Genomic DNA, 71,047 nt, shown 5'->3' with positions numbered 1-71,047 from the left:
GCTATTGAAGGTAATAAAGGTAAAGGTCCCCTGTGCAAGCACCAGGTCATTCCTGACCCATGGGGTGATGTCACATCCCGACGTTTCCAAGGCAGACTTTGTTTGCGGGGTGGTTTGCCAGTGCCTTCCCCAGTCATCTTCCCTTTCCCCCAGCAAGCTGGGTCCTCATTTCACCAACCTCGGAAGGATGGAAGGCTCAGTCAACCTTGAGCCGGCTACCTGAAACCAACTTCTGTCGGGATCGAACTCAGGTCGTGAGCAGAGCTTTTGACTGCAGTACTGCAGCTTAACACTCTGTGCCACGGGGCTCCTATTGAAGGTAATAGGGCCCTTTATATGTCCAGCTGTCCTTTGTCAACAACAATTTGTCACTGTTTTTTGTGTTGAATATATGCTATATGGTAATTTATGGACCCCTAAAACATGCAGAATGTAGGCACCCTATATATAAAAATGAGCAAACCAGTGATATTTTAGGGAGCAGGCTAGAAGGCGGGGCCCATTACATCATAGGGGCCTACACAACACAAAACACTGTTGCTGTATGTAGGATTTATTTTATTTGTTTTTTATCTTATATTTTGGAAATGTACATCCAGTTTTTTTTTCCTTTAATTTTTTTGGGGGTGCCCAAGAGAGTGGGGCCCTAAGCTATAGCTTGTTTAGCTTATACGTCAATCCGGCACTGTCTGCCAGCCCAGGACAGGCCTTGCCTTGAAATGGGGCTGACGTATCGGGGAGGAGGGCATCGGCTGGCTTCCTTCTGCAGCACTGGAGTAGCGCTCGCACGCACCCTCCTCGCCTCGCCTGGCACGCAGGGAAGAGCTGCCTCCCCAAGTCCCCAAGTCCCCGACCCTGCAGAACGATGCAAAAATGATTTAATGGAGGAAGCTAATCAAGGGAGCCAAGAGAGACTCGGCACCGCAGTGCTGATACAAGATTCAATTAAAATGCCGCCTTTGTGGGCCTCCCCGTTTTAATTTTCCACAAATTAGCTTAAAAAAGGTATGGAAATGAAGATATTAGATTTTTTTAAGTCAAAAGGAAAAAACCCTTTGAGGGTTGTATTAGCAATTCCCCTCTAAAAACCGCAGCATGGCCCTCCTTGCCGGCTTTAATCCCCTGCCGGGAGGGAGCTTCTCTTGCCAATCTCCTCTTGAAAGGAAGGACGGGTCCGAGGCCACAGCGGTTAACCCTTCCAGAACCAGGACCGCTCGCCCAGTCCTGAGCCCCGAAGCCGCCCTCTGGACTTCACATGTGGCCCAGAAAGGAGGGACAACAGCATGCGATGAGTCCGGAAGGGGCCGCATCCCCTGGCCTGTTGCCAGACTTGCTCCCCCCTCCCCGGGCTCCTTTAGATCCTCATAGGGAGAACACAACCTGTTGGAGGTCTCCTTGAGAGTTTCTGCACTTGTGGCATTGAGTGCTTCCATGAAAAGGCAGCAGACATTCGTTAAGGATGGTAGTTGAATATTTACTTCATGCTTCCAGGACACGGAGTAACGGATTTAAACTAAGAGAACTTCCTGATGGTGAGGGCGGTTTGACGGTGGAAGGGGCTGCGGGGGCGGGGGGCAGGGGGGCATGGAGTCCCCGACTTTGGAGGTCTTTACGCAGAGGTTGTGTCATGGGCAAATGCACAAATGAAGGAAGAATATAGAATCTTCCCATTTGAAGTCCATATAGACTTCATATGTAAGGAGAAAACAGGTTTTTCGGAAGCCTGACTCTCAAAAGAAATGACTCAGCTTAAATGTTTAGTCAAGGAGCAGCAGTTCCGTCCTTGACTGAATGCCCTCTTAGAAAGGCGCTTGTTTCTGAGGATATTTAGAGTGACCTTGAAGCCAGCCAGGAAGCTTCCAGGATGTTCTCCACTGAAACACAGGCAGCGTCAAGGTGTTTGACTTTTGCTCTGTGATAACATTTGCTGACTGTGAGCAATGATGTAATGAAATGTCACAATGTGATTTTATGTGAAGTTTTAAGTCCTTTTAAAGTTAAGAAGGTCTTTCAGAGGTAAGAAGAGTCAAATTAACAGTATTCTTAACAAAAAGAAAATGCTGGGAAAAGTTATATTTAAAGAAATATCATAAAGCCATGAACTGACTGTTTAGTACATGGCCAGGTCAGCAAATGACCTTACAGGTGACTGACCCAAGGTTACCCAGCAAGCTTCCAATGGCAGAGGGGGGACTTGAACATAGGTCTTCCAGATCCTTGACTGACACACTAACCACTACACCACAGCACTTCTCAATATACAAGGGTAAGTTTACTATCATTGTACATGATGAACACCCAGTTTCCTCCATTAGGGGCTTGGACTCCTGTTGGGGGGGACTCCTTGTGAAGGGGGGAGAAGGCAATTTTCACCAATTCCCTCCACACTTCCACCACCCTGATGATTTTGGGGGCCCACTGATCCACAGGAACACAGAAGACTGCTACTGGAGGTGGTAGAAGAAGAAGAAGAGTTGATTTTTATATCTCGACTTTCTCTACCACTTAAGGGAGACTCAAACCGTCTTACGATCACCTTACCTTCCCCTCCCCACAATAGGCCCTCGTGAGGTAGGTGGGGCTGAGAGAGCTCTAAGAGAACTGTGACTAGCCCAAGACTAGCTGGCTTTATGTGTAGGAGTGGGGTAACCAACTCAGTTCATCAGATTAGCCTCCGCCGCTCATGTGAAAGAGTGGGGGAATCAAACCCAGTTCTCCAGATCAGAGTCCACCACTCCAAACCACCACTCTTAACCACTACACCACGCTGGGCACTGTGCCTCCCATGTTTATTATGCAGGACGGCCACCTGGTCAGGCCCACCCTGGCCACCTCTGTTATAGCCGTGAAGGGCATGGATCTAAGGAGAGGGGGGGTGTCTTCTTTTTCAAGTGTCTTGTCCTCAGGCTGCATAACCTGCAACGTGTCCATCCCAACATGACAAATGCATACTTTGGGAATACTTGGTATGCATTTAATGTGGTGTCTAAGCTGGAAAGGATATGAGGGATGTTATCTGCAAAGTGCCTTGCAAATGAATCTCTGCACTCTGGATACCTCTGCTGTTAGCTCCCCGGAGCTGAAGCATGAGAGGCCCTTCGAGCCTCCCCCTGTGCTGCTGGGTGCCGCCATGAGAATGCGACGGAGGGAGGGGGAGAAGGAACTTTCCTTTGCCTCCACCACTGCTGCAAAGCAGGCCTTTCAACTGCTGAGGCTCCCAAGGCCTGCTGCAGCTTCCCTCTTTCCAGAGTGAATCAGGGTCCTGATTTCAAACCTGCGTGAACGGGAGGCCAGCTGCTTAAGAAAGCGCCATATCAATTGTGCAGAAGGTCTCTTGATTCCAGAGGCCGACTATTATAGAATCATAGAATCATAGCATTGGAAGGGACCACCAGGGTGAAAGCATATGGGCAGCCTAAACTCTTGGACTGGACCTGGCAACCCGATATGCAGGCACATGACTACTGTTCCAGCCGCGCGCCCGCTCCAAACACTATGGGACGGCCACTGCGCGCTCCGTTGAAACTGACACGGCTGCTCCTGCGAGCCCCGTGCAGCCAGCAGCTAGGAAATAGAAGCAAGGGCCACCTCCAGGGAACCTGAGAGACTCCATGTTCCTGCTCATCCCTGTTCCAGCCGTAGCCATGTCGTGAAAAGCAGGCAGTCACGTAGTCAGTGCCAACACCCCCCTTTCCCATTGCAACATCAGCAGCTTAATGGGCAATCAGCAGTGATCCTGATATCAACGATGAGTCGTTCCTCCAGTTATGCAGTAGCGATCCCCGGACGTTTGCAGAGAACGCACCATTGTTCCAAAACGTTAATCACTTCAGCAGAGACCTCCTGGTTCTTCCTGGGTTGCAAAAGCCATTGGAATCAGAATAGATTTCCAAATTCTCACTACCCCACCCCGGTAGCCACCGATTAATCCTTTTGTTACCTTTTGTCACCTTGGAACCTAGGAGGGGTAAATCCCCTCTCCCCGCCCCCAGAAAAACAGTATACCTGGGGTGCCTCCATCCCATTATGTTACCTTAGGTCTTTCCTGGCATCTTTGCTGTTACTCTGTTGGTTTGGTTTTACGCAGCCTGACCACGCTCCCTCCCGCCTTGCTGGCCAAGTCTACGGGAACCCCCTGCCCCCCGCCTTTGCTCTTAATTTCTCCTGTCTTAGTCTACGTGAACTTGGACAACACCTCTTCAAGATCGGTAAATATCAACCCATCAACGATCCCTGCCACGTTGGCATCTGTGCTTGTACTCCTCTCTTTGAATTTCTTAGATTTCTCTCTGTGTGTGTATGCAACATTGATTTGATTGAAAACGACATAAACTCTTTTAATCTGGAATCCATTGCTTCTGTCTTTATTTAAAAGTCACAGTTAACGACTCTGGTATACAAAGGTTGCTATACCGCTATAAAAATAAATATTGTAATTTGCCATCTTGCTTGCTAATTCCCCAAGTTAAAGAGCAATTTGGCTAACAAGGGTAATCTAGTCCAACCCCGTGCCCAATGCAGGAAATTAACAACTACCTCCCCCCCACATCCCCAGTGACCCCAACCCTCCCCCCACCATGCAGGATCCCACAGTCAAAGCACTCCTGACAGATGGCCATCCAGCCTCTGCTTAAGCACCTCCAAAGACGGGGACTCCACCACCCTCTGAGGCAGTGCATTCCACCATCGAACAGCCCTCACCGTCAGGAAGTTCTTCCTAATGTTTAGGTGGAATCGCTTTTCTCTTAGTTTAAATCTATTACTCCGTGTCCTAGTCTCTGAAGCAACAGAGAACAAGCTAGTTCCCTCATCAACATGACATCCCTTCAAATATTTAAACATGGCTATCATGTCTCCCCTCAACCATCTCTTCTCCAAACTAAACAAACCCAACTCCCTAAGTCTCTCTTTATAGGACATGGATTCCAGACCTTTGACCATTCTGGTTGCCCTCCTCTGGACACGCTCCAACTTGTCAACATCCTTCTTAAATTGTGGAGCCCAAAACTGGACACAGTATTCCAAGCGAGGTCTGACCAATGCAGAATACAGTGGTAGTATTACTTCCCTTGATCTAGACACAATACTCCTATTGATGCAGCCCAGAATTGCATTGACCTTCTTAGCCGCCTTATCACACTGTTGACTCATGTTCAGTTTGTGGTCCACTAAGACTCCCAGATCTCTTTCACATGTACTGTTGTCAAGCCAACTCTCTCCCATCCTGTACCTGTGCCTGATGTTGTTTCTGCCTAGGTGAAGTACCTTACACTTCTCCCTATTGAAATCCATTTTATTACCATATCCCAGCTCTCCAGTCTATCAAAGTCATTCTGAACTCTGACCCTATCCTCTGGGGTATTAACTACCCCTCCGCCCTCACGCAGGGCATTCCTTCAGGGTTGTCAGGAAGCCATCCAGAGCCCTCTTTCTTGGGCTTATGGACCGTTCTAATAGGGGTTCTGATTCATCTTCCCAAAGGTGTTGAGGGCTGGCAGAGAGGGGGAGAAGCAGGTGAAGGGAGTGGATCACCCTCAGGCAGTACCAGCAGCTGTGGGAACTCATCTTGCTCTGGGCCTGCAGGCCCTCCCCGAGGTTCCTGCCTGAACCACTCCGTACTTCCCCAACCCTTCTGCTGCTAGGAAATGCTCCCCAGCCCAGACCCACCATGACTTCAGGGGCCTCCTGTTTTGTCGTGGTGCAGGCGAGGAGCGAGGGCTGTAAGCGTAGTCTGGGGAACAGTCCAAGGTCATTCACAGTGAAGGCAGAGTCTGAGATATCAATACAGGCAAGGGAAGTCCAAGGTGTTAGTCAGAGCCAGTCCAAGAAGTCAGGATACCAGGAATCCAAAGGATAGCAGGGAAACAAGGCCGGTACACCAGGAGGTTGGTGACCAGTTGCTTGCACAACAGCCAAGCCTAATTGATGGCTTAAATCCCTTCCCCTGCTGCTGTAGCAGAGCCAGCTGATGCTGATGAGGCTGAGTTCACAGGTGGTGCTTCAGCCCTGCTCTTCCTCATCACTGCTACTGGGGAGGTTCCTGTGTAAAGCCTTCAGTCTAGCACTCTGCCGTCTCTGCTGCATTGCCAGACGAACCTGTTTTCTTTTCTGCTCCAGTGGCCTTGGCGAGGCCTCTGGAGACACTGCATGTTGCAAGGTGTCAGGTCCAACTGGAGTCCTTGAGCTGGCAGGCTGCAGGCATGGTGAGTCATCTCCTGAATAGTAGAGGCTATTCTGACCTCTACTTCCTCTTCGTCAGAGGAGGTCTCTGCAGGCTGACTCTCTGCAGGCTGACTCATGACATGTTTCAGGACAGCCCCAAGGCAGATAACTGTGGACTAGGGCTGACAGATCCAGGTTGGGAAACTCCTGAGGATCTAGGGATGGAGCCTGGGGAGGGCAGGGACCTCAGTGGGGTACAATGCCCTAGAGAGAGTCCAACCTCTAAAGCCTCCGTTTTCTCCAGGGGAACTGATCTCTGTAGTCTGGAAATGAACTGTAATTCCAAGGGATCCCCAGGCCCACCTGGAGGCTGCTGGCATCCATACTGTGGACTCCAGAAAAGGGGTGTCTACATCTGCAAATAAATAAAATAAACTCCTGAGTCATCCTCAGCCTTGCTGAGGGAAGTGCTGATCTCAGGTCCCCCTGCATGACATCGAAGGAGGACTGAAGCCAAGGGCTTCTCTAGAGGAAGCTGCTGCGTGTTCCCGGGGGTGGGTGGGTGAGGCACAGTCTCTGGAGAGACCCAACCCACCAAAGTAGTGTTCTGCAGGACGCCTTAAAACACCACAAGGGATTTGAGGCCCTTTCCAGTTGGGCTCTGCTGACAACCCTGGCGTTTTATTTAGTTTTGGATTTATATCCTGCTGTGTCTCGGCCAAAGCATCATATCACAAGGAAGCTTTTGGGGCAGGGGTGCAGGGCAGCCGGCCTGACCTTCCTCTCGGTGTCTGGAGGGGGAGGGCCAGGTGCAGTAAGAAGAACCTGCTGAGGGTGGGGGCAGAGTGGCAGGAGTAGGTTTTTGGCTCTGGGTGGGATTCGCAGGGGACCTTCCCATGCGGCTGGGTTTTCTTTCTTTGTGTTGCCAGGGCTACCTCTTTGTTTGCTGGAAACCTGTTTTGGATGGGGGGGAGCTCACAGGTAGGGCCAGGGTTTCCTTCTTTGCAGGCAGCCCTCAGCAAGCAGGCGGGCAGGGCTCTCAGCTGGTCCGGCTGGCACTTCCTAAACCAGACCCGGAGGGGCTCAGCTGCCCTCTCTGCCCAGACGAAGCCGCTTGGCTGGGGGCATTCTGCCAGCTCCAGCTCTGCCTGCTGTTGCTTTCAGTGGGGGTGGGGGTGGACTTTGCCTTTGCATGGGCTTGCTCAACTCCCCCCTGGCTACATATTCTGTGAGTGGGAAGCATCCCTGCAAGGAGACTCTTTGGGGGCCAAAAGACCCCCCCCCCGTTAGCCAAATTGCTCTTTAACTTGGGGAATTAGCAAGCAAGATGGCAAACTACAATATTTATTTCTATAGCGGTATCGCAACCTTTGTATACCAGAGATGGTATCCGTGACCTTCAAATCAAGACAAAGCAATGAATTCCAGATTAAAAGTATTTATGTAGTCTTCAATCAAATTAATGTTGCATACAAACATACAAAAAGTCCTAGGAAGTTAAAGAGAGGAGTACAAGCACAAATAGGATTTGTTGAGGGGTAATATCTACCTTTCAGATGTGGTGTTGTCCAAATTCACGTAGACTAAGACAGAGTGGGAAAATGAGCAAGATGGGGCAAGGGGTTCCCGTGGACTTGACCAGCAAGGCAGGAGGGAGCGTGGTGGTCAGGCTGCGCAAAACCCAAACCAACAGAATAACGGCGTAGGTGCCAAGGAAAGATCTAAGGCAGGGGTGTCCAAACTTTTTTCAAAGAGAGCCAGATTTGATGAAGTGAACATGCGTGAGGGCCGACCATTTTGCCAGACATTTTTAATTAAATTAATTAAATGCAAATTAACTATTTTATGCAAAGTTTATTGCAAACGGCATACTTATTATGCACATAACCACAGACTGCATCACAAAAACCATGGCTACATTCCTTCCTTTCCCCAAAGCCCCTTTCAGCTCACCAGACGCCCCCCAGCTTCTAAATCTCCAACCTTCCTTCTGTAGGGAGGGAGCAGGAACTCTTCCTCCCCCTCCCCCCCACACTCATGTGCCTCTCTGGGACTGTCGACTCTCTCTCTTCAACCATGCCGGGGGTATTCTGTCCTCCCCTCATCTGAGCCAGGAAATAATCTGGTTTTCATTCTCATGGAGTCCAAGATTCAAACACTCTGACATCTCCCGTGCAGGGAGGAATGTGGAGTTTTTCTCCCCATGAGAGCCAGCGTGGTGTAGTGGTTAAGAGCGGTGGTTTGGAGCGGTGGGGTCTGATCTGGAGAACCGGGTCTGATTCCCCCCCTCCTCCACATGAGCAGTGGAGGCTAATCTGGTGAGTTGGATTTGTTTCTCCCGCTCCTACACACAAAGCCAGCTGGGTGACCTTGGGCTAGTCACAGCTCTCTTAGCCTTACCTACCTCACAGGGTATCTGTTGTGGAGAGGGGAAGGGGAGGGCGATTGTAAGCCATCCTTAAATGGTAGAGAAAGTGGGCATATAAAAACCAACTCTTCTCTTATTCTTTCCTTCTGACCCCTTTGCTCTCTGCTCGGGGCTTTGACCTCCGGAATAAACACGGGTGTCCTCTGCAGACTCGGCCCCATCTGAATGCGCCTCATTTCCAAACACGATACATGCCAGGAGTCATTTATTTTCCCCATCCCTTCTTTCGAAGCAGCCACTTGCCTTGAAGAGAACCTGCTGGAGGGTCGGACTCCAAACACTCCCCACCCCCAAATCCAGCCCCCTCTCCCCCTGCCTTTCCTTGACTCACAATCCCCCCACTCAAGACCCATCCAGTGTCTCCTCTCCTCCCTCCCACCCACCCTGCAAATCTGGATCTCTCGCGAGGCCTCCGCAATGCAGGGAAGGGGCTGCATCTCCCCATACTTCTGCAGAGAGCAAGGAGGAAAGAGGAGAGCCAGACGGAGCAGCCCCCCCACTCCCAGGCTTTTCGGTGTTTGTGTGTGTATGTTGCGGGGGTGTCTTTCCTCTCCCGGATTGGGGCCAGCCTCTGACCTCCCTTGCATTTCCCTTCCCCGCCCTCCGCCACCTTTCCCACCCTCGAGTCCCCCCCAACCCATCCTCAGGATCCCCCTTGACCCACTCGGGAGGAGCTGCTGCTGCTTTTCCATGCCGCGTCCCCACACAAAAGCCGCGTCCCCACATGCGGGCTCTGGGTAAGAAGGAAGTGGCCTCTATAGGGTTTCAGACTCGCTGGCCTTCATTTCGGGGGGTGGGGCTGAGCCAATAGAGTCGACCCTCCGCCCAAGCGTCACCCCCTCGGTCGGGGATGCAAAGCACAGACGCAGCCCCCATGCACCCCCTTTTCTCTCTCTGCAAAACAGGCTGGGGGACCGTATTAAACCGGCCCAGGGGCCACAATTGGCCCCCGGGCCGGACTTTGGACATGACTGATCTAAGGTAAGTACCATAATGGGCTGGGGGCACCCCAGATATACTGTTTTTCTGGGGACGGGGAGAGGGGGTTCCCAGGTGACAAAAGGTGACAAAGGATTAAGCTGTGGCTACCGGGGTGGGGTAGTGAAAATTTGGAAATCTATTCTGATTCCGATGGCTTTTGCAACCCGGGAAGAACTGGAAATTCTCTGCTGAAGTGATTAACGTTCAGGAACAAAAGGTGTGATCTGTGCAAATGTCCAGGAATCGCTGTTGCATAACTGGAAGTCCGACTCATCACTGTTATCAGGATCGCTGTTGACTGCCCATTAGCTTTGGATGTCGCAATGGGAGGGGGGGTTGTTGGCACTGGCTACGTGACTGCATGCTTTTCATGACATGGCTGCAGCTGGAACAGGCTTTGCACAGGAACATGGCTTCCCTCTGGTTCACTGGAGGCTGCCCTTGCTTCTGTTTCCAGGCTGCGGGATTGCACGGGGCTCGCAAGAGCGGTCGTGTCAATTTCAAAAGGACCGCACAGCGACCGCCCAGTAACGTTTGGAGTGGGCGCGTGGCTGGAAAGTAGTCTTGTGCCTGCATAGCGGGTTGCCATGTCCAGTCCGGGAGTTTTAGGCAGGCCCGTATGCTATCACCCCACCGTTTGCTTCTTTCTTGCTGCCCTGGTGCCATTTTGTATTCTGTGATGGAGGAGCTCTTGGTAGCTGCGGGGGCGGGGGGGAGCCTGCTTCCTTCTGCACTTGGAAAAAGGCAGCAAAGCTTCTGGAGCAGCCAAACCCGTGTTCCACCGTGCCGGTCACACCAGTCTGATTTGCTGTTGATGAACAGGGTTGCCAACTCCAGGCTAGGGAAATTCCTGGAGATTTGGGGGTGGAGCCTGGGTTAGGACTTCAGTGGGGCATAATGGCGTAGAGTCCACCCTCCAAAGCAGCCATTTCCTCCAGGGAAACGGATCTCTCTTGCCTGGAGATCAGCTGTAATTCTAGGAGATCTTCAGGCCCCACCTGGAGGTTGGGCCATCCTACTGATGAAGTTGGTAACAGCATTAAAAAGCTGCCCGTGCAAGAAAAGTATTCGCCTTTAAGGTGCCAAAGCGCTTTTCACTGGATTTATTTTAAGACAGGTAAACTTTAATTAAGAGAGATGCTTTTTCTGCTTGGGTTGTTCTAATTACCTGGGCCTAGAAGTCCCTCCCGCCACCAAAGCCCAGCCGCTTAGCTGGAAGCTCTCTGTCTTCAATAAAATAAGGTGGCTGCAGTGGGGGGGGGGGCACGAGGCAGCCCCGTCCCATAATGAGATCAGTGTACGGCCAGCGTAGGGGGGCTGAGAAATGTCGGTCTGCCAGGACATGGGCAGAAATGCCTGCAAGGGAGGAGAAGGGGCCGGCTGCCCTGGGGGGCCAAGCAAAGAGGGCGAAGAGGCCAAGCCTCTCACTCCTGGCACTGCTATTCAGAGGTTTGCTGCCCCTGAATGTGGAGGTTCCCTTTAGTCAGTGAGAGTAAGTGCAGTGCAGCAGTTAGAGTGTCAGACTAGGATCTGGGACACCCAGGTGTGACTCTCCACTCATGCCAATGGAAGCTCATAAGAAAGGCCACGCTGGATCAGACCAAGGCCCATCGGGTCCAGCAGTCTGCTCACACAGTGGCCAACCAGGTGCCTCTAGGAAGCCCATAAGCAAGAGAGACACTGTCCTTCAGTGTTTCTCCTCTGAAGATGCCTGCCACAGCTGCTGGCGAAACGTCAGGAAAGAAAATATCAAGGCCATGGTCACACAGCCCGGATAACCTACAAGAACCCAAAGCAAGACTTTGACTGCAGCAGCATTCTCCTGCCTGTGTTCTGCAGCACCTAATATAACAGGCCTTGCTCCTCTGATCCTGGAGAGAATGGGTATGCATCATGACTCATATCCATTTTGACTAGCAGCCATGGATAGCCCTCTCCTCCATGAACACTCCCCTCTTAAAGCCTTCCAGGCTGGCAGCCACCACCACATCCTGGGGCAGGGAGTTCCACAATTTAACTACGCGTTGTGTGAAGAAATACTTCCTTTTATTTGTTTTGAATCTCTCACCCTCCAGCTTCAGCAGATGACCCCACGTTCTGGTATTTTGAGAGAGGGAGAAAAGTTTCTCCCTGTCCCCTCTCTCCACACCATACATAATTTTATAGCTAGGTGACCTTGGGCCTGTCATACACTCTCAGCCTAACCAACAACCCTGTGAGGTGGGTTCTATCTTCACAAAATGGAGAAGAGAATGATGCCAGGCCATTGTGGTTCACCCCTTGGGGAGAAAGCCGGGGACAAAGGAAGTAAACTTAAAAAATAGTCTTCAAGGCTGGCAGGCTCTGGTGGGGCCTCTCCTCCAAGAATGTGGGCAACCTCCTTTCCAAGCCCTCCGTGCCCACGGCCATTCGGCTCTTTGCTTCCTGCCATTTAGCAGGTTTTTAATCCATCCGAGAGCCCCTGTCCTCTTATGCCGTGACTGCTAAGCTCGCTCAGGAGTCTTTAGCGAGGTACCTCATCAAAAGCCTTTTGAAAGCCGAAGCACATAATCTCGAAGGGGTCAATGTGATCTCCATGTTTGCTTGCTTTCTCAAAGAACTCCGCAGGGCTGGCGGGCGGAGCTGCGTGGAGACTTCCTTGAGAGTTTCCCTCTGATGGGCAAGAGGAAGAGAAGAAATGCCACCGCCTTCAATATCACACGCCCCACCCAGTGGGAAGGTGCCATGCCCTGGGGAGGAGCCTCTCGGGCCCCAAGAGACAGGCGGGGGTGGGGGTGGGCTGCACAGGTGACCCGGGCCTTGGCCTGGCTGAACGCCCCTCATCCCTGCCCATGAGAGGCAGACGGTGAAGCCAGGTAGTGGGGGGGGGGGCAGAGCCCATTCCTGGCTCTTCATTATAAATAGCTGAACATGAATATAAATCACCATTCCGTGTGTCAGCAGCGCCAGGCAGCCTGAGCCAAACAGAAAAATAATCAGTTTATAAGAAATAAATGTAATTTTTCATCGGCTCCCAATTCTCAAATGGCTTTTCTGCCTGGCTCACACCAGCTGGATTCGGATCGGGAACGGAGTGCTGCTGCAGGCCTCAAAACCGCCCTGACCAGCAGCACCCACCCACCCACCCCCGCCTGCCAGGATGAAAAGGAGGGGGCTTCCTGCTCAGCAAGGACTGGCCTGAGAGAGGCTGGAGGCTGTGCAGGGCTAGTTCTGGAAGGTCGGGTGTCACCGTCACCCACCCATCCAGACCGTGCACGTGCCCTCCTCTGGGGCACTCCACGCCTGCCCCCCACCCCCCAGCCACGGTCCAGGCGCCCCCCTCCTGCAGTGGTCCTGGGGTGGGTGGGGGTGTTCCAGCCAGAATCTGCTGCACAGACGCTGCTGTGACACACGCGTTTGTGTGTCTGGTTTTTTTTTAAAGGATGTACTTCATGTGTCCCCTGCCTTTCTCCCCAAGGCAGCGACATCGTTCTCTTGCCCTCCGTGTTATCCTCGCAACAATCCTGTGAAGTAGGTTTGGCTGGGAGCGTGGGACTGGCCCGAGGTCCCCCAGCACGCTCCCTTGGCACCAGTGGGGATTTGAATCTGGGTCTCCAAGGCCGCTCCCCCCCCGCTGACCTTCAGCCCCCCCCCGCCCGCCCGCCCGCCCAGCAGAGCCATGCATCACTGTCTCCTGGGCAGCCCCACAGCGCGGGGGGGGGGGGGGAGGGGAAGGCGGCGGCGGCGGCCCGGCGGGGCCAGCAGGGCGAGCTGGAGGGAGCTCCTGCGCGCCTGGCAGTCCGCGCCGTGGGCCTCGGGTGGCCCCGGCTTGGAGAACTCCTGGAGCTTTTCTCCCCAGAACTGGCCTCTGCAGTTTGGAGATCAGCAGCAGCCCCAGGAGAACTCCAGCCCCTCCCCCCCCCCCCCGCCCTTGGTAACCCTATTTGGGGTCATCACTCTGCACATGCTCTGTGGGCTGGCAATCTCTCATCAGTATCTCTCGTGGATCATTTGGCTCCGATGCTACAGAGCTGGCACTGAAAGCGGGCGCCAGGCCCACCACCACGGGCCTCCTTTGCAGGTTCACCCCCAAAAGACGCGGCCAGCCACATGGGCCAGTTCTGGTACAAGACCCACACAGGCCCACCCCACACCTGAGTCCAGGCTGGAGCTTTGTTGGGGGGGGGGGGTAATGGCAGGGCAGCAGCTGAAATGCTGACTGGACCCTCGGCTCCTCTTCCTCCCCCCTCCCTCCCTCCGCCCGCACTCTAAATGGATCTCAATGCAGGATTAATTTGTCATATTGACACTGATCATTTATTACAGAGCAGAGAGGAGCCCATTCATTTGAATAGAAAATGCTCCATCTTATCTGCCGCCGCTCCCCGGCTCAGCCCTCCCTTTTTAACCTTGGACAACAAGGAGGCGCTCATAATTTCCTCCCTGACACCCGATAAGAAACTTGCTTTTGAATCTCCTTTTCTCCGGAATTTAAAGTGAGCAAAACTGGAGCCCTCCTGAGCAGATTGGTGTCTGGGGGTGGAGGGGCTGGGCAGCTGGGAGGCACGGATGGGCCCCTCTGTGGATGGGCTGCCAGGCAGGGGGAGCCCTGGCGGTCCTCAGCACCCACACCTGGCAAGGGGTGTTCTGATGCCCTCTTGGAAGCCGTCTCTGGTTCAGCCCTCTGCTGAGGGGGACACCAGAAAGAACAAAAGAAAGGCTGGCTAGATCACACCCAGGGCCCTTCACATCCGGAGGGAGGGCAGCAAGCACCCCAGAAGGCCTGCCCTGCCATGGGAGCCCACAGGCCAAAGTAGCCAGGCAGGGAGGGTCCCTTCGGCCATCGTGAAATTCTGGCCACAAGCACATGTGTGTCTTATGTGCCCCTTCCGACTCATGGCGACCCTGCGAATGCATGACCTCCAAAACATCCTCAACTGAACAGCCTCACTCAGGTCTTGTAGACTGAGGGCTGCGGCTTACTTGATGAAGTCAACCCATCTCATTTTGGGTCTTCCGCTTTTCTTTCAACTATTCCTATCATGATTGTCAGTGTGGTGTAGTGGTTAAGAGTGGTGGTTTGGAGCGGTGGAGTCTGATCTGGAGAACCGGGTTGGATTCCCCACTCCTCCACATGAGCGGCGGAGGCTCATCTGGTGAACTGGATTTGTTTCCCCACTCCTACACACAAAGCCAGCTGGGTGACCTTGGGCAAGTTACAGTTCTATTAAAAGCTCTCTCAGCCCCACCTACCTCACAGGGTGTCTGTTGTGGGGAGGGAAAGGGAAGGTGATTGTAAGCCGATTTGAGTCTCCCTTAAGTGGTAGAGAAAATTGGCATATAAAAACCTCCTCCTCCTCCTCCTCTAATGAGTCTTGTCTTCTCATGATGTGACCAAAATATGTTAGTGTTTTTAGCTTCTAGGGAGAGTTCAAGCTCCATTTTATCTTTCTTTTTTCTTTTTTGGCCATCAAGTTACAGCTGACACGACCCTGATATTCCTCAGAGGTCTCCCTTCCAAATACTAGCCAGGGTCAGGGCTGAGAGTGTGTGACAGGCCCAAGGTCACCCAGCAAGCTTCTGTGGCATGAGTGGGGATTCGAACCTGGGTCTCCCAGGTCCTAATCCAACCCCTTAACCACTACATCATGCTAGAACCCACTTATCTGCCTATTTGGTGGTCCACAGTGTCCATAAAACTCTCCTCCAACATCACATTTCAGAGGAGTCCACTTTCTCACATGGACACAGCTTCAAATGGGGTTTAGGCAGATTCGTGGAGAATCCCCCTCAGTGGCTACTAGCCATGGGGTCCTAAGGGAACCTCCACATTCAGTGGCAGTCAGCCTCTGAATCCCAGTGCCGGGAGGACAACTTGGTGATCTGGGAAAGTCAGAGTGGATTTGTCTCCAACAGGTCCTGTCAGACCAACCTCGTTTCCTTCTTTGATCAAGTGATGAGGTTACTGGAAAGAGGAGATGCAGTTGATGTTGTAAGGCTTTTGACAGGGTTCCCCATGACTTTCTGATGAGTAAACTGGAGGACTGTGGACTGGACTTTAGGATAGTTTGGTGGACAGGGAACTGGTTGGAGAACCGCACTCCAAGAGTAGTTGTCAGTGGCATTTCATCTGAATGGAGGGAGGTGTCCACTGGGGTGCCACAGGGCTTGGTTCTGGGCCCAGGACTTTTCAGCATTTTTATAAATGATCTGGTTGAGGGGGTGGAGGGGCTACTCATTAAATTTGCAGAGGACACCAAATTGGGAGGAGCAGTGAAAACCCCAGAAGACAGAGATAGAATTCAATGAGATCTGAACATGCTGGAAAAGTGGGGGGATGAGAACAAGATGCAATTCAACAAGGACAAGTGCAGAGTTCTACATCTGGGTAACAAAAATTAGGAACACGCATACTGGATGGGGGATACACTTCTGGGTAGCAGTGGGTGTGAGCAAGATCTTGCGGTATGGGTGGACTGTAAGTTAAATATGAACAGCCAGTGTGATGCAACATCCAAAAAGGCCAATGTGAACTTGGGGTGCATCAACACAAGCATAACATCCAAATCGCAAGATGTCATCGTCCCGCTGTACACTGCATTGGTCAGGCCGCACCTGGAGTATTGTGTGCAGTTCTGGAGTCCTCACTTCGAAAAGGATGTGGACAGAATGGAGCGGGTGCAGAGGAGAGCGACGAGGATGATCAGGGGCCTGGAGACCCAGCCCTACGAGTAAAGGGAATTGGGAACGTTTCATCTGGAGAAGAGGAGATTGAGGAGGGACAGGATTGCTCTTATTTGAAGGGCTGTCACTTAGAGGAGGGCAGGGAGTTGTTCCTGTTTGCAGCAGAGGAGAGGACTCACAATAATGGGTTTCAATTATGGGTGGAAAGGTACCAGCAGGATATTAGGAAAACATTTTTTCAGTAAGAGTTGTTTGACAGTGGAATCAGCTACTTAGGGAAGTGGGTGAGTTCCCCCTCACTGGCAGTCTTTAAGCAGAGGCTGGACTCAAGCACTTGTCAGGGATGGCCTGATCCTGTGATGGGACCGGTGCTTTTCAACCTGTTCATCAATGACCTGCAGTTGGGGTTAAACAGTGAAGTAGCCAAGTTTGCAGATGACACCCAATTATTTAGGGTGGTTAAAACAAAATCGGACTGTGAAGAGCTCCAGAAGGATCTCTGCATACTGGAAGAATGGGCAAATGAGATTCAATGTGAGTAAGTGTAAAGTGATGCATATTGGGACAAAAAATCCCAACTTCACATATACACTGATGGGATCTGTGCTGGCCGCGACAGACCAAGAAAGGGATCTTGGGGTGGAGGTGGATAGCTCAATGAAGATGTCTACCCAGTGCGCGGCTGCTGTAAAAAAGGCAAATTCCATGCTGGCCATAATTAGACGAGGAATAGAGAATAAAACTGCTGATATCATACTGCCCTTGTACAAATCTATGGTGAGAGCACACTTGGAATACTGTGTACAGTTCTGGTCACCACACCTAAAAAAGGATATTGCAGAGTTTGAGAAGGTGCAGAAAAGAGCAACCAAAATGATTAAGGGACTAGAGCAACTGTCCTATGGGGAGCGGTTAAGACGCTTAGGGCTGTTTAGCTTGGAAAGAAGGCGGCTGAGGGGAGACATGATAGAGGTCTATAAAATTATGCATGGTTTGGAGAGAGGGGACAGGGAGACGTTTTTCTCCCTCTCCCATAATACTAGAACACGGGGTCATCTGCTAAAGCTGGAGGGTGAGAGATTCAAAAGATAAAAGGAAGTATTTTTTCACACAACGCATAGTTAAATTGTGGAACTCCCTGCCCCAGGATGTGGTGATGGCTGCCAGCTTGGAGGGCTGTAAGAGGGGAGTGGACATATTCATGGAGGGGGTATTCATGGCTGTTAGTTAGAATGGATACTAGTCATGCTACATACCTATTCTCTCTAGTATCAGAGGAGCATGCCTATTATTTTGGGTGTGGTGGAACACAGGCAGGATGGTGCTGCTGCACTCGTCTTGTTAGTAGCTTCCTGGAGGCCCTGGTTGGCCACTGTGTGAACAGACTGCTGGACTTGATGGGCCTGGGTCTGATCCAGCAGGGCCTTTCTTAGGTTCTTATGTTCTTATGCATTGAGCAGGGGGTTGGACTAGATGGCTTCTATGGCCCCTCACTGGTCTGCTGCAGCAGGGCTGTTCTGATGTTCTTACCACAGCCAATCCCTCCCCCAAGACCTGTCCTCTGCCTTTCTGCAGTCCGCTTGAAATCCACCTAAGTGAGCGGAGGCCTGTCCAGGGACATTGAATGATGCAGCGGAACTCCCAGGATGGTGCTCAGGGTCCTTCCCCCCCCCATCTCTCCCGATCTCCCATTTTTTGGCTTTGTGGGAGCCAAGGAGGGTGAATATAGTTCTCCCTTCCTCTATTTTAGCATCACCACCATCCTGTGAGGTAGGATAGGCTGAGAGACAGAGAAAATGACTGGAACCCAGCAAGCTGCGTGGCTGAGTGGGGATTCGAACCCGGCCCTCCCCATCTAGTCCAGCCTCTCACCCCTACACTACAGACACACAGATGGAGGTGGTGAGAATTGTTCTCCCTGGTCAACTGGTCCCGTGACTTGGTTTGGGGGGAGGGGTGATTTCTCTTCCTTTGACTCTCACACAACAGCCCCTGGGGGCGGGTCGCTTTCTGCCGGCCATTCAGGCGCAGGAGGCCAAAGTAGGTCTACGCTCACCTGTCCCTGCAGCTCTGCCCTCTCCAGGTCTGCCTGCTGAAGAATGCTGCATCGCCCAAGAGCTTGCACAGACCCCAGCAGCAGAACCTGAGCCCATTCCCAAGAAAGCCTCGGGGGGGGGGTAGAAGCAGGGGCCAGGCAGGCCAGGGCTGCACGAATCGCCTGGCCTGGCTGCAGCCCTCCAGAGGAGCGGGCAGCGGCCGGCAACCCTCCCGACCCGGCCGGCTGCCTGTTTGCCTTTCCAGCCAGGCCCTGCATCTCAAAGCGCCTGACACTAATAGGCCTGTCACCAGCAAAGGGGCTGCGATTGTTTTCCGATCCTGGGGACGCCGTGGAGATAAGACGCTCACCTCCAAGCGCTGACTGGAAATTAGGGGCGCCCGGCAGGAGGGAGCAAATGGAGATAAATGAGGGTGGCAGCAGGCTGCCCGCAGGACACTCGGCAAGTGGAGGAGAGCAGCGCCAACCGAGGGCCCTCCCCACGGGACCGCCACCAGGGCATTGAGGCGGGAAACAGGCCAGGCCTCCCGGGCCACAGCACAGAGGGTGCCAGGGAGGGGTCCCCACCGCCTTCCCCCTCCTGATAAGGAACAGGCCAGGTCCAGAGACGCCCAGGCAGCCAGAAGGGGGGTGCCACCCCCTTCCTTCTAGTAGGACAGTCCTAACTTTATCCCCAGGGAAGAAGGTCAAGTCTCTGCCCACCCAGCCTCTCCCCCATCCCACAACTCCGCCAGATGCCCCGGGGGCCATTCTTTCCTCCAGGGGGCTTTGGGGCTTCACCTGCCATCCTCTGCTGCCTCCCCCCACCCCAAGGAGGGTCCAGACAGAGTGACCGGGGGAGGCCTTCTCTCCCTCTCACCACAGGATGGCTGAAATGGTTGGGTGGGAGATCTGCAAACAGTTGGGCCTCCCTGGCCTGCTGGTGGGTTTTGAGGGTGGTCTGGGGACTCTGTCAGCTGCTGCCTCGTAGCCCCAAGCCCCCAGATGCTGAAAAACATCTGCAGAGGAGACATGGGCACACCTCTTCCTCCAAAGAGGGGGTTCACAGCGTGTCCCCAGATGGCCCTGGGACTCCCAGACCACCCAGAAGGCCAACCCCACGGCCTGCTGAAGAGGAGGAAGGCCTCTCCCTAGCAATGGGGGAAGGAGGCCACCCACAAGGGTCATTGGATATGGGGCCACCCCAACAACCATGGGATGTGGCAGAAGCCCAAGGAAACCTGGACCTTTCCGCAAGTCTGGAAACCAGGCGCGTCAAGGCATGGCGCTCACCTGGCGTTGGGGCCCAGCTTTCCAGCACAGGAGTTGCGAGAGCCGGCGTGGTGTGGTGGCTAAGAATGGCAGACTCTAATCTGGAGAACTGGGTTCGATTCCCCACTCCTACACATGAAACCATCTGATGACCTTGGGCTAGTCACAGCTCTCTCTGAACTCTACTCCTCCCATAATCTCATAGAAGAAAGCTTTAAGACATCCAGCTGGTCACTGGTTGCCTCTTTCCAGGGTGCTGAAGTACCACCACCAACCCCATATTTCCCTGCAAAGCCCGGCACCAGGAGGAGGGAAGTGGAAACGGGCTGGGGGGGGGGGAGAATCTCCTTCAGATGTCCTTCTCCACCTTCACTGGGGGCCGCAGAGGCCTGCTAAGGCTAGACTGTGCCTCTGTTGTTGATCTGAGCTCCCACTGGGAAGAGGGCAGGAACCGTCTCTCCAGCCCCCAACCCCACTCCCTGGTTTGCTACAGTTAATCTGCTCCTGCCCGCCTGCCAGACCTGCAAATCTGAGTCCTGTTTTACCCACAGGGCAAAACTGGGGCCAGGTTGATGATTCCAGGAGGGGAGAAGGCCTAAGAGCTCAGCCACCTGCAGGCCCGGATCCCACCGTACCCCCAGCCCCGGTGCAAAAGCCGTTTCCTTCTGTCGTCCTTCACAGTGAGGAAAAAAAGCAGATCTGATTCTGAATTAGCCTGCAAGAGCCGTGTTCCCTTCTCTCTTATCTAAGTCGCTGTAACAAGTGCTTTGCATTTATTCCACCAAATGTGCTGCAGAATTGCGTTACAGCTCATGGCTGCGAGCCATCTGCGGGGAGAAATCCAGTTATACCTTGTATAATAAGTTCCTGACAATCTTGCAGAGGACTCCGGGTCATAAAAGTCTCCCGGTTTTATCGCCAGTAACAGACACGGAGAGAAATTAAGTTGTCTTATCAAATTTAGATAAAATATATCCCTCTGGAGTGGAGGCTTCCTGATGGATCTTTTACTGCCGGAGGGGGAGGGGGAATAAACCCCCAGCCCAGAGGTGGGGGAGGGGGGCTTGCAGCCCTCCACTAGGACTGCTGGCCAGCCACCTGCGGAGGAAGAAGCAGGAGGCCAAGGCCGTGGCGGGAGAAGGAGCAGCCCTGCAGCAGTGGCCGGACTCCCCCTGATTAGAGCCCCAGCCGCCAGCCTTGGCCTCCGAAGCGGCAGCTCCTTCTCTGCTCTCTCTGCCCACGGGGGCCGGGCAGCCTTGGCTAATCCGCTGGCATTGTGAGGGATATGCGCACGATGGCTTTCATACTGGGTGCCCAGCTCCAAAGCTGTGAGCTGGAAAAGGCCCTTGGGAGCAGCTGGGGTGGGGGTGGCACCCACCCCCTTCACAGGGAGCCCCTCCTCAGCTCCGGCTGGCTCCCCTGGGGGGGCTGGGATTGGCAAGGGATTAATTACAGCCACCGCACAGGGGCGTCTCTGCCTGCAGCCGTCCAATTCAATTGCAGCCCTCCGTCAGTGACCTAGAAACAACTCCCCGGCTTGGAAATTCAGTCCCCAGAGCCTCTGCCATTTGGGGAGGGGGGCAGCTTTGTACTTGCCCCCTCCAAATGCCTCTCATTGCCAAGAAAAGAGGCCCCCTGTGTGAGGGCAACTGAGCTCCAGAAAGCTGGATGGGCCTAAAGCAGTCGCATGAACGGAGGAAGCTGCCTTCGACCGAATCTGACCCTCGGCCCACCAAAGTCTGTCTTGTCTGCTCAGGCTGAGAGCTGCTCTCCAGGTGAGGTCCTTCACATCACCCACAACCTGATCCTTACTAGAGATGCTGGGGACTGAACCCAGGACCTTCCGTGTGGCAGACGCTCTGCCACAGAGGCAGTAGACACACTTGCAGCTGCCTTAAACTGAATCAAACTGTCAGTCCACCAAGGTCAGTATAGCCTACTCAGACTAGCAGTGGCTCTCCATGGACTCAGGTATAGAGATCTTCCACATCACCTACCACCTGGCTACTGTAACTGGGAGATGCCAGGGATTGAACCTGGGACCTTCTGCATGCCAATCAGATGCTCCAGTTCCTCCCAGTCCTGGGCCCACTGCAGAGCATGCCCAGTACCACCTGCTCGCACACCGCTGTGGGAGGTAATATTGTCCCAGAGGTGGTGGCTTCTTATTACAAGAGACCCACTTGTAAGTGACTCTTCTTTGCACAGGGAAGACCCAGCTGGAAAATATAAGGAGGCAAAACAGAAGTGCAGCAGCACACCCACAATTCCATCTGTGCGGCCCTTCCATGTTCCTTCCAGTGAGCCCCTGGGAAGAAGAAGAGTTGGTTTTTATATGCCAACTTTCTCTACCACTTAAGGAAGAATCAAACCAGCTTACAATCACCTTTCCTTCCTTTCCCCACAACAGACACCTAGTGAAATAGGTGCGGCTGAGACAGCTGTGACTAGTCCAAGGTCACCCAGCTGGCTTTATGTGGAGGAGTGGGGAATCAAACCTGGTTCTCTAGATCAAAGTCCACCACTCCAAACCACCACTCTTAACCACTGGAGGTCAGAAAACTCCTGTGGCCACCCCAAGTCTCTGCTTAGCAACACCACCCCTTCCCCTCGCTTCCCAGGGGTGCCAAAAACAAACCTGGTAACTCCAGCTGCCACTAGCAACTCCGAGAGTATCTCTTGCTACATGGAGTCCCATGTCCGGCACAGCCCTGACCTGGATGGCCCAGGCTAGCCTGATCTCATCAGATCCTCGAAGCTAAGCAGGGTCGGCCCTGGTTGTTACTGGGATGGGAGACTACCAAGAATGTCCTGGGTTGCTACGCAGAGGCAAGCAATGGCAAACCATCTCTGACCATGGTGGTCCCTTCCATGATTCTATGTTCGTCTCTTGCCTTGAAAACCCCATGAGTTGCTTGTGACTTGAAGGCCCTTGCCACCACCACGTCTAGCCCTCTGTACTTGTACTGCCATTCAAAGACTGTGCCTGGTTACCTCCCCTCCCAACTCTCTCCTGCAAGCTGGCTCAGGATGATCTACTGCAACTTTGCAATTTTCAGCTATCCTGCTTCAGGGATGGTGAGGCTCACCTACTGCCCCTCCCCAATACTGCATTTCAGATGACAAGACTGAATAGGCACGGTGTGTTTCCAGAGACCAGGCTAAAAGCATTCGAAGCATCTGAAGGTTTAATAACTGAATGAAAAGAGTGCACATGGTCTGCTGAAGCATTCAGGCTGAGCAAGGTTACAAAGAGAAGGTGAAAAAGAGGCCATCCCCTTTCCCTATGCTTAGAACTTTTCCTAAATGACATTTAATTAGGGCAGGCTAGCTTTACTTGAAGTTTCAGTAGTTTAAAGTTCTTCATTACCTTATCATGGCCTGATCTTCTCCACATTGTCCCTTGCCACGTGGACAAGATGGAATCACCTAGCCCATCATGGCTTGTGCCCATCTGTCTAGACATTAGGAAGATTTTTTTAACAATCAGAGTGGTTCCTCAGTGGAACAACAGGCTTTCTCGGGAGGTGATGGGCTCTCCTTCCCTGGCTGTTTTTAAGCAGGGGTTAGATGGCCATCTGTCAGCAATGCTGATTCTATGCCCTTAGGCAGATGATGAGAGGGAGGGCATCTTGGCCATCTTCTGGGCACTGGGTGTGTGTGGGGGGGAGGTAGTTGTGAATTTCCTGCGTTGTGCAGGGGGTTGGACTTGATGACCCTGATGGTCCCTTCCAACTCTATGATTCTAAGAAGCTGGAAATGAAGAGAGCTTCTTCACTGTGTCCTGGGTTTAAATAGCCTCTTTCCCCCTCCCTCCCTTGGAGGGAGTCCCTTCCTTCTCCCAAAAGAAGAGTTTACATTCTAGCAATTTGGCTGTTTCCACTGTCACTTCTGAAAGTGACATACTCTCCAGGTATAGGGTGGTAAACCATGGTCCTGCTTCAACCAAAGCATAACCAAGAGCTGGGTGTCCACTCCGGGTGTTCAGAACGACGTGCATCTAGACCAACAAGACCATCCTGGACGGAGAGGCATGCACATCCCACCGCCCAGCGCCTTCTGCTGGCCCAAGGCGGGTCTCATTGGTGGAGGAGCATCCCTTTTCCTCAAAATATTTAAATACTGCCTCTCTACCAGTGGAGTGTGGGGTGGTGGACAATTTGTTAGAAGATAAAAATATAGCACAACATTAGACTCCAAAAGAAGAATCAAGCAGCACTGGCATAACAAGAGGTCTCTGGAGACCTGACATATAAATTTTCTAAATAAATAAACACAATAAAATCATGAATAGCAACCAGGTTAACCATAAAACCACACTGCCGCAAACTGAAAAAGCCATTCTTGGACTTGCTGTTTTGCACAGATGGAAATTACCACCCTTGGCTGAACAGAGTGTTAGGATACAGTCCAGAGCATGTGACATGGGGGGGTTGTTGAAGAGTTTAAGCGGATTCAATTCAGTAAATTCCGGGACTGGAGGTCAGGGTGGGAAACCTTAAGGGCCGTTCCTTCTCTAATAAAAGGAGAAGAAGCAGCCCAAGGCTAGGCAGCCCTGTGGGAAGGATGGGCACAGTCCCATACCCTCCCAGGCAGAATGCCCAGCAGATTTTCTGACCCGCGTCCAGAGTGGGTGGAGGTGAAGGGGGGCTTCTATTGGGAGCTGCAGCATTGCTGGGCCCACAGATAGGAGGAGGAGAGTTGGATTTTATAAGCCGACTTTCTCTACCACTTAAGGAAGAATCAAACCGGCTTACAATCCCCTTCCCTTCTCCTCCCCACAACAGACGCCCTGTGAGGTAGGTGGGGCTGAGAGAGCTCTAACAGAACTGTGACTAGCCCAAGGTCACCCAGCTGGCTTCGTGTGTAGGAGTGGGGAAACCAACCTGGTTCGCCAGATTAGCGTCCGCCACTCATGTGGAGGAGTGGGGAATCGAACCCGGTTCTCCAGATTAGAGTCCACCGCTCCAAACCACCACTCTTAACCACTAAGCCTCGCCGGCTCCCAAAGGAAGCCATTGCTATGGATCTGTTCACTTCCGGTCCCTGAGGCGGGTCTCTGCACTGCTCACTCCTTGCTGCTAGTGGCAGGTGCGCGCTCGTCCACCAGGCTCCTCTTCTCCGACCACTTCCACACCTGCTGGGAATGAAGGAGACGGGCCTGGAGGTTGAGGGATGCTCCTGGAAGGAGGTGGGTTGGCCTCCGCTGTGCAACTTCCCAGGGCCTTTCGTGTTGCCTGGGAACAGACGCCTTCTACCTGGACCCCACTTATAAGCCCCCACCTCACCACAGCTGGGGACGTACACAGAAAAGTTTATGTGGTCAGCGTTCACAGGCAGGCTTCTCTCACCCAGCTCTTCCCGGCTGGTCTCTGGTGACACCTTCACGGGACAGCTCGGAGGCCACGGGTGAAATTCATGAGGCCAGGGGTCCCCAACATGATGTGGGCATCATGCCACCTGCTGACGCTGCTCCTGGCACCCAGAAAGTGTCTTTAGAAGGCAGGCAGGCAGCAAGGCTGCTGATCGGCCAACTGTCAAGTTGCTTGGCTGTGTCAGAAGTCCAAATGTGCCCACAGGCACAAAACGGTTGGGGGGCCCTTGGCTAGGTTGTCTCTCTTCCAGGCTAGAGAGGGGTGGTGGTGAATGGAGTGGCTCCCCACAACAGGCACCTTGTGAGGCGGGTGGGGCTGAGAGAGTTGGGGGAGAACTGTGACTGGCCCAAGGTCACCCAGCAGGCTTCATGTGGAGGAGGAGTGGGGAATCAAACCCGGTTCTCCAGATTAGAGTCCGCAGCTCTTCACCACCACACCAGGCTGCCTCTCCTGGGGGGGGGGGGCCTCCAGCCAGAATGCACCCCCTTCAGACAACCCTCTGAGAATTATTCCAGGGAAGCCTCCCCGCTTCCTGCCTCCCTCAGTCAGAAGAAAAGGGGGTGCCCGGTGCCAGCCTCCGTCCCTGGGGGTGCGCTGCTTGCTCAGGGGTTTGCATTGCAATGCCCCCCTCCGGTGGAGAGCAAGCCTCGGGGTGCTTCCACCCCCCACCCCCACGCCCAGCACTGACTGTGGGCAGTGAGCGGGGGTGAAGGCTGCACCTGCCCGGGGCCAGGGCTACCCTGTGGCGGGGGGGGGGGTCTCTCGGGGAGGAGGAGGGGCAGCAGAGGAGCCCCCTGCTCGGAGGGGACCATTCAGAGAGGCTGCCTGCGCCAGTGTGCGCGCACGTGTGGGGGTGTGTGTGTGGGGGGTCCAATGTCTGACCTGCTTCCCTGTTTCCAAAGCAGCCCCCCCCCCTCCTTGCAAGGGAGGCGGCGGCGCTGGAGCCCAGGCGGGCCACTCGGGCGACCCCCCCACCCTCGGGCGGTGGCCGGGGGGGGGCTCGGCAGCCCCTGCCCTTTGTTTCCCCCGCGACGGTAAGCGCGGTCGTCATGGCGACCGGGGGCGCGCCGGGGCCCCGGCACCTCTCCAGCGCCGCCTCGCCCGCCACGATCGCGGCGCCCCCCCGCCCGAGCAGCACGTGGTCCCCGTGCCAAGACCCCCCCCCGGCCCCGTTGGAGCGACGGGGCAGCCGACGGCGGCGCCCCCAACCGTTGCCCCCCGAAGGGCCCCGTCCTGCCCCCCTTGCCTTGGGAGGCACGCCCTTGGGCGCAGGACCCCCCCCCCAGCCGCGCCGGCCCCGGCCCTTCCTGCAGCTGCCCGCCCCCCCCCCCCCGGGGCCTGTCCGCACCCCTCCGCGGCTCTGGGAGGAGCGCCTCGCAGGGACCGGCCTCCCTCCTGCGCTGAGGGTTGCCAACCTCCAGGTTCTAGCTGGAGATCTCCTGCTGTTACCACCGATCTCCAGCCGATGGAGATCCGCTGCCCTGGAGAAAAGGGCAATTGGACTCTACCGCACTGAAGTCCCTTTTCTCCCCAAACCCCACCCTCCTCCGGCCCCGCCCCCAAAACCTCCCGCCAGTGGAGAAGAGGGACCTGGCAACCCTACCTGTGCTCAAGAGCTCCCCCGCGGTCCCTCCCCTGGCCCGGGGCCCAGTGCTGCTGGCTGGCTGAGGGCGCCGCCCGGCCCACCAGCCAGGGTCTGCCTCACAGGTAGGGTTGCCAGGTCCCTCTTCGCCACCGGCAGGAGGTTTGGGTGGGGGGAAGCCTGAGGAGGGAGAGCAGGGTTTGGGAAGGGGAGGGACTTCGATGCCATAGAGTCCAATTGCCCAAACAGCCATTTTCTCCAGAGGAACTGATCTTTATCAGCTGGAGATCACTTGTAATAGCAGGAGATCGCCAGCTAGTACCTGGAGGCTGGCAATCCTACTCACAGGCCCTGCCCTCTGTGCCCACTGGCAACCAGAGGCACAGGGCCTTTTCAGAGGTGGCTCCCTGCCTGAGCAATGCCCTGGCCCTTCCTCTAGAGGCTCACCTGGCACCTCCCCACTCTCGTTCAGGCCCCAGCATTTCTCTTCACCAGGGCTGTTCATTAAAGGGTTAGATCATGACGGGTGGCCATGTTAGTCGGTCACTAGCAGGACAAAGAACAAAAGTCCAGCAGCACCTTCAAGACTTAACAGAATTTCTGGCAGGGTTATGAGCTGTGGCTCACGAAAGCCCCCACCCTGCCAGAATGTTTGTTAGTGTTTAAGGTGCTACCGGACTCTTGCTCTAAAGGATCGATCTTAGAAAACTGTTTTACAGTCTGCTTCTAGCCCAAGGACTGTTTTATTGGAGTAATTTTACCTTGCTAAATGTTTTATGCAAGTTTTTGTTGTTTTAGTTGGGTTTTAATACTTAAAAACATAAGAAAAGCCCTGCTGGCTCAGACCCAGACCCATCAAGTCCAGCAGTCTGTTCACACGGTGGCCAACCAGGTGCCTCCAGGAAGCCCACAAACAAGACGACTGCAGCAGCTTTATCCTGCCTGTGTTCCACAGCACCTAATATAATAGGCATGCTCTTCTGACCCTGGAGAGAATAGGGATGCTGTAAGCACTTGTCCCGTGGTAATCCCACAAAGAGTCCAAAATAGAGCTGATTTAATGGAAAACATACAGGTATGCAGAGCTTACAGGTACATTGGCACGAATGGCAATTGGGAGTACAGGGTAGGCATATAAGGGAAAGTATTAGTCACAACAGGTCAAGGCGGGGCCCCCCCCTCTACTGAGGAGCCGTTCCCATGGGAGATAGCACTGGAATAGGAATTCAGCAGTTAGCCAGTTCGGCCTTGAGAGGCACCTGGTGGAATCGAAACTAAAACAGTCAGAGTCTGACAGGCTGCTTAGAGCTGTGGAATGCAGGCCTGACAGATGCATCATGACTAGCATCCATTTTTACTAGTAGCCACGGATTATTTTGGGTGTGGTGGAACACAGGCAGGATGGTGCTGCTGCAGTCAGTCTTGTTTGTGGGCTTCCTAGAGGCACCTGGTTGGCCACTATGTGAGCAGACTGCTGGACTTGATGGGCCTTGGTCTGATCCAGAAGACCTTTCTTATGTTCTTATGTTCTTGTGATACCCCTCTCCTCCATGAACATGTCCACTCCCCTCTTAGCCTTCCAAGTTGGCAGCCATCACCACATCCTGTGGCAGGGAGTTCCACAATTTAACTATGCATTGTGTGAAGAAAGATTTCCTTTATTCTGTTTTGAATCTCTCCCCCTCCAGCTTCAGCAGATGACCCCGTGTTCTGGTATTATGAGGGAGAAAAGCTTCTCCCTGTCCGCTCTCTCCATAGATCTGCCCCTCTGCCCGCGTCCCTGGCCATCCCTTCTTCCAAGCCTGGTTCAGAGGCAGGGAGCCTGTTTTCCCAGGCAGGTGGCCAGAGACCTGCTGCTGCACCTGAACCTTGCCTTGGGCCTAGAACGCCCCTGGACCGGGACCTGTTGGCAGCTGCCCCTGCCGGCCCCTGCATTTCAGTGTCTCAGAACACCAGGAAGGAATCACAGGCAGAAATTTTGCTCCTATTGAAGGAAATGGGAAGGCTCTCCTGGGTTTTGATGGGGTGGGGCTTCTGGCTAGGGCTTGCATAAGAGGGCATCCTCCTGCCCAGGGAATTCTGGGAACTGTAGTTGTCTGACGAGGGGATATTTATTTAATATATTTGTACCCTGCATTTCTCCTAACTGGGGGCTAGAGAGAGAGTTGCTGACGTTCTCCTTTGCTCCATTTTATCCTCACAACAACCCTGTGAGGTAGGTCAGGCTGAGTGTGTGGGTCTGGTCCAAGGTCACCCAGTAGAGTTGCCAGGTCCCTCTTTGCCATCGGCAGGTTTGGGGAGGGGAGGGACTTCAATGACATAGAGTTCAATTGCCAAAGCGTCCATTTTTCTCCAGGTGATCTGATCTCTATCAGCTGGAGATCTCCTGCTACATTTCTTCTCAATTCTTGGTATTTTAAACTTAGAGCCTTCGTGCTGCTGATTATTCTTAGCACTACCTGGCAGTTGGCAACCCTACCACCCAGTGAGCTTGCATGGCATGAGTAGGGATTTGAACCTGGTTCTCCCAGGTCCCAGTCTGATACTCTTACACCACATAGGCTCTCCGGGGTTGGGAGGATTCATGGCACCCTCATGACAGTCCTGGGTCGAGAGCCGGCTTCAGGGGCCACGTGGAACGGGACCGGCCTTCCGAATCAGAAGGAGAAACAGCGACACAGTGTCCTGTGACACCTGGTTAGTCTTTCACCTGGTTATTCTTAAAGGGGCCACGAGACTCTTGACTGTCTTTAGCGAGAGACCAGCGCAGCTCCCCCCCCCCTTGAAGAGTATTATGGCGCCAGGTTCATGTCGCACCCCCACAAGGGACTTTCCAGGGCACTTCCCAGAGCACAAAAAGGGTTTTGCCGGAAGAGAGACAGGGTGGGACGGGAGGAAGGAGCAGAGAACATGAGAACCTGACACAGGCCCCGCTGGATCAGCCCAGTGAGGGTCCCTCTAGTCCAGCCTGCTCATTTGCACAGAGGCCGGCCATTTGCCCTGGAGGGCCAACCGGCAGGGCACAGAGGCCAAGGCCCCTTCCCACAGTGTTGCCTCACGTGAACACATGAAGCTGCCTTCTACTGAATCCGACCCCCTTGGTCCATCAAAGTACTGTCTACTCTCCAGGGTCTCCGGTGGAGGTCTTTCACATCACCTACCTGCCTCTAGTCCCTTTAACTGGAGATGCCGGGGATTGAACCTGGGACCTTCTGCGTGCCCAGCAGGTGCTCTGCCACTGAGCCATGGTGCCGCCTGGCACCGGGATTCACAGGTTTCCACCCCCCGGAATAGGAAGCCTCCCTTTACTCACCACGGCTGGTAGCTGTTGATGAGTCTCTCCTCGATGAATCTGTCCAACCTTCATCTAAAGCCATCTCTGCTTGTGGCCATCACTACATCCTCTGGCGTGAATCCAACAGCTTAATTACTCATTGAATAAAGAAACATTTCCTTTGGTCTGCCCTGAACCTGTTCTCCTTGAACTGAGCTGGGTGTCCTCGAGTTCTAGTATTATGGGAAAGGGAGAAGCGCCCCCCTCTACCCACTTTCTATACCCCCTGCATACTTTTATAAACTTCTATCATGTCCCCCCTTAGCCTTCTTTCTTCTGAACCCAAAAGTCCCAGCTCCTCTCCCTTTGCTCACAGGAAAGGTGCGCCAGTCTTTTGATCATCTTGCCTGCCCTCTTCTGTACTTTTCCCAGCTCTGCAAAATCCTTTGTGAGACGCGCCGATCAGAACTGTTCACAGTATTCCAAATGAGGCTGTGCCATGGATTGAACAAGGACGTGGCCCGTGTTTTCTGCTTTATTCTTAGTCTCTTTCTGAACAATCCCCATCATGGAGTTTGTCTCTTCCACCACCACTGCCGCAGACGGGGTTGACGTTTTCACTGAGCTGTCCGCTATAATAACCCCGCATTTTCTTTCCGTCTTGGTCTCAGCCCGTTCAGACCCATCTGCATGTTTCGAAAGCCAGGATCTTTTGTTCCAACGTGCATCTCCTTATGCTTCTCAACATGGGACTTCGTTTGTCTGCCACACTGATGCCCGCTCACCCTATTTGGAGAGATCCTCCAGGACCTCTCCAAATTGGCGTGTCCATTCCTGTGGCACACTCCCAGGTCTCATGTCAGAAGGTGTCTTGTGATTAGCTCTGGGAAGTATCTTGCGCTCCCTGTGGAATGCCAGGCCTTGGCTCGCTCTGAGCGGTGCCACCCTGGCTGTGCCCGCCGTGCTGCTTGGGCTGCCACGTTGTCCAGGGCACCAGTGCTGCAGCCCACGGCTTAAGCACAGGGCCCCAGCACTGTTGCACGTGCTCCAGCTGTGGGGGCAGTGCAGTCCATCATCCCCTGGCGCTGGGACCAGGACCCAGCCTCTGCCCAATGGCGAGGACGCAGCCTTTCCTTATCTCGGGCCGGACCCACCCCTTGTGACCATGTTTGGTGCCTGCCATTTTCTCCCAGCCCCCATCTGACCCCCTGATATATTTGCCTGCTTCCTCAGAGACCCTGATTGGGGCTGCTGGCGGGGAAGGCTGGGGGGTTGGGATGGGCAGGGGGCATCCCCCGTGCCACTGCTTGGGGGCCCCCTCATTCAGATCTGTGGGGCTCCCGTGACCAACAGCAGAGAGTGGGTTTCAGGTTCCCTGAGCAGCTCTTCTGCCCCTCGTGTGTTCGGCGGGGGTGGGGGGGCTTCATTTGTGTGTAGAAATCTGTGTCTAATGAATTAGCTGCGAATTGACTTCCAGCATATGGCCAATTTAACCTGGACATTCATCCAGAATCGCCCCTCAGTTTCTCAGCACATGACAAGTGACCATCAGCTCCGGGAGGGGGAGAGTGAGCCAGAACACAGTGGGGGGCAAGTGCCAGGCATCCTTCCTGCACTACATACCTGTCCAAATGTCTAGAGGGCTGCCTGAAGTTGGGCATGAGCAGGGGAGGGGGGCCAGCACCTGTAGTTATGCACCAAAGGAAGCTCTCGGGGTGTCTTGGAGGAGGAGGAGGGTGGGCTGCGTCTCAAGGACCCACCCTGGACTTTGGTCTCTGCCCAGCCTGTCCTGCTGCAGCCGCACTGGCCTCCACGGGTTTTCCAAGGAAGCCGAGGGGCAGCAGGGGTGGGGGGCTCTGGCTGTGTGAGTGTGTAACAGGGTCTTGTGGGGAGGCCTTGGGGGAACTCCTGCATCCTGACCCTCAGCCAGCCTCCCTCCCCCACTGCTGCCAGGAGCTGATTTCCGGAGCTGAGGCTGTGAGCCAGTTCTGGCTTGGGGGAGCTGAAGGTCCCAATTCCACTGGGCTAAGGAGCCAGTATTTGAATCTCTGGGTGAACTTATCCACCCCCCCAGCTGGGCCAAGCTTAAATCCAAGCAGAACCCAGGCTCAGATACGGCTAATCTGATCTGTGTGCAAACCCCCCCATTTGAGGCTGGGGGCAGAGAGATTTCCCCACAGGGCTGTCACAGTTTTGCAGTTGGAAGCCCAGCCAAGGAGCAGGCTGGGCCAGGGCCCCAGGTGTGTGATTCCCCTGGTGCCAAGGGCAGGAGCAGGAAATTTGCAAGGCCAGCTGTTGCAAGGGGCAGGGGGCAGTGCGGGGGCCCCTCACAGCCATCCATCACCAGCGCTAATGAGGGCACCACTTTGCTGACTCGGGGAAGTGGCCTGCTTTGCCCCCGGTGTATTTCTCCCGGGGAGCCAGCGCTGACTTGCACGTGAGAGAGAGAGGAGAGCTCTGCCCGGATCGCCACCCTGCCCGCCTCTTCTGCAGCAGCGAAGTCGTGCTCTCCCCCACCCACACCCCTTTCTGAGGGATGCTCACAGGGGAATGATTAGCGGGGGTGGGTGGGGGGCAGGGGGGGGAGAACCATCAGTGCCAACGTAATTGTGGAGTTAACTGCTGATTGTGGAGTTTGCAGGCGCAGAAAGAATGGCTGGGGTCACTCATAATTGGTAAATATTTGTCTATCTAATCAAAAGGCCTTTTAATTAACAATTTTACCCTTGCAACTGGTTTAATTTAAAGAGCGAGATGGAGAGGGAAACTTCTGCAGGAAGTCAATTAAATAAAACAGATGGCGAGGAGCATCCTTGCCTCAGCATGCCCAGCCATCTGCCTTCACCCGCCAGCCAGCCAGAGTGTGCCACCTCAGGCGGGAGGCGGGAGCAGCCCAGAGCCGGGCAGCAGAAACACCTGTTGGGGGGATTCCCCCCCCCCATGGCCAACTCCAGGAGCTTCATCCTGCTGGTTTTGCTCATCTCTCGGCGGCGCTGGACGTGGCCGATCACGGTCTGCTTCGCCAACGCTGGAGTCCGTGGAACAGCCTTGCGATGGCTGATTTCCTGTCTCCAGGGCTGGGAACAGAGGGTGGCATTGGCAAGAGAACTTCCACCCAGCACCCTTTGGTATGTGAGTTCCACAGGGTGTGGTTCTGGAGAGCCGGCGTGGTGTAATGGTTAAGAGCGGTGGTTTGGAGCTGTGGACTCTGATATGGAGAACCGGGTTCGATTCCCCACTCCTCCACATGAGCAGCGGAGGCTGATCCGGTGAAGCGGGTTGGTTTCCCCACTTCTACACACGAAGCCAGCTGGGAGACCTTGGGCTAGTCACACTCTCTCAGCCCCACCTGCCTCACAGGATGTCTGTTGTGGGGAGGGGGAGGGAAGGTGATTGTAAGCCGGTTTGATTCTGCCTTAAGTGGTAGAGAACGCTGGCATATAAAAACCAACTCTTCTTCTCCTCCTCCTCCTCCCTGCTGTGGAGTTTGGGGCTGGGCTGGTATGCAGATGATACCCAGGTCTTTTTGTTGATGGGTGTCCTGAGGCCTTGACCGAGTGCCTTTGGAGCCCTGGTGAAGCGGTGGAAACAGAGCCGCTTAAAGCTAAATCCAAAAAAGATGGAGGTTGTGTGGTTACGGGGGTCCAGATCAGGCAGTCCAGCTCCCAGCCCTTGACAGGGTGCAGTTGCTTCCATCTCCCTTTGTCAAGGGTGTGACCCTGGATGTCTCTCTTTCTTTGGAGACCTAGGTTAACTGGGGGGGTCTTGCAGAGAGCTTCTTGCCCTCCCCCAGCTGGGGGAAGGGTCCTCCCCCTCTCCCACCTGCTCCTCCGTGTGCCCTGCATGAGGCGTGTGCGGAGCGAGCTCTGCCGTACCCACCCATTGCCTCTCCTGCCTCTTCCTCAATCAGGCCCTCTTCAGGCCCAGCTTCGTGCCACTTGCGGCTGATTGCCCTTTTGTTTCCTCTTCAGAGATTGTGCCACTTCGTTCCGCAGCGGGCGGGCGGGCAGGAGACTCCCTCCTTCCAGGGCTCCTGAGAGCCGCTGACTCTCTGGATCTTGCTGAGCAGCAGAGATGTCGAGAACGGGACCACTTCCGCTGGTTTCTGAGCGATCCCTGTGACCCTCCCCAAGCCCCCCACGCTTCACATTCTGCTCTGCAGCTGGCTGCCATGGAAGTAGTGGGCCTCGGAGCACACACGTGTCTCCCTTTGGGATTCCCTGGTTGCAGATTCCAAAAGGGACAGAAGGAGGCGGTCAAGGCAGGTAGCACCATGCCTGGGGTGTGCGTGCGAGTGCACGCTTCTTTTGAAAACCGCACTCGAAGAGTAGTTGTCAATGGGATTTCATCTGAGGTGTGTCCAGTGGGGTGCCACAGGGCTCGGTTCTGGGCCCGGTACTTTTCAACATTTTTATAAATGATCTGGATGAGGGGGTGGAGGGACTACTCATTAAATTTGCAGAGGACACCAAATTGGGAGGAGCAGTGAACACACTGGAAGACAGAGATAGAATTAAACGAGATCAGAGCATACTGGAAAAGAGGGTGGATGTGAACAAGATGCAATTCGACAAGTGCCGAGTTCTACATCTGGGTAACAGAAATGAGGGACACGCATACTGGATGGAGGATGCACTTCTGTGTAGCAGTGGGTGTGAACAAGATCTTGGGGTATGGGTGGTCCGTAAGTTAAATACAAGCAGTCAGTGTGAATCAGTGGCAAAAAAAGGCTAATGCAATCTTGGGCTGCATCAACAGAGGCAATAACATCCAATTCCCAAAATGTCATAGTCCCGCTGTACACCATGTTAGTCAGGCCACACCTGGAGTATTGTGTGCAGCTCTGGAGGCCTCACTTCAAAATGGATGTGGACAGAATGGAGTGGGTGCAGAGGAGAGCCATGAGGATGATCAGGGGCCTGGAGACCCAGCCCCGCGAGGAAAGGCTGAAGGAGCTGGGAATGTTCAGTCTGGAGAAGAGGAGGTTGAGGGGGACAGGATTGCTCTAAGTATTTGAAGGGCTGCCACTTAGGAGGAGGGCAGGGAGCTGTTCCTGTTGGCAGCAGAGGAGACGACTCGCAATAATGGGTTTAAATTGCCGGCAGAAAGGTACTGGCTGGATATTAAGGAATTTTTTTTTTATAGTAAGAGCTGTTGGATAGTGGAATCGGCTGCCTAGGGAGGTGGTGAGCTTCCCCCTCACTGGCAGTCTTTAAGCAGAGGCTGGACAAGCACTTGTCAGGGATGCTGTAAGCTGATGCTGCATTAAGCAGGGGGTTGGACTAGATGGCCTCTGGGGCACCTCCCATCGCTATGATTCTATGATTCAATTTCTCAGATGAGAAACATGAAATTCAAGTCAGGCTTGAGGGGTCTCCAGCTGGCAATGACAGATAAACTCTGCACATGCCCAAGGGCACAGTCCTTTGCTGTTAGTATATGCAAACCCACATGGGAAGCTGCCTTATACTGCATCAGATCATCAGTCTATCCAGGCCAGTATTGTTTAGTCTGACCAGCAGCGGCTCTCCGGGGTCTCGGGCAGAGGAGGGTCTCTCACCTCACCTACTGCCTGGTCTGGTCCTTTCAATTGGACGTGCTGGGGATTGAACCAGGGACCTTCTGCATGCTCTGCGCTGCCCTCGGCTCCAGGGCTGAGACCTGAAAGCCGGTGGGGAGGGGCCGTGCCCTGCTCTGTTGGCCCCTCTGTCCTGCATTGGGCTGGGGGAGGGGAGGATTTGTTTCCCCTCCTACACATGAAGCCAGCTGGGTGACCTTGGGCTAGTCACAGCTCTCTCAGCCCCACCTCCCTCATGGGGTGTCTGTTGTGGGGAGGGGAAGGGGATTTTAAGCTGGTTTGAGTCTCCCTAAGTGGTACTCAGAGTTGGCATATAAAAACCAACTCTTCTTCTTCTTCTTCCTTGGCAAAGTGGGGATTTGAACCCGGTCCTGCAGACCCTACTCCAATACTCTAACCAGTGCCTCACGTTGTCAGTCAGAATGGCAGCACATTTAAGACTGGGGGGGGGTGGATTTGTGCCTGAATGCCCTGGATGAGGGGGCCCCTGCTTCGGATGCCCTTGGCTGTGTTCCCAGGCTCTGGAAAACCTCCCCCCTCCTCCGGGTGTATCTGGGGTCTCTCTGACGCCAAACAGAACATCGAGGGGGCGGCTGCACACATAGGGGTGGGGGTCCCACGCCGGGTCATGCTAGGAAACGGGAAGCGCCACATTGGTGCAAGAAACGGGGAGCGCGGGGTGGGGTGGGGTGGGGCGGGGGTGCCGCAGAGCCCTACTGGGAACCTTGGCAGAGCCCCTCGGGCACCGCACCGCGTTGAAACGGAACAGAAGGGAGGGTCGGAGGGAGAGGCGGCCTCCCGCAGACCCCCTCCGTCGCTCACGGTCCCCGCGGGGCTCCTGGAGAGCTTGGTCCTCTGCCAGCCCCCATTTCACAGGTCCAGAGAGGGGGGGAGCCCTCCTGCTCTGCCCTTCCCTGTCACCCCCCACCCCACCCCGGCTACTTTCTTGGCCAGGCAAGGGTTAACGCCACTTGTGCTCCTTCTCCCTCTCTCGCTCTCTCTGGTGGCTCCTTTTACCGCCCTTCCAAGGGCGGGGGGGGGGCGAGGCGGGTTTCCACCTGGCTGAGTCCAAATCCAGCGCAGGAACTGCCCCCTTCCAGGCCCAGCGGCGGCTGGCGGCCCCCGGCCTGCTTGCAAAAGACCTGCTGCCGCCGCCCCCGCCCAGAGCAGCAGCCAGCCGGAGCCCCTGCGCCCCCCACCCGCCTTCTAGCTGGGCGAGGGGGGAGGCTCCTCCGGGACAGGCAGGGGAGCGCAGCCAAAGCCCCTCTCCCCCACAACCGAAGCTTCTCCCCTCTCCTGGTTCCGGGCAGCAGGACAGCCATCGATCAGCCATGGAGTGGGCGGGGGGGGGGGAGGAAAGGGGTGCCAGCAGAGGAAAGGCGAGTCAGAAGAAGTGGGGAGGCGCGTGGGGGGGGGCTGCCGCCTTGGCATCATCCAGAGTCACAAGGGTGCCCCCCCCCGGCCCCTGGAGCTGTGGGGCGCTGCTCTGAGCCACACCAGGGGACGGAGGGGAGCGTTTGTGCCTGGCCGACAGAACCCCCTGGAGTAGGGTTGCCAACCTCCAGGTGGTGGCTGGAGATCTCCCGCTATTATGACTGATCTCCAGGTAACAGACGTCAGTTCCCCTGGAGAAAAGGGCCACTTTGGGAGGTGGACTCTATGGCATTGAAGTCCCTCCCCTCCCCAAACCCCACCTGCCTCAGGCTCCACCCCCAAAAACCCCAGGTATTCTTCAGCCTGGAGCTGGCAACCCTACCCTAGAGGGGGGGAGAGGGGGCTTGTTCCTCCCCCTTGCTTGGCGGGCTGCTGGCAGGGCCCTGGAATGGCTTCTGGAGGGGGGCTAATGGCGCTCTCTCTGGGGAGGCCAAGCTCAGGGACAGGAGTCACTGACCCTGCCTCTGCCCATGAGGCCCAGGGCTCTGCCCACGCCCATTCGGCTTCTCCGTAGCGGGGCTTGGGACTAAAGCTCCCTCCGGGTTCCTTGGGGTGAAGGACAAAGACGGCCCTCCCTCCCTCCACATGCTGCAGACAGGCACACACTCTCTCTCACATGCACACACACACACACCCAGCCGCTAGTGCTGTGCTCAGCCAGCTGCCCACCCCTTCAAGGGCCAGCCCAGAAAGCACAGAGGAGGGCCAGAGCAGAGGGCTGAGTCTGCAGACTCTCCTCAGTCGCTTCTTCCCCACCCCACACCAGGGCTGGGCTGGGCCGGCCTGCAGCTGAGCTCCTCCACCAGGATGTGGGCAGAGAGACCCTGCTCCCCCCCAGAAGGCGGGGGGGGGGCCTGCCCTGGCTGCTGGCACCCCCCCCCCATCCTGCCTGGACTCAGAGAGGCCCCCTCCCTTACCGAAGGAGCTTCCTTGGCTGGGAAGGGGCCGCCTTTCCCTATCAAAGCAGCCTGGGGCTGGAAAAAGCTGACACCAATAGAATTATTGCTTTTAAAAAATATATGTACTCTGGTTATTGGGGGAATTCTGCTCAAGCTGATGTATAATGAGTTGAAAAGAATGTGCCGTTAAGTTGCAGCCAGCTCATGACAAGTTGGCAACACCTTTCATGTGGTGTTCACCGAATTTACCCCCAAAACAAACACATCAAATACATGTTGTCTGTTATGTTTCCTCTTCTCTTGATTCATTTACACATCCCAGAATATGCACATGGAAGCAAATATCAGGGAACATTGATCAAATCAGCCATAGCAAACCCAGACCCCAAAAACCAAACCCACCCCACAAAAACCAGCCTGAAAAGAAATGCCTTAAAGAAACATGGCAGGGAACCATGCCTTTGAGTGGCTAGAAATACTCCACAGAAGCTGCCCACCTGCTGAGTCAGGTAAAGAGGTCTTTCACTACTACCTTTAAAAAAATACCCTGGAGATTCCAGGGGGTGAATTTGGGAACTTCTGCATCCAAAGCAGATGTTCTACCACTGAGCCGTCACCTTGTGCCCATATTTCCCATTTTCCAATACATCTCTTAGAAGTGCCGGAATTCTTTTATTATCGGGATTGCCCACTAGGATTCTGGGTACCGAGGATGGAGGACAGGAAGGCTGCAGACAAGCTAAGCCATTCTTTACATCATTCTTTCCTGTGGAAGACCCTGGACAGATACTTTTGGAGGGGGTTTCTGAAGTACTCAGTCCAATAGAAGTAGCAAGCGGTGAAGTTCTGGGGTGATTAATTAATTTATTTAAACATTTTTTTCTTTTCATCTTTGTTACAGGCGGCAAACAACAATACTTACAACATTCCCAGCTGAAATTAAAGATAAAACAATAAGCCCCAAAGCTGACAAATTAACAATTCAGCCAGTGGATAAATTAACAATTAGCAAGTTACAGTGTCTGGACGGCAGTTATCTGTACGTTCTTACAGATCTCCGATCTGAAATTGTTGATCTCCTAACAAAAAATATGCAACTTGTCACTAACATTGGCTCTAAGTAGAGAAATGAAATGTAGTCACTCTTATGACAATCCAAAAAATTATAAAGACCCTGATGCAGTCTGTCTTGGCAGAGATCGGGCAGAGAAGAGATCTTGGGGTGACGGTGAGCTCCCTCAATGAAGAAATGCCTTCAGTAGGCTGCTGCAGCAGCAGCAAAAAAAAGGGCAAATTCTATGCAAGGGGTCATTTGGCGTGGAATTGAGAACAAGATGGCTAGTTTTTATTTTTGTAGTTAAAAGTATTTATATACTTTTTTCTGTCAATGCTCAAAGCAATTTCCAGATACATAAACATTAAAACAGACAAAAAAAGATTCAACAGGAGATCAGTTTCCAAAGACCTTTTAAAGTAATTCTGTCTTGTGTGTTTGGTCTTAAGAGCGCCGGGGAAGTCTTTCCCCACACTTCTGTGTGCAGCCCGTTCCCAGCAGCCCCTCTTGCGTGGACGGCCACGCTCTTGAAAGATCTGGTTGGATCCTGTTGGGCGCAAGTATGGGCATCCCAGGGCCAGAAGACTTTCAACATTACAGTCACATGAAGCGGCCTTATACTGAATCAGGCCCTTGGTCCATCAAGGCTCATGTTGTCAACTCAAGTCTCTCAGACTTGCAGCCGCTCTCCAGGGTCTCAGGCTGAGAAGGGTCTTTCACATCACCTGCTACCTGATCCTTTAAGTGGGGATGCTGCTGGGGACTGAACCTGGAACCTTCTGAACACCAAGCAGATGTTCTGCCTTTGAGCCATGGCCCTTCCCAAATAATACATGAACACATGAACAAACCTGCCTTATACTGAATGAGACCATTGGTACATCAAGGTCAGTAGTGTCTACTCAGACTGACAGTGGCTCTGCAGGGTCTCAGGCAGGGGTCTTTCACATCACCTACCACCTGATCTTTTCAGATGGAGATGCTGGGAATTGAACCTGGGACCTTCTGAATGCCAAACAGATGAGAGCCAGAGTGGTGTAGTGGTTAAGAGCGGTGATTTGGAGCGGTGGACGCTGATCTGGAGAACCAGGTTTGATTCCGCACTCCTCCACATGAGCTGCGGAGGCTAACCTGGAGAACTGGGTTGGTTTCCCCACTCCTCCACATGAAGCCAGTTGGGTGACCTTGGGCCAGTCACACCTCTCTCAGCCCTACCTACCTCACAGGGTGTCTGTTGTGGGGAGGGGAAGGGAAGGGGATTGTAAGCCGGTTTGAGTCTCCCTTAAGTGGTAGAGAAAGTCAGCCTATAAAAACCAACTCCTTCTTCTTCTGCCACTGAACCCCAGCACCCTCCCCCCATAAATCAGCACACTGAGTGGAATTCAGGACAGATCAGCAGCCAATGTTGACTTTCAAGGCCTCAGTAACGTGGACCGAGTTGCTACTTCCTCTCAGCAAATGGACTGCAAAGTTCTGTCCAAAGCTGAAGTTCAAGAGTGGTCTCCCAAGGCAGCCCCCTATGTAGTGACCATTACAGCAATCCAGCCTCGAGATTGCAGTAGCATTGGTCAGTGCTAGATTGGGCCATATCCAGGAGGGGCCACAATTTTCAAGCTAGATACGAGCAGAAGAAAGCACTCCCAGCGACAGCACCAACCTGTTCCCCCCCCCCCTTTGCAAGGTGGGGGCAGAAATACACTCAGCTCTGAGATGAACCCACCAAAGGCAGAGCTTCGCCATCCCAGAGGGGTAAATTTATCCTGCTGAGAACATCGGCCTTTCCAACCAGCATCTAGATATCCAATTCCCACCCTGTGCCCCCTGCCTGTGGCTGCCTAAACCCACAGATAAGGGGCACGCGCTTCACCCCAATAGGTTTTTCTGCAGACGTTCTTCACCTACTGCCTGAAATATGCTGTTAACGAGAAGGTCCACAGGCTGAGGTGGGACAGGGCTCTCGTGGGCAGCCTGGGTGCCCGGCAGCCCAGGAGACAGGGGCCTTCCCAGCCCAGTGCCACCCTGCCGCTCACTGCGCAAGGGGGGCTGCCTTTCCATCTGCCACTCAGCCAGCATCAAAGGCTTCTGGCAGCTTGGCACTCTGCCAGTTTTCATTTCGGGAATGCCGCTGGAGTGCAGAGCCAGGGCACGAAGGCCTGTGAGGCCCAGCCTGTGCCCAAGGAGCCCGCTGCCCTGGCTGGATCGATTCTGCACATCCTCAGTCATGAGATGGGGGGGGGGTGTTTGCTGAGTTGGGAAGCTGCCTTCTTGGCCTTGGCTGGAGTCCCTGCATGGACTCTGCCAGGAAACGGGGGGGGGGGGAGAGAGACACGGACAGCCCCACCCTCAGCTGAGTATTGATCCAGGCTGTTAAGTTGATTAGTGCCAAGCAGCCCTGCTAAGTACTGTCTGATGGTGTCAGTGGAGATGCTAATAATCCTTCTGGAGCACAAGAGAGGATCCAGCCAAGGAAGAAGCCCCCGGTGGCGAGGGAGGGGGTCAGGAATGCGGCTCATGCGCCAGGCCAGAGAGTTGAGAGCAGAGGCCTCTGGGTGAGAAGCAGCACTGGTGGAATGGAGGATTGGGCCCTGCAAAGAGCTTCCTCCATGGCCACCCGCCAAGGCCCACGTCCTCAGCACGGGCCAGCTGGGAAGTCTGAGGATGCCCCAAAGCAGGGCGTGAAGGAAATTGCTTCTCCCAGCTGTTGCCCCACAGTAACTGGTATACTGCCTCCTACAGTGGAGGTTCCATTGAGCTCTGATGGCTGAAAGCCAGGGCTAGCAGGCTTTGGCTCTCACGTTTTTGGCTGGGATTGCCAACTTCCCGGTGGGGTCTGGAGATCTCTTGGAATTGCAACCCACCGCCATGGATTAGTTCCCCAGGAGGAAATGGCAGTTTTGGAGGGGACACCATGCCCTGCCCAAGCCCCTCCCCACCCCAAACCCCGCCCTCCTCCCCGCCCCAAATCTCCAGGGATTTTCCCACCCAACGCGGTGGCCCGACATGGGGGGGGGGCTCCTTTGCCAGGGACATACTAAAACAAAGGACAGCGATTGCCCATAGGGAATACATGATTGCCAATAGAGACTCAGGCAAAACACCCTTGCCAATACACAATAAGGGAATACACGCTTGCCAGCTGAGAATAAGGCAAACCACGCTTGCCCACTCACAAAAAGGGAGGCAACGCTTGCCCACAAAGAAACAGGGAAACTATGTTGCCAACTATGTTGGCAAGCGTAGTTTCCCTGTTTGTCTATGGGAAAGCGTGGCCTCCCATATTGTCAGTGGGCAAGCGTGGTTTGCCACATTCTCAGTTGGCAAGCGTGTGTTCCCAAGGGTGTTTTGCCCGAGTCTCTACTGGCAATCATGCATTCCCTATGGGCAATCGTTGTGCTTAGTTTTCGGATTCTCTCTTGGCAAGCGTAGTTTCCCTGTTTGTCTATGGGCAAGCGTGGCCTCCCTTTTTGTGAGTGGGCAAGCGTGGTTTGCCTTATTCTCAGCTGGCAAGCGTGTATTCCCTTATTGAGTATTGGCAAGGGTGTTTTGCCTGGCTCTCTACGGGCAATCATGCATTCCCTATGGGCAAAATCGGTGTCCTTTGTTTCAGTACGTCCCCCTTCGCCGGGCCTCCAGCCAGCCCGGCCGCCGGGGCGGCTCTCGCTGCTGCCCCCCTGTGGCCAGCCCGGCCCGCACGCGGTGGGTGGGTGGGTGGGGGGGGCGCGACGCCGGTCCGAACTGCTGCGCCGCTGGGGCTCGGAGCGCCCGAGGCCGCGGGGGGGGGGCTTCCTCGGCGCGTCCACACAGAGCCCCCCCCCCCCGCCTAGAGGCGCCCCCTGGCCCGCCGGCCGGCCCGTGCCCCCTCCCCGGCGTGTGGGGCGCGCCGCCGGCAGCCCCGGGACCGGGGGAGGCGGGCGGCCCATCCGTCAGCGCCCCCCCCCTGCCCCGCCGCCCCGCCGCCCGACCCTCCGTCCATCGTTGGGCCCGATGGCTGTTCCAACCCTTCCCCTCCCTCCTCGGCGCCGCCCGCCTCGTCAATCTGCTGCGGCCGCTCGGCCGGCGCCGGACCACGCGGGGCCTCGCCGCGCTCGCACACCGGCCGCCGCCCGCCCCGCGCCTTCCCCCGCCACGAGACGGGACGGCCTTCCGCGCAGCTGCTCGGCTCGCCGCCTCTGCGGCCACCTCCCCGTCATTTGGGGCCCCCGGCCCAGCAAGGGCGGCCCGGGCAGAGGGCAGACCTGCGGGCGGAGGGAGGGGGGGCAGCAGTGGGCAGGGGTAGGTCTCCCCCCCCCCGAAAGAGGGCAGCTGCACAGCCCCTGCTGCACCAGCAACCTCTGGATGCCGCTTGGCAGAAGACCCCAGTTGCGTCTGCGCACCTCCCGCCCAGGCACTGCCTTCCGCACAGGGGCCTGCCCAGCACCCAGGTGTGTTCGCCTCCAATCCATGGCAGGGCCTTTTCAGCCATTGCCCCCCCCCCCGGTGCAGACCCCCCCTCCGGGTGCAGAACCCCTCTGACTGCCTGGAGGAGAGGCGGGCCCCGTCCCTGCAGGCCAAGGCAGAATAACCCAGAGAGCTTTTTGTTCTGGGAGGCCATCCAGTCCGACTGATACCGGGTGCCGCTGAGGGAGCCCCTCTCCCCTGCCCTCCTTGCCTGGTTTTGTTCTGTTCTGGGTGGGCTTTCTCTTGTGGGGTCTTCTCTTGCGGTGAATGGCCTTCAGGATTGTGGAGCAGGAAGGTGGATCATGCCCCGTGCTGCTTTCCCTCCACTTGAGCCTCAGAAAAAAGACAGGTGACCAAGGAAGCAAGTAATTTCCTCAGCTCCCCCCTTTGGGGCATCACACACACACCCACGCGCACACGCTGCTCCCTCCCTGACTCTGCACACAGGCCAAGGCAGGCCAGGCCCTCTCCGAGCCCCTCCAAGCCCTCCCTCACTGCTGTTCCTGCCTGACCCTTTCTTTCTGGAGCTTCTTCACCCTTTTTAAATGTGTGTGTGTGCATGCACACACATGTGTAGGTGCGTGCTGTTGCAACCCAGCAGTCTGTCACTGCCTGTGCATAGCCAACTTCTTCCTGATGTAAGGCACAGCTGAGCACAACTGGAGCACATGAAGGTGCCCTCTACTGAGTTGGACCTTTGGCGTTTCAGGGTCAGGCTCGTCTCTGACTGGCAGCCGCTCACCCAGGTCGAGGTCTTTCCCATCACCCCTAGCTTGATCCCTTCAACTGGACATGCCGGGGATTGAACCTGGAACCTTCAGCATGCCAAACAGAGGCTCTACCACTGAACCATGCCCCCTTCCCAGAAGAACAGGGTGTCAAATATTTGGCTGCCATGATCTCTACCAGCATGCAGGGTAGCAGCGGGTGGGTACAGCAACCTGCTCCTCAGTGGGGCCTGTTCCTCTCTATGCTTGGTAATTCTGTCTTTACTTGTCTGTTCTCACCCCCATCTACCTGGAATAGACAGGAGGCTCCCTGAACTATCACTTCCCCCCACACCCACCCAGCAACGGATTCTTTTTTGTTAAAATTGGCATAACGCTGGCCACTGTCCAGCCCTTCAATAGGGAGGGAAATTTTAACGACAGCTGAATATTATTGTTAGGAGAGCAAGAATTCCACATGTGGGTTCCTTAACACATCCAGGCAAAGAGACTTGTTAGTTTCTAATTTGTCAATTAGGCCTGGAACATTTCTCATTAACTCTATCTGTTTCAGTCCTGAACAACCCCAGAGGCTGGTGGCACACTGATGCCACGCGGGCACAGGTGGCATTCTATGGCCATTCTGCGGAGGGGAATTCAGTTACACAAACGCCCCTCAGTGTGACTCCAGTTGCATAATGATCACACTAGAGTGCATAGCAACCCCACCGACATCCGCTGATCGCATAGCAACATGCAGCTGACGCACCCACACATGGACACAGCCAATGGCCACGGACGGAGGTGGCCGGGGCCTCTGGGGTCACTCAGCCACCACTGACACGCAGAGTGACCGAAGTCGAGAGAGGAGCAGCCAGCTGGCCCCTTTACCCCCAAGGGGGCCGTCGGCACAAGCAGCAGCCGCCGCCTCGGAGGCAAGGTACTGCAGGGAGCCCAGCAGACCCAGGTTCGATTCCCTGCCTTCAGCTGAGTTCCCCTTTGCCAGGCGGGCACACAAAGGGTAACCAGCCACAGCATCCCCACAGTGCCCTGGATCACTCAGCACGGGCACCCACAATGAACCCCCTCAAGCCCAGGGTTCAAATTCAGGACCCTTGAACTCCTGCCAGTTTGGGTCACCTTCTGAGAGGGGATATGATAACCATCTTCAAGTTCTTGAAGGGCTGTCTTATAGAGGAGGGTGCCGAGTTGTTTTCTGTTGCCCCAGAAGGTCGGACCAGAACCAACGGGTTGAAATTAAATCAGAGTTTCCGTCTGGACATTAGGAAGAATTTTCTAACAGTTAGAGCGGTCCCTCAGTGGAACAGGCTTCCTCGGGAGGTGGTGAGCTCTCATTCCCTGAAGGTTTTTAAGCAGAGGCTAGATGGCCATCTGTCAGCAATGCTAATTCTGTGATCTTAGGCAGTTCATGAGAGGTTGGGGCACCTTGGCCATCTTCTGGGCATGGAGTAGGGGTCACTGGGTGTGTGTGGGGGGGAGGTAGTTGTGAGTTTCCTACATTGTGCAGGGGGATTGGACTAGATGACCCTGGTGGTACCTTCTAATACTATAATTCTGATTCTTCAGCTCCACATGATCTCCCTATTCCCCTTCAGCAATCCTTTCCCTCCTTTGCATCTAAATCAGGGGTGTCAAACTCATTTGTTATGAGAGCCAGATGTAAATGTCACTTGTTTGGGCTGGGCCACGTGTACCATAAAATTTAATTTCAGGTACTAGAGCCCCGTGGCGCAGAGTGGTAAGCTGCAATACTGCAGTCAAAAGCTCTGCTCACAACCTGACTTCAATCCCGACGGGAGTCAATTTCAGGGAGCCGGCTCAAGGTTGACTCAGCCTTCCATCCTTCCGAGGTCGGTAAAATGGGTACCCAGCTTGCTGGGGGTAAAGGGAAGATGACTGGGGAAGGCACTGCCAAACCATCCCGTAAAACATAGTCTGCCTAGTAAACGTCGGGATGTGATGTCACCCCATGGGTCAGGAATGTTCCGGTGCTTGCACAGGGGACCTTTACCTTTACTGGAGATACAAACTTTATAGATGACAGCAAAGCCAATTAATTATATTGTTTTTTACTTAAAGTTCAAACATGCTTAAAGTAACGTTTACAATATTTTCTTTCATTTGACAGTCTTTGATAATTGACACCTTGGGACTGGGGGTGGGGGTGGCTACCTCAGCTGGTAGAGCCCGCAGCCGATTCACCAACCCAAATCGGGACTGTTTGTCACTCACGGTCTGAACAGTCCAACACCCTTCCCTCTCTGCTTTCCTACTTGTGATGGTTTTTAAATATGTTCTTGCTTCTCAAATCCTTGTTTTGCTTCCATAACTGTCAACTTACATCTATTTTGCCACAGGCTCCTTCTTGTCTTCCTCATCTGGACCTGACTTTGGCTTTTTAGAAGCAGATTCTTGCGTTTTATGGCTTTCTTGACTTTGCTGCTTAACCATGCTGGAATCCTCATCATTTTGATGGTGCCTTTCCTAATAAGTGGAATATCTTCTCTCTGAACTTCTATTATTGTAGACCTGAGTATCTCCCAATTGCTCTGAAGAAACTTTGATCCTCTTTACTCTCACTTTCAACTAGGAGGCTGAAGTTGGTTCCTTATTCCCAGTTCGTTCCCTATTCCCAGTTCCTTATTCACATTTCCTAGTTCCTGAATGATTTTGAGGACATTTCAAAAGCTCTGCACCCCAAGATATGGATCAGACCACCACATATCATATACCCCCACATTCAAGGCAATGTACCCTTCCAGATGGCGCAGGCTGGGTCCTGGTCCAAAGTCCGGTTCTTGTGCCAGCGGCTCCCAAGTGAGGTGACCCCAGGACAGATGCCCATACAGACCCTGCACCCCAAAATAATCTTTGGACCACCCCAAATGACACATCCCCACACTCCAGAGACTGTCCCCCCCCAAGAAGACATACAGCGGTGCCCTGTCCAAACACTGGTTCTGGTGCCATTGGCTTCTTTTTTGCCCCCCCCCCGAAAACTGTATTGCAAAGAGGTTTTGAATAAGGAAATGGAGCTCTGCACCCCAAAATATGGATTGGACCACCACATATCATACACCCCCACATTCAGGGGACTGTGCCCTTCGGGATGGCGCATGCTGGGTCCTGGTCCAAAGTCCGGGTCTTGTTCCAGCGGCTCCCAAGTGTGGTGACCCAGGACAGATGCCCATACACACACTGCACCCCAAAATAATCTTTGGACCACCCCAAATGACACATCCCCACACTCCAGAGACTGTCCCCTCCAAGAAGACATACAGTGGTGCCCGGTCCAAACACCGGTTCTGGTGCCATTGGCTTCTTTTTGGGTCACCCCCCAAAAGCTTTATTGCAAAGAGGTTTTGAATAAGGAACTTGAGCTCTGCACCCCAAAATATGGATTGGACCATCACATATCATACACCCCCACATTCAGGGGACCGTGTTCTTCGAGATGGCGCATGCTGAGTCCTGGTCCAAAGTCCGGGTCTTGTGCCAGCGGCTCCCAAGTGAGGTGACCCAGGACAGATGCCCATACACACACTGCACCCCAAAATAATCTTTAGACCACCCCAAATGACACACCCCCACACTCCAGAGACTGTCCCCTCCAAGAAGACATACAGTGGTGCCCGGTCCAAACACCGGTTCTGGTGCCATTGGCTTCATTTTGGGTCCACTCCCCCCCAGAAACCTGTATTGCAAAGAGGTTTTGAATAAGGAACTGGAGCTCTGCAACCCAAAATATGAATTGGACCACTACATTGGACCACTGAAGGAACTACATTTGAGGATAGGAAAGCTGAGAGACAGAGCTTTGCACACTAGACATTGCAACTGTTCTAACACAACCTTCACTGGCAACGAAACATTGCCAGGGACAATGAACTTTTATATTACCTTTGAACATTTAGTTAGAAAGGACAGGTGAGAGAAACAGAGACGCAAAATACCCAGATTATTTGGAAAAAGTACTGTTAAGTATTAGCTATACATTTCCAGATGAGTGAAATGGTTTTGGGTAGAGTTTTCCCAGGAAGAAGGAATGATTCCAAGATCCCTGAATAGAATAGTAATTACTGAGGTAACTGCTGTCAGTTACTAAGTGACCTGCAAGTGGACCTTTAACACATATGCTAAGGGGGCTGATAACTTCTCATTTGTCCTGGAGCCACCAGACTTAGGAGCAGCTGGCAGAAGAATGGGCCTTTGACCCAGGACCCAGCACGTACCCCCTTGAAGTGCACAGTACTCTGAATGTATGATATGTGGTGTATGATATGTGGTGCTCAAAACTTAATTTTGGGGTGCAGAAGGCTCACAAATGTCCAAAACATTTCTTCACAATACAAGATTTTCAGGGGCCACCACAAATAGAAACAGGTGGTACCAGAACCAGTGTGTGGACCGAGCACCACTGTATGTCCTCTTGCAGGAGACAGTAGTTCCCTATTCAAAACTTCTTTGCAATACAGGTTTCGGGCTGGGGGGACGACCCAAAAAGAAGCCACTGGTGCCAGAACCGGTGTTTGGACCGGGCACCGCTGTATGTCTTTTTGGAGGGGACAGTGTCTGGAGTGTGGGGATGTGTCATTTGGGGTGGTCCAAAGATTATTTTGGGGTGCAGTGTGTGTATGGGCATCTGTCCCATACTTGGGAGCTGCTGGCACAAGACCCGGACTTTGGACCAGGACCCAGCATGCGCCATCCCGAAGGGCACAGTCCCCTGAATGTGGGGGTGTATGATATGTGGTGGTCCAATCCATATTTTGGGGTGCAGAGCTCCAGTTCCTTATTCAAAACCTCTTTGCAATACAGGTTTCTGGGGGGGAGTGGACCCAAAAAGAAGCCAATGGCACCAGAACTGGTGTTTGGACCAGGCACTGCTGTATGTCTTCTTGGAGAGGACAGTCTCTGGAGTGTGGGGATGTGTCATTTGGGGTGGTCCAGAGATTATTTTGGGGTGCAGCTGAGCCCCAGTGTCTGCATGTGCCTTTGTCCTGGGGTCACCTCACTTGGGAGCCGCTGGCACAAGAACCGGACTTTGGACCAGGACCCAGCATATGCCATCTCAAAGGGCACAGTCCCCTGAATGTGGGGGTGTATGATCTGTGGTGGTCCAATCCATATCTTGGGGTGCAGAGCTTTTGAAATGTCCTCAAAATCATTCAGGAACTAGGAAATGTGTATAAGGAAGTGGGAATAGGGAACAAACTGGGAATAAGGAACCAACTTCAGCCTCCTCTTTCAACTTCCTTTTGATTCTCTTTTCTGGTTTAAAAAACTTCTGTTTCTGAAGTCAAGTATGGCCTTGTTATTTGAAGGGTTGAGGTTATGCAAATGTACATTCATTCAGAGCTTAAGGCTGCAGTTACTGTTTCCAGCTTGTGAAACAAGGCTTTGCGTCTTGTACCAGGACCTGAGCTCCACTCAGGATTAGTCCCTTTCCTCTAGCTGGCACACTCACTCACCACGTTTAGAATTTTTGTCTCTCTATCGGGAGATCCACTGGCTGGGGAAATGGGAACATTGTTGAAGTCCCCTCACACCATAAGAACCTAAGAAAGGCCCTGCTGGATCAGACCCAGGCCCATCAAGTCCAGCAGTCTGTTCACACAGCAGCCAACCGGGGGCCTCTAAGAAGCCCCCAAACAAGAGGACTGCTGCAGCAGCATCTCAAGATCACTTGCAGAGTTTTGATCACAGGATTAAGCTGTCTTTGTGGGGTGTGGCATTTCCACCCATAGTGATCCTGTGGAGGAGCAGCCCCCCTTCACGGCCAGTAGGGACTAGGGTGCTGGGCTCCCGCTAGCAGGGCCTTGGAGGTGGCTGATTCGAGCCTTTGCTGCCGGTTTCTGCCGGCCTGGGCCTGGCCTGGGGAGGAGGGCAGCAGCTCAGCAGTGAGGATTCATCTTCCAGCCTTTCTAGGCTGTCAGGTTTTTAATGAATGGTCTTGGCCTGCGGCGGTGACCCCAGGCCTGCGGGGAGCCTTCCCCGAGTGCGCCCGGCAAGACAGCTATTCTCCTGGCCCTGGCAGGGGAGGCAGCCGGCAAGGAAGCATTTGCTGTAGGTTTGCTGGCCAGGCCAGGCCAAGCCAGGTTCAATGGGGTGAAGATGGGGGTGGGGGGTGCAGGCCTCCAGGTTTGGGGAGGCTAGAGCCTGCCTGGAGATTGCCTCGAACTCTGGGAGAGTCGGAAGTGGGACCAGGGCTCCTGACTCTCGAGGGTGGGCCATTAAGACCAGCACCAACCACCAGGAGCCTGGTGTGACTCTAGATGTCCCCCTTTCAGTGGAGGCCTAGGCCACAAATGGAGCCAGAGGGGCATTTTCCCAACCGCCAGGCTGGGCAGCTGTTGCCCTGCCTGTCTCGCCCTGACCCAGCCACAGCGATCCAAGCAACGGTCACCTCCAGGCTGGACTACTGTAACTCGCTCCACGCAGGGCTACCTTTGAGGCTGCTCTGGGAACTTCAGCTGGTCCAGAATGTAGCAGAGACCCCAAGGAGAGCGCTTATTCAGCCGGCGCTCCACCAGCTGCACTGGCTCCAGGTGCAACACCGGATCAGGTTCAGGGTTTTGGTGCTGATCTTCAAAGCCCTAAACAGTCTGGGACTACCGTACCTGCAGGACCACTTCTTCCCCCAAAGATCATTACGTTCATCTAATAACAACTTACTGGTTATCCCCGGCCCAAGAAATATCCGGCTGCCCTTGGCCAGAGCCAGAACCTTTTCTGCTCTGGTTCCAGTCTGGTGGAACTCTCTGTCGAGTGAAACCCGGGCCCCGTGGAATTTGGCTCAATTCTGCAGAGCCGACGAGATGGAGATGTTCCGCCAAGCCTACGGTGGAGAGCAGCGATGGTTTCCATCCTAGGTGGCCTCCCCTCCCCCTCCCTGGCTGGTTACCCTGCCATTACTATCTACGTGAAAGAGGGCATCCAGAATCTTTTATAATTTTCAAAAAAATTTAGACTTTTCAATAATAGGATTTTAAGTATAATCTATTTTGCATTGTTATGATGAATTGTTTGTTTAAACTGTTATTTCTGGTTGTGAGCTGCCCTGAGCCCAACTCTGGTAGGGAAAGGGCAGGATAGAAATCAAATCTATTATTATTATTGTTATTATTATTATTAATATTGATGATGATGGCGATGGCCCCATCCTCCTCCGGGGTAACATCCCTCCAAGCAGATTCTCTTGCCTTTGGGACCAGGTGGAATCTGCTCCCCGCTTGTTGGCTGTTTTCGGAGGTGCATGTGAGGCCGTTGGGAAATGGCCCCCAAAGGATTAAGCCCAAGGAACTGATGGACTCTGGCGTAGGAGAGAAATTAAATTGCTTTTAAATCTACAAGGCATGCAGATTAGCTGCCGTCTGCCCCTGCAGAAGAGATGCCAGGCGCTGCCGGATGGAGGGCCCTCGGAAGCGGGCCAATAAGAGAAGGGGGGGCTTTTGGAGGTGGAGGAAGGAAGGAAGGAAAAGAAAAGCGGTTATCTGGTAGAGGCAGAAGGACAACGGGCTGGCAGGGGAACAGGAGTTGCCCCTGGACAGAAAAAGAAGCGAAGAGAAACCGCGGGAAGAGCGCAGAGCGGGGGAGGGAAGGGGCCGGGTGGCCGGGGGGGGGGCTGTTGTGCCGCCGGAAGGCCAGGGCTCCGTGGCCCTGCCCTCCCCCCCAGGAAGGCTGCTCTAAAGGCCTGGACGGAAGGGATGCCCCGAAGCCCCCCTCCTGGCACGCAGGGGGTCCGGCGATGGGCGTCCCTGGGAGGCTGCTGCTCCGAGGAGAGGCACCGGGAAGCGAGCCCTCCCCGCGGGCGCCCGATGCCTGCAGGGCAGTTGAGCCGCGCGGCAGCGGACGGCAGGGGCTCCTCGCGAGCCAGCAAAGGCGGCTGCTGCTGCGGCACAGAAGGCGGCGAGGAGGGATCCCGGCGAGGAGGGGGGAGCTGCAGCCCGGCGGCCTGGGGGGGGGGGGGGCGGCACAGCGCTGCCCAGAGAAGGGCGCCGCCAAGCCGCCAGGGACCGGCCCTCCGCCGCAGCCCCGCCCGCTGGCGCCCGCCCACCTGCCCACCTGCGGCTCGCAGCGCGGCCGGAGAGGTGCGCAGCGCCGCTGGCGCGTGGCTCGGGGCCGCCGAGGGCCGGGAGCGCGGCTGGCGGCGCCCTGCGCTCGCGCGCCGCCTGGCTACCCAGCCCCCCCGGCGGTGAGGGGCCGCCCGGGCCCCGCAGCCACCAGCCCCGGCCGGGGGGGGGGGAAGAGGGGCCACAGCGGCCCCCCCCGCCCCCCCCCCGCAGCCAGCCGAAGCCTCCCGGGCCGCTTCGCTTCCCTCGCCGCTTTGCACAAGTCCCGTGGGCTTCTCCGGGAGGGGCCCCTTTGGACTGCGGGCGCTCCAACCACGGAGCCACACCGGCTGTGTTGTCACTGCTTGGGGGGGGGGGGCGCTCTGCCCCCTTGGAAGCAGCCCCCCCCCCCGCTTCGGATGCTGGGGAGTGCCTTGGAAGGACAGGGGCTTCCCCCCCCGCGCGCAAGATGCAGCGCCCTGGCTGGGCCCCGACTCGCCTGAGGCACCAAATCTGCTGAAGCTGAGCAGAACTGGGCCTTGGTGGGAGCCCTCCTGCGTGAGGCCCCCCTCCACGAGGAATGGCAGGGAAGTGTGGCGGGAAAGAAGCAGCTGCCCGCCTGCCTCGCCAGGCTGTGGGGGGCAGCTGGACCCTGGGGGCCGGTGTGCCTATCAACAGAGGGCCCTGCCCTCCTTCCACCAGGCTACCCTGGCGCACAGAGGCGAGAGAGCAGAGGGTGCCTGCCAGCAAACCCTCCCCCTCCTGACACTTTTGCCCCCCCCCCCACATTTCCCCTGCTCCAGCTGACCAGAGCAAGGGAGAGGCCGGGGGCGGCACGCAGCAGAGGATGGGGAATAATTTTTCATGGCTTCCTAGTAATGGCTGGACAGAAGTAAGTGACTGGTACAGGTCCTCCACTCCACCAAGATTTATCCAATCACTTTATCCGGTAATTGGTATTCCAGGGAGCGCAGGAACCACCGTGCGACAATCCCCCCCCCCATATTTGTTTTTTCTCTGCCTTTCCCCTTCGCCGAATGAGTAATTCTGTCCCTCACAATCCCATTTAAACAGAGCATTTGTAGAGTGAATAATTAGTTACATTCAATTAGGTCTCACGCGCTCCCTTCCCACGTCAGGGGACTGGCGTGCTAATGAGACACCGCATGGCAGGCGCACGGGAGAGCCCCTGGCTGCCTGGCCTGGCCGGTCCCCAGATGCCCCTGGCTGGCCGGGCAGAGAGACCGCGTGGGGGGGGGGAGCAATTTCCATCCTCTCCTCCTGTCAGTCCCAGAATGCACCCTGGGGAGGGAGAGCCTAGAATAGTCAAAAATAATTAATAAATGAATAAATCAAAAGACATAGGGTGCCTGCCCCCCTAAACAGAACCATGGCACAGGAGGGGGGCCTTTGCGGCCATCAAGACCACCCCCTCCCCTTGATGCAGGAGCCCCAAAGCTAGAGAAGCCCGGGCAGGTGGCTGCCCAGCGAAGGAGAGCTCAAAGCCCTTTCCCCACACAACGGGGCCCATTTCCAAAAAATGCCTCTGGAATCTGCACTCCTGCCGCTTGGACCCCAAAGGTCTCCCTTCAAGGCTGGGACAGACTGGAAGGCAACCCCTCCCCGGTGGCACCAGCCTTCAGGGGCCGGCCGGAGCAGGAACGAGGGGGGCCAGCTTCACCCCAGAAGGAATCTGAGGCAGGCAAACCTTGGCTCCAGCAAGTGAGCCTGGGCAGAAGGGACTGGGTGAAACAGCGCTCAGGGCTGCCCTCCCTGTCACTGCTGGGGAAATGCCCTCCAAACCCCACCCCCCAATATCTCCTAGTGTGGCCTGTCCAGCCTACTTCCCGGGGGCACGAGGCTTACGCTGTTTGCATACTGACGCCCAAAGTTGGAGAATCAGCAGAAGGAGCTTGAGTTTCTAACCCAGATGGAGGGACATGATTTAATAGGCATTACAGACTTGGCAGGATGATTCTCGTGAGCGGAGTGTGGCGGTGGAGGGATGTGAGGGAGAGGAGGAGGTGTGGCTTTGTAGTCAGGAAAGGGTCTGACCGTCAGGAAACATGGGATGCCAAAGGCGATGGTCCTGTGGAAAGTATCGGGGGAGAGTAAGGAATGGATGGACCAGTGGCATTGTGGTTGCCATTGTTACAGACCACCTAATCGGGGAGGAGAGGAGGACGCTCTCCTCTTGGGACACCTGGCCAGGGTGTCCAATTTTCCCAGATGTGTGGGGAGAGACTTCCTCTGCCAGGAGCCCAAACTCACGCAACTTCTCCTTTGGTGTGCTGGGTCACTTCCACTTTCAAGAGGCAGGAGAGGCGACAGGGGGGAGGGGTCGGCTACCTTAGATTTGATTTTAGCTAATATGGAAGAGCTAGTAGGTGAGGTGAGAGCAGGGGGCATATTAGGGGGAAGCGATCATATGTTGTTAGAATTCTCTCTCTTGTGGGATACTGAGAGCATTTACAGTCAAAAGCATAGGTTGGATTTTAGTAGGGCTGATTTTAGTAAATTTAGAGAGATGACAGCATGTGAGCTCCAGGCAGCTGGCCTTCAAGGTTCTGTTGCTCAGAAGTTTGTTATGACTGCTTTCTCTCCGTTTGTGTGATAGCTGTAATCTACCATGGGAACCAGGCTCAGCTTGGTAACCAACTGTGCCTTTGGTTTTCTGTATATGTTCCAACCTGTCTGTACTCCCCCCAGTAGAGTCCTCGTACTTCCCCCTGTAAGTTCCTGCTACTCACCTTATGCTTCCCAAATAAACCAGCCTCTTAGAATACCCTGTCTGGACTTTGGTGATTGGGATTCAACAGGTGAACTCAGACCTTACACAGGAAGGATTCCATGGGGAAGAGCATTGGAAGGGGAAGGGGCAAGGGGGAGGAGTTGTGGGCTCAACCCATTGTCTTTCCGACAAGAAGGAAGCCTGGTGGGAGGTCCAAGAACCCGATGCAGATGAACAGAGAGCTCAGTGATGAGTTGAAGAAAAAAGGATGATGTTTAGGAAATAGGAGGGGGGCAAAATGACGAAGGAACGGAACCTGCAGGCTGCTGAGCACAGCAGGGAGGCCAAACCTCAGAAGGAGCTAAGATTTGCCAGGGAAGCTCACAACAACAAGAAGAGGTTTTTTTAACTATGCGAGGAGTAAACGGAAGGTGGAGGAGGTGACAGAGCTGCTTTTGGGTGAAAATGGAGAAACTTGGACAGAGTATAAAGCAAAAGCCGTGAGGCTTCATGCCTGTTTTGCCCCCGCCTTCTCTCGGAGGCTCACCTGGGGATGGTAGTGTGCCCGATTCAGGTTGGCAGGTGGATAAAAGTACAGGGGTTGTTCAGAAGTACCTGGATGCTTTGGATGGGGATCAGTTCCCTGGGCCGGATGGTGTCCATCCAAGAGTGCTTAAAGAACTAGCTGGGGAGCTGGCAGAGCCGTTATCCATCATCTTCAGGGCCTCTTGGAGGACAGGGTGCGTGCCAGATGATGGGAGAAGGGCGAATGTTGTCTTGATTTTTAGAAGGGGGAGGAAGGATGATTCGGAGAACTATATAGACTAGTCAGCTTTGCCCCCCCTTCTGTCCCAGAGAATGTCTTGGAACAGATTTTAAAAGGGCTGATTTGTAAACATCTAGAGGATAACTTGGTAATAAGGAGTAGTCAGCATGGATTTGTCCTTAATAGGTCCTGCCAGACTAATCTCTCTCTTTTTTTTTTTTTGATTAGGTGACAGATTTGGTAGATCGTGGGGATGACATGGATATTGTATATTTGGATTTTAGTAAGGCATTTGATAAGAAGAGTTGGTTTTTTTATGCCCACTTTCTCTACCGCTTAAGGAAGAATCAAACCAGCTTACAATCTCCTCCCCTTCCTCTCCCCACAACAGACACCCTGTGGTGTAGGTGGGGCTGAGAGAGTTCAGAGAGAACTGTGAATAGCCCAATGTCACCCAGATGGCTTCATGTGTAGGAGTGGGGAAACCAACCCGGTTCACCAGATTAGCCTCTGCCGCTCATGTGGAGGAGCGGGGAATCAAACCCGGTTCTCCAGATCAGACTCCACCGCTCCAAACCACCGCTCTTAACCACTACACCACGCTGGCTCTCCATGATGTTTTGATCAGCAAGTTGGAGGGCTGTGGATTTTAGGATGGTTACGTGGATAAGGAATTGGTTGGATAAACACACCCAAAGAATGGTAGTTAATGGCTCCTTGTCTGATTGGAGGGTGGCATCTAGCGGGGTGCCGCAGGGCTCGGTTTTGAGCCCAGGGCTTTTAAATATTTTTTTATCAGCAATCTGGATGAGGGTGTAAAGGGACTACTCATTAAGTTTGCAGATGACACCAAATTGGGTGTGGGGTGGGGAAGATAGAGATGAAATACAATCAGACTTGGATACACTGGAAAAATGAGCACAATGTGAGCAAGATGCAGTTTAATAGAGACAAATGTACAGTTTTACATCTGGGTAGTAAAAATGTTGTACACTTGTACCAGATGGAGGATACCCTTCTGGGTAGCAGCATGTGTGAATGGTAGGGTTGCCAACCTCCAGGTACTAGCTGGAGATTTCCTGCTATTACAACTGATCTCCAGCCAATAAGAGATCAGTTCGCCTGGAGAAAAGGGCTGCTTTGGCAATTGGACTCGATGGCACTGAAGTCCCTCCCCTCCACAAGCCCCGCCCTCTTCAGGCTCCACCCTCAAAATCTCCTGCCAGTTGCGAAGAGGGATCTGGCAACCCTGGTGAATGGGATCTTGGGGTTTTGGTGGACTGCAAACTGAGTGTGAGTAACCAGTGTGATGCAGCAGCAAAGAAGGCAAATTCGATCTTAGGGTGTATCAACAGATGCATAGTGTCTAGGACACGAGAGGTGATCGTACCATTGTATACTGCACTGGACAGGCCCCATTTGGAGTCCAGTGTCTAGTTCTGGAGGCCTTTTTATAGGAAGGACATAGAAACTTCAGAGCGGGTGCAGAGAGGAGAGCAACGAGGATGATTACAGGTTTGGAGACTCAACCTTACAAAGAAAGGCTGCAGAATTGGGAATGTTCAGTCTGGAGAGGAGGAGGTTGAGTGGGGACATGATTGTTCTCTTTACGTATTTGGAAGGCTGTCACTTAGAGGAAGGCAGGGAGCTATTTCAGTTGGTAGTAGAGGAGAGGACTGGCAATAAAGGGTTTAAATTACAAGTGGGAAGATATCGGCAGGATATTAGGAAAAACTTGTTAACCACAAGAGCAGTTCAGCCCAGGGACGTTGTGGGTTCTCCCTCCTGGCTGGAAGTGTTTGAGCAGAAGTTGGAAGATTATTTGTCAGGGATGCTTTAGGTATCCTGCGTGGTGCAGGGGCTGGGGCTGGGTGGTCTTCGCCCCCTCCCAACTTTCCAGTTCTGTGGTAGCGGGGGCCTCCCTCCCCTTCCACCCAAGAAAAGCAAGAAGAGTAACTGACCATTTGCTGCGCGTTTAACTCCATCCAGCTCCAACTGAGCTATGAGATGCAGAATAATGAAATCTTGTGCATAAATGGATCCAAATCGGAGGGAAAGTGGCAGAACCCCTTTTGCTCAGCTGAATCCAGGGCCCTGCTCTTGAGGCTGCTGGAAAAAGAAACCTTTATCAGGCCCGTTTGGGACTGAGGCGCTCAAATGGGGGCTCTGATCTGGAAGCAGAAACCTCCCTTCTCAGCCGGCGGGCAGAAGGACAGCTTTGCCCCCTACCAGGGCATCTGGAGACTGATTGGCCAGGGCCCATGCCCATCACCTTGGCTCAGAGACAGGTTGCTCAGTAACACTTCCCCCTCCCCACTCCCCATATGGAGGAGGCCAGGGGAGCCCCTCCTTTGAGCACCAGCTCAGGAAGGGCCTATCTGAACCTGCAGATTTACAGTTGTCCTGGAGGCCTCAAGGGGTCAACCTGCTGATGAAGAACAACAGTCTCCCCACCCCAACCCACCTCACCCCATGCTCCCCAACCACAGCATGGCTGGAGAGTCAGAGTAGTGGAGTGGTTAAGAGCACTGCTTGTAGCGGTGGAGTCTGATCTGGAGAACTGAGTTCGATTCCCCACTCCTCCACATGAGTGGCGGAGGCCAATCTGGTGAACTGGATTTTCCCCCTACTGGTACACATGAAGCCAGCTGGGTAACCTCGGCTAGTCACAGCTCTCTCAGCCCCACCTACCTCACAGGTTGTCTGTTGTGGGGAGGGAAATGGAAGGTGATTTTAAGCGGTTTGATTCTCCCTTAAGTGGCAGAGAAAGTTGGCATATAAAAACCAGCTCTTCTTCATGGCATTTGCAGACAGGGACTCCCCATTTCATAGCTATGTGGGAATTGGTGGGTCAGGATTAGGAGACCCATCCGGGGCAAAGTTTCAATTTTTCCTCTCACCCAGACATTTGCTAGAAGGGGTAGTTGCTCCCTGGACTTTAGCACCCCCCATTCCCTCTTCCTGACCCTTTGAAAGGAAGGCTAGCAAGCAGGGGGTTGCTTGGACACCAGCCCCCCGTCCTCTGAAGTGGCCGCCAGTCATCCACTCCCTTTTCATGGAGAATCCAAATGACATAATTGGCAACCTAGTGTATTTCACTGTTTCCCCTGTTATTCTGCCATCCCCCCCTCCCAGTCCAGACGTGCCATGATTTTTTAAAAAGAAACTTAAAATGCAGCGGCAGCACCAGGCTGTCTAGTGTGGACAGTTTAAACACGACTGAAATTTCTCAGGGCCGCTGTCCCTTTAAATTTCTCTCATTTGTTTCTGCACCCAGCTTAATTATTTACCTCTTGTTCTGTTATGGTTATAATTTCGTAATTTCATAATCATGTTTTTACAATCTTAAAGCAAATGAGGATGGCTTTGGCTGCAAAGTGAAAAGCCGTTCTTAATTTCACACACGTGCACACAAGAACTCATAATTAACAATTGATTCAGGGGCGCAGGAGCCTCCAAGAGAACAAGAAGTAACTAATTAGATTGCAAACAAAAGGACCACTGCAGTGTGAAATGGATCCTTTGCTGAATGGGACTGACGTCTGAATAAATATGCGGGAGGGTCTTGTCCACGGGGGAAGCATCACTCGGTTTGTATGGGAAATACTGTGCTATACTAAGTGCTGTGCTTCACCACCCTTTTAATTCTGCTGGCTGGTAATTATTTATATTTATTTATTTACAAAATGTATTTCTTGCCTTTCAGTGCTTAAATGGGCCTGCCAAGGTGGCTAACAATATAAAAGATACATCATCGAGCACTAGAGAAAATCCTGAACTCACCCTAGCCTGAAGTGACCCTAGAAGCTAAAATGACTAAACTGAAGCTATCGAATTTTGGTCCCATTATGAGAAAACAAGACTCACTGGAAAAGACAGTCATGCTAGGGAAAATTGAGGGCAGCAGGAAAAGAGGAAGACCCAACAAGAGATTCATTGACTCTATAAAGGAAGCCACAGCGCTTGATTTGCAAGACCTGAGCAAGGCTGTCGAAGAGGACATTTTGGAGGATTTTGATTCATAGGGTTACCATGAGTCGAAAGCTACTTGACGGCACTTAACATCATAACAGAAAAAATCCAGGATCACCTTAAGGACCAACAAGAATTTGTGTGTGTGTGTGTGTGTGTGTGTAAGCTTTCGAGAGTCAGAGCTCCCTTTGTCAGATACGAGTTGGAATGGAGATTTCTGAGTCCTTACAACATGTTCTTATGTTCTTAAACACATCTCAAAACTACTGAGAAAGGTTGAAGCGTCTGGGACTTTTCAGTTTAGAAAAGAGACGACTGAGAGGGGCATGATACAGGTTTATAAAATTAGACATGGGGTGGAGACAGTTGCCAAAGAGAACGTTTTCTCCCTTTCCCCAAATACTAGAATGTGAGGGCAACCAATGAAGCTGATGGGCAGTAGATTCAGGATGGACAAAAGGAAATGCTTCTTTACACAGCAAGCGGTTAAAATGTGGTGTTCAGTTATTTATTTACGTTATTTATAGTTTGCCTTTCTCACAGGGACTCAAGGCAGATTCAGGGCCAGAGCCGGTCATTTTTGCACCCTAGGCAGGACTAACTACTTGTGCCCCACCCCCCATTGCTAACCAATTTTCAAAAACAGTTGTCTTGTAGAAAAAATAAGAGCACAAAACTTTTTATGAGACGTTATAATTAATTATATTCCATAGCACTGTTGTGGTACTTATCTTAAAGTAAAAAATATAAATTGTCAGTTGCATTTTTTTCAAGACACTAATCTTTTTAAAACTGTGACCCTCAGGCCAGCTCTGCTTCCCTCAGAGGTCCGCGGCCAAGGCGACTGCCTAGTTCGCCTAATGGTAGCACCGGCCCTGGGTGGATTACACTTACTGAGTCAATACAATCAACAAAATGGTACATTCAACATTAGGGTTTTAGAAGTCTGCAACCTCCAGAAAGAACTGAGGCATAGCATCGGCATTCACGTGACACATTAAGCAGTACAGAAAGTACATAAATAATATCCTACATACAATCAGCTAAACACAGCAGTATAGACCACAGTCCCAAATCATCTATCCTAGAAATTACTCCATTTCCTGCACAGAAAAGCCCTCTTGAAGAGTTCAGTTTTGCATAATTTGCAGAAAGCCAGGAGAGCAGGGACTTTCTTGACCTCCTTGAGCAGGCCATTCCACAAGGTGGGAGCAGCAATGGAGAAGAAAGCACATGTAGGGGGCAGTTGATGATTTTGCCCATTTGCATGCTGTCACCTGCAGACTTGAGAGAAGTTGTCCTGGTGGGACATAGGGAGAGGGGGGGGTCCTGCAAATAAGAGGGGCCAGGGCCATGAAAGGCTTGGTATGTGACAGCCAATACTGAGCCTGATAACAGAAGGGCAGCCAATGGAGCATCTGCAGAATGGGAGTAATTTCCACACTCTGTCTAGCTCCTATTAATCGCTGAACCATGGCATTCTGGACCAGTTGGAGGAAAGGTTGAAGGAGCTGGGTATGTTTAGCCTGGAGAGGAGATGACTGAGAGGTGATATGAGAACCATCTTCAAGTACTTGAAGGGCTGTCATGTAGAGGAGGGTGCCAAGTTGTTCTCTGTTGCCCCAGAAGGTTGGACCAGAACCAACGGGTTGCAATTAAATCAAAAGAGTTTCCGTCTAGACATTAGGAAGAACTTCCTGACAGAGCAGTTCTTCAGTGGAACAGGCTTCCTCGGGAGGTGGTGGGCTCTCCTTTGGAGGTTTTTAAGCAGAGACTAGATGGTCATCTGACAGTAATGCTGATTCTGTGAACATAAGCAGATCATGAGAGGGAGGGCAGGAAGGTTTGCATCAGTGTTTGGATCTTGTGGCCCTTTCTTGCATGCCCAGGGTAATGCCGATCACCACTTTGGGGTCAGGAAACAATTTTCCTACAGGCCAGATTGGCCAGGGATCCTGAAAGCTATTTTTTGCCATCTTCTGGGCATGGAGTAGGGGTCACTGGGGGTGTATGGAGGGGGGAGATAGTTGTGAATTTCCTGCACTGTAAGAACATAGGAACATAAAGGCCATGATGGATCAGGCCATCAAGTCCAGCAGTCTGTTCACACGGTGGCCTGCCAGCTGCCTCTAGGAAGCCCACAAACAAGATGACTGCAGCTGCATTCTTCTGCCTGTGTTCCACCGCACCTAATATAATAGGCTTGCTCATCTGATCCTGGAGCGAATGCATCATGACTAGTGTCCATTTTGACTAGTAGCCATGGATAGCCCTCTCCTCCATGAACATGTCCACTCCCCTCTTAAAGCCTTCATCACCACATCCTGGGGCAGGGAGTTCCACAATTTAACTATGCATTGTGTGAAAAAATACTTCCTTTTATCTGTTTTGAATCACCCTCCAGCTTCAGCAGATGACCTTGCATTCTAGCATTATGAGAGAGGAAGAAAAGCTTCTCCCTGTCCATTGTGCAGGCGGTTGGACTAGATGACCCTGGTGGTCCCTTCCAACTCTATGTTTCTATGATTCTATGCAGCATCACAATAGAACCAGTTACCTTGGAGAAGGTGGGCTTCAAGCAGAGGCTGGACAGCTAACTAACAGGAATGCTCTAGCTTTCAATTTCCTGCATTGAGCTGAGGTTGCCTAGATGATCTCCAAGGCCCCTTTCCAACTCTGGGATTCTGTGATCCCAATTTCTGTCCTGGCTGCCTATGCTAACCAAATTGTGTGCCTTGTTTAGCTACTGTTGTAGACGTGGAGTTGAATTTTAAGCCAGCAGCAGTGCATAGCCTGTAGTTATTTGCTCCTAATTCCATGCCTGTTTTCTTAATATAGAAAAGAGCTTCTAGCATTTTTCCTGGATAGTTATGAAGTTTTGCTAACACTTCTTCTAAGGCAGAGATCATGTGTGAAGGAAGGTTGGAATCCAATTATGAGCCAGCCTTCCTGCATGGCCATGAATTTATTTTGTTTAGTTAACTATTTGTACCTCCTTTCCTCCCGATGAGATCCAAAGCAGCTAACAACAGAAGAAAAAAACACACGGCAAAAATAAACTAGTAAACAGCAAACAAAACAAAGGCAAGCAACTAAATCTTGGGCTGATCTTGGGCTCATTGGCTTGCTTGTTTGAAGATGCAGCCTACCAGCCATGGAGGAGGAGGAGGAAGAATTGGTTTTTATATGCCGACTTTATCACTTAAAGCAGAATCAAACAATCACCTTCCCTTCCCCTCCCCACAACAGACACCCTGTGAGGTAGGTGAGGCTGAGGGAGCTGTGACTAGCCCAAGGTCACCCAGCTGGCTTCATGTGGAGGAGGGGGGGGGACAAACACAGTTTACCGGATTAGCCTTCGCCACTCATGGGGAGGTGTGGGGAATCGAACCTGGTTCTCCAGGTCAGAGCCCCACTGCTCTTAACCACTCCACCACACTGGCTAAGACCCAAAGGGGTAACCTCCAGCTAAGCATGAGGGTTGCCCGGCCCAGCAAAGGCCAAAACTGTCCTCAGCAAAGAGGTGACACAGCTGGCAAAGAGGTGCGTCCTTCCTGCCTTCCCTTCTTTGGAGACCTGCCAGCTGCATGTGAGAACCCGCCGTTCTGTTTTTCACATGTACACGTGCAGGGAAACGGTGTTTCTGGTTGTACTCGTGACTCTGCTGTCGGGGCCTTCCTGCGTCACGCGTCTTGGTGCTGCCCCCAGTTGGATAGGCCTTGTGCCCCTGGAAGCTTGAACTGGGGCAGAGTTACCCCTGGAGCAACCGCCGGCACGGCCTGCTTCCCCGATCCTTGAGTATTAGTTGAGCTCACGGGAGTGACTCCGATGCTGCTCTGACCAACCCGCTGGCCTGCCTGGCAGCTGTTGAGAGAGAAGGACCCCAGACTCCATCTCCCAGCAAGAAGCCCCTCCCCCATCAGTGGCTTGGCTTTCCCCTTGGTCTGACCCCCAGCGCCTCTTTCTCACAGTAGCCAAGTGTGTGTGTCTGGGGTGTGTGCATTTGTATCACAGGCCTCCTTTGGGGTAATCCCAGAGGGAGAGTGCCCCCTCCCCAGCCCAGGGTCTGTGCTTCTGGCTCCCTCCTGTGCCACTGGGCTGCCAAACCTGCTGCCAAGGAAGCGGGAGAGGGCACAACGTGGACCCTGCATCTCCGCCCATCCCAATTGGTTAGATCAGGTGAGAAACCGGTCTCTCCCCTAGCCTGTCTAGAATGAAGTTTCTGACAACAACGGAAGCCTATTAGTTTGGCAAAGAGGCTCCGTGTGTCACTTGGCTTAATGGCAGCGCACACACCAGATGAGCCCTGGCTGCGGTGTGTGTGTGCGAGCGCGTGCCTTGGAACCCTCTGCTACTCTCCGGGGTAAAAATCCCAGCAGGTGGGCTTGTCTTGTCCCTGTTGTTTTCAAGAGGAGCTCTGAAGGGCAGCAGCCGCCCTGCCCTGCAGCTGGACAGACGTTTCCTGGGGAGCACGGAGGAGAAGCTGACATCCAAGGACGCCAGAGGTCCCCCCATTTGCAGGGGGAAGGAGGTGCAGGACAAGCTAGTCTCCAAGCCAGGCCCCAACTAGTGTGCTGGGCTGAAACAAGCAGGGTGTGTCTGTACACGTGGATTGGGGGGGGTGGCGCATAGGAGCAGTGCTCAGGGCAAAGGCTTCGAACAAAGCGAGCTGGCTGGGCCAGAAGACCAGCCGAGCAGGAGAGGCCACCAGGCGCAGCTCTGGCTGGGCCCCCCACCTCTCACGGTGCCTCTGGGTGTCAGGGGGGAGGGTCTCAGCAGCAGTCCTGAAGGGCAGGCGGGCTGCTGACTGCGCCAGAGCTGAGCTTCTTCCAGCAGCCCCCCTTGCTGGCAGCCACTGTGCCCAAGGAGAGATCAGGACCATTCTTAGCTCTTGCAAGGCGTGGGGTGGTGGGAACTGAATTCGCAGCCAGCCCATTTGCCTGGGTGTTGTCTTATCTGAGGCACCAAACTCACGAGGGGTTCCGGCACAGGGAGGTCTTCCCTAGCACCAAGGTCTTTTCACTGCTGCTGCTGCTGCTGGGGATTGAACTGGGGCCTCCTGTGTGCCAGCAGAGGCTCTGCCACTCAGCCAGGCCATTGGGAGTGGCTGCAAATGGGAACCCTCGCCAGGCATGTGCTTGCCCTGGGGCCTTTCCCACCACCTTCGTAGGAACCAAATTGGTTTCGGTGAGATGGGCTGCCCAGGGGCCAGGCGTTTCTCCTAAAGGAGGCTTCTGAGGGGCCCTGAGGGGTGGTCCCCGATATCCAGACCCCCTGGAGCCAGCCTCAAGCTCCTAAGGATGCCAAGGACCTCCCCACGGCAGGGATCGGGCCCTTCCTGACTGGCTCCCTCTCTCTACCCTGCTCTACTGCCATGAGGGCCGGAAGCCCACGAGGGCTGAGAGGGCTGGTCTCCTCCTATGCAAAGCAGTGACCGAGGTGACGGGGGTGGGGGGGCAGAAGCCCACTTCCTGCAGCCGTAGCACACTTCCTCCCACCGGCAAATCTGCAGAGGCCAGGGCCCTTCTCCCCCGCCACACACACACTCATCTGCCGCTGTGTGCCAGGGCTCCTCACCTGGCCTGCCAGCAAGGCCCCTGCCTCCCCTGCCTAGGGGCTGGCAGCTCTGCAATCTCACCCTAACTCCTCACTCTGTGTCACCGTGACAATAGGACTAATTATGCACCATTATTCTGCCCTCCCTGGTGGGTGACTGAAAGCACTCTTGTTAACCCTGCCACGCCAGCCTGTGCCAAGCAGCTTGGCCACAGCAGCCCCCTGGTTTTGCAGATGCCAGGACATGCTCGGAGTAACACGGAGGAGCCCCCAGACCGGTGAGCCCAAAGAAGGGACACCTGCCCGGGCCGCACCCCCAGTCCTAGTTCTCCTGGCACAAAGGCGTGCCCGCCAGCGTCTACCCACGCCTCGCAGGTTTCTGGCCGTGCCATTTGCAGCCTGGTCCATTGATCCTTTCTCCAGACTGCAGGCATCCGGGGAAGGCTCTGCCCATTGGAACTCACCCCCCTCCTTATCCCTGCCCACTAGGCACCTTGCCCCTCCTGCCCACCCTGAGCTGTTAGTCTTACAAAGGGGAGAATGATGAGGCCTCCCCCCCCCTTCTCTCTCTCCGGATTGGGCCAGACAAGACTGTAATTTACCTTTCAAAGACCAATTTGATTTATTGAGAACACCGATAAAGCCTGCATTTCTTCCAGATAATGGGGATCGAGGGCCGGAGACAGTGGTAAAACCAGTATAAGCAAACATCATTCCAAAAAAAGCATTAAAGCAACCAGGAGAGAAAGTTGACAAATGAAACCAGAGCGGAGGGTGGTCTCTCGGAGCCAAAGGCCCTTCTCAAGATTCCTCCGAGCCACCCAAACCCGCAAGAGGCCTCCGTTCTGCCATTCTTACTTCTGACTCATTTCTTCTGTTCTCACTTCCCTCTGCAGAGCGGGAAATTCTACACCAACAGAGATTCCCCCCACCCCATTTGACACTCAGGCCAGAACTACCCATGCGTAGGGCCAAGAGCGGGGTTTTCCCCCCACTCCTGACTCTGATGCTGTCAGTCTGACGTCAGGGAGGGGGCCTTTTCTTCGCAAGCACCCAATCCAGATTGGGACCACCTTGCAGAGGAAGAAGGGGCTTCCCTTCACACCCTTTCCCTGACTCAGAACCCCTTCCCCCGCCGGGGCCCATTGGAGACTATGCCTATACCGGTGGGCTATTAGTGCCGCCTCCCAATGGGGCAAATGCCACCTGCTGGAGTCATTTTGGCCCCAAATGGTCAAGAAAACAGCACGGGGAGGGGCATCTCAAGCCCCTTCTACATACACCCCCCCGCACTGCAGACCTGGTCTGAATTGGGGCCCTGGGCACTTGGGGAAAATTCTCCTGTTTCTGACACCTGACTGTCGGCATCAAAGTGAGGAGGTGGAACCCGGAATGGACATCTCAGAAATCCTCATGTGTAGTTCAAGACTCAGCGAGTTACTCAAGATCAGGGGTCCCCAACATGGCGCCGCCCAGCACCTTATCTGGCACCTGCCAAGTGCTTTCAGGAAGTGGGTGGGGCCATTTCTGACTGGCCACTGGATACCTGGCAAATCAAAATGCCACTGCTTCAGCCGCAGCTGCCACCATTATTCTCGGTCTCATTTCTCTTTCCCTGTGTATTGTTTTAATTACCCCTCTTCCCCTCTGCTCTTGGGTTTCCCAGTGTGTGTGTATGTGTGTGTGGGGGGGCTCTGCCTCCTGGGGCAGCCATTTTGTGGCTGCGCCCTCCACCCTGTGCCAGAACTCCAAAGGTGCTCACAGGCTCAAAAAGGTTGGGGATCCCTGCTAAAGTTGCTTGCAGGGCCCATGGATTCTCCCCACACACACATACACCCCCCCCAATACTTCTGATGACACCAATGCTCATTCTAGGCCACTTGAAACACATTGGGGCGATGATTGATGTAGACAAGCTGGAACGTGTCCAGAGGAGGGCAACAAAGATGGTGAGGGGTCTGGAGACCAAGTCCTATGAGGAAAGGCTGAAGGAGCTGGGTATGTTTAGCCTGGAGAGGAGAAGACTGAGAGGGGATATGATAACCATGTTCAAGTACTTGAAGGGCTGTCATATAGAGGAGGGTGCCGAGTTGTTTTCTGTTGCCCCAGAAGGTCGGACCAGAACCAGTGGGTTGAAATTAAATCAAAAGAGTTTCTGTCTATTAGGAAGAATTTTCTAACAGAGCAGTTCCTCAGTGGAACAGGCTTCCTCGGGAGGTGGGGAGCTCTCCTTCCCTGGAGGTTTTTAAGCAGAGGCTAGATGGCCGTCTGTCATCAATGCTGATTCTATGACCTTGGGCAGATGATGAGAGGGAGGGCATCTTGGCCACCTTCTGGGCATGGAGTAGGGGCCGCTGGGGGTGTGTTGGGTGGAGTAGTTGTGAATATCCTGTGTTGTGCAGGGGGTTGGACTAGATGACCTTGGTGGTCCCTTCCAACTCTATGATTCTATGATTAGGAAACACCCCACAGACAGCCACAGCAAAAAAACAACAACAACAACCCAGGATTCTACAAGCCTGACTCAGCCCATTCCTCCCCACCTCCTGCCCCTCAGCTGGTCCTGGTGTTTGGAGCCCTCTGGGCTCTGGCTCGCCTGTCCTTCACCTGTGGTGCTTCTCCCTTTTTCTTTGGCAGATTCTTCCTGCCGTTTTATCAATTGGCATGACCCCCCCCTTTATGGGTAGATACAAAAACGGTGTCCCCAATATGCTGCCAGTAGAATTAAAAGCCAGCCAAAAAAGTATTCTCTCACTTCAGCTAACCTGGCTGAGCAGCTGCAAAACAGGGGCAAAATAATGTTTCAGATAATGACAATCAGATACAGCCTCTGCTTTAAAAATGGGATCTTAAAAAAAAAAAAACCTTTAAAATTACAGGATAAAAACAGAGTGCAAACAGTTTAAAACAGCCGTGACGTCAAACTGAGAATAGTTTTTAAAGCCATGAGAGAGACGTTTGGGACCTGACACGCTTGGGGAAATGTCCCTTGGAGCCCAAAGGGTGTAAATTCAACACTGCGGGGGCATCTGTGTATGTGTGTGCAGGCGGGGAGGGGCAGTGCCACAACTTGGGAGTCACCAGTGAGAAGGCCCTGTCTTCAGTGCTCACCCAACTTGCCTCACTCAGTGAGGGCACTATTAGTACACTAGCCAGACCAGATATCAGTTCAGCAGTGGGCATATTACAGGCAGCATTCCCCTCTGCCTTCCCCATAAGGAGCTTAAAGTGAAAGTTTGGTGGTGGGTGGGGGCTGGGACCCCAGACAGAGAACAGCTTCATAGGTAGTAGCCGGCATGTTGAATTCTGCCTGGAAGCGAACCGGCAGCCAGTGAAAAGTTCTCCGGGCCTGCTGAGCAGCGCCCTCCACGAGTGGTGCCTTGCCAGCAGCCTGGCCCTGCGTTTTGAACCACTGGAAGCTTCCAAACAGTCTTTGGGGGCTGCCCCTTGGACAGTGCATTGCAGCAGCCCAACCCACAGGCAGCTGGAACACGGATAAACGGCATTCGCACATTTCCCCTGGTAAAATGATTGAAATGGTGTATAGCACGGGGAACAAGGGCAAAAGAAGAAGACGGTGTTGGTTTTTATATGCTGACTTTCTCTACCCCTTAAGGGAGACTCAACCCGGCTTCCCCGGTTCACCAGAGGAGCCTCCGCCGCTCATGTGGAGGAGGAGTGGGGAATCGAACCGGTTCTCCAGATCCGAGCCCACTGCTCCAAACCACCGCTCTTAACCGCGACACCACACTGGTGTACAGTCACTAGCAAAGAAAGCCGAATAAAACCCCCCAATCCCCCAAAGCCAGCCATTCTGCACAGGGAGAGCCCGGTGACCAGAGGGCCCACTCCCAGCCCCTTGCCCCCCACGCCCCCCACGCCCTCCCCGGGCTGGGCCAGCCGCCGCCCGCTCCTGACCCGGCCACGCGCGTGGTGAGGGCGCCACCTGGCGGGCGAAGCGAGTGCCACGCCGCCCCTTCCCCACCCCGGCAGGGCGCGCTCGACGGGCCGCTCCTGGAGAGGGGAGGGGAGGGGGTTGCCCGGCGCCCCCGCCCCCCCGAGCGCTCCTGCCCCGCAGCTGCCTCCGCCGCAGAGCGACTCGCCGCTGCTCCTCCTGCCGGCCTTCCGCTGGAGCTCTCGGGGAAGCCCGGGGCGAGTCCGCAGGGAGTCTGGCCCCTGCCGGCGGTCCTTTCCCCGGGGAAGGGGAGGGGAGAGGAGGGGCGGGGGCGGCTGCAGGGCCAGCTGCGAGTGCGGCGGCCCGCGGAGACCAGCCACGGGGTTGGGGGCAGGCGCTGTCGAGGGTCGAGGCCCCCTCCCCAGACGGCAAGGTGGCCCCGGCCTGCTCAGACCTGTGAAGCAGCCGGTCAAGGCGCTTTGTGGGGAGAAGAGCCTGGAGGAGGAAAAGGTCCAGCCTCTGCCGATTTGAGGGCCGGCCGGAGGGAAGGGTCCTCACTTGGGCGTGGTGGACTTTGGGCCAACAGAGCCTCAGATCTGTTCACCTGCCTACCCTCTGCCCCAGTCCCTGATGCGGCTTTCCTCTCCTTGAAGTACCCCGTTTCAGGGCCTTGGGGTGGGGTGTCCCCAGCCAGCTCTCGGTCAGTCCGTTGTGTGTCCTGGGGCAGCAGGGCTGCTGTCTGCATCCTGGGCCAGCATCCGGCATCCCTGGCGGAGGGTGAACGAGGCAAGGGGGACGTGGCGCTGGTCAGGAGGGCCAGGCGCCCAGGAGGGCCTGCTCCCCACATTCCATGGTGCATAGCTGGCGCCATTAGGCATCAGGGTGTGTGTGGGATGGACACGGCTATGCTGCCGAAGAAATGGGGTCATCTGGCAACAAAAAGAAGTTCCCCCCAGATGTTGGCCTCTACCTGGACTCAGCCAATCTGGACACGCGAATTCCTGCCACAACCACCCCATGACTGGACTAATGTAACATACTGTGTTGGGGGGCTGCCCTTGAGGGTGGTCTGGAGCCTACCTTCACCCAAGGGCACAAAAGGCAGCCGTTCCTTTGTCAGCGGGAGCAAGCGGAGAACTCTTCACCAGGAGCCTGTTTTCAAGTTGGCCCTGGCTCAGCAGTAGAGCCTCTGCTTGGCATGCAGAAGGTCCCCGATTCAATCCCCAGCATGTCATGTTCAAAGGACATGCTGGGGATTAAATAGTTAAATTGTGCAACTCCCTGCTCCAGGATGTGGCGATGGCTGCCAACTTGGAAGGCTTTAAGAGGGGAGGAGAGGGGTATCCACGGATACTAGTCTTTCCAGGATCAGAGGAGTATGTATACTACTTTAGGTGCTGTGAAACACAGGCAGGATGGTGCTGCTGCAGTCAGTCTTGTTTGGGGGCTTCCTGGAGGCACCTGGTTGGCCACTGTGTGAATAGACTGCTGGACATGATGGACCTGGGTGTGATCCAGCAGGGCCTTTCTTAAGGACCAGGCAGCAGGTGATGTGAACGACCCGAGACTCTGGACAGCCACTGCTCGTCTGAGTGGACAATACTGATCAATGGTCTCACTCAGTGTAAGGCAGCTTCACGCACGTTCATGCCTGTTATAAAGGTAAAGGTCCTCTGTGCAAGCACCTGGTCATTCCTGACCCATGGTGTGACGTCACATCTCGACGTTTACTAGGCAGACTTTGTTTCACGGGGTGGTTTGCCAGTGCCTTCCCCAGTCATCTTCCCTTTACCCCCAGCAAGCTGGGTACTCATTTTACCGACCTCGGAAGGATGGAAGGCTGAGTCAGCCTTGAGCCGGCTACCTGAAACTGACTCCCGTCGGGATCGAACTCAGGTCGTGAGTAGAGCTTTTGACTGCAATATTGCAGTTTACCACTCTGCGCCACGGGGTCCTTCATGCCTGTTAGAGCGCGTTTTTTGTGGCAGCTGCAGCTTTGGAAGACAGCCGTTCTCAATTGCTCTGGAAGCCCCAGCTTGGCACATTGGCAGAGGTTCTGCCCAGCCAGCCTGCTTTCTCATAGCTGAACTGGCACAGCTTGGGTTGGGTTTGTGAAGCGGGCCTTGAGGGTTCACTGCTGTCTTGTATGGTGAATCCCTGGTTGGGAGAAAGGG

This window comes from Euleptes europaea, chromosome 2 (genome assembly GCF_029931775.1).
Source record: "Euleptes europaea isolate rEulEur1 chromosome 2, rEulEur1.hap1, whole genome shotgun sequence".
NCBI lineage: Eukaryota > Metazoa > Chordata > Lepidosauria > Squamata > Sphaerodactylidae > Euleptes > Euleptes europaea.
Note: the sequence above shows the minus strand (reverse complement) of the source record.